This window comes from Lactuca serriola, chromosome 4 (assembly GCF_051521515.1).
Source record: "Lactuca serriola cultivar US96UC23 chromosome 4, Lser_US96UC23_V15, whole genome shotgun sequence".
Classification (NCBI taxonomy): domain Eukaryota; kingdom Viridiplantae; phylum Streptophyta; class Magnoliopsida; order Asterales; family Asteraceae; genus Lactuca; species Lactuca serriola.
The window spans coordinates 287,953,125-288,025,213 of NC_136411.1; the positions used below are offsets into that span (position 1 = coordinate 287,953,125).

A 72,089-nucleotide genomic window follows, 5' to 3' on the forward strand; every position below is an offset into this window, starting at 1 on the left:
TAGACATGGATTCTCAATATCCAACTTCCAATATGGAAACATTTCCAAATTTGCCATATGACAACTCATTATCATAACATTGTCACTATGGTCCATTCATTACTATACTTCCAACTGCTCACAAGCGACCAATCCTTAGCAAACCTTAGATTTTCCTTGACAGATGTTTAATTATTTTAGTCAAATCTGGTTCTAGTCCTTTTTCCCTCTTAATGCCCTAGGCATTTGGAAAATTTATAACGGTCGAATATTACAGCATATGCAATCGATCCTATACCCGAAGCGTATGGGACACGATTCATAATGAAAAACGTGATATTTTACCAGTTTCTTGCTATAATATTGCCATATATAGAATCCTTTTAAGTTGAATCTTTTCAACATAACATGCATATATGTCCTTTGACTAAATTATATTAATATTTCTTGATCCAAGCTTTTAGATTTCGAAACGAAGTATAATATTTTCTCCCTTAATTATAGCAAAACAACTATTCAACCTCTGCAACTTTGCGAATTGAAACTTTGTTTTCTATAATTAACTTGCAACACTTAAAATAATAATCATGCTCCCACTAACATGATAATTATATCCATACCACATAACATTTATGCTCCCACTAGCTTTGACACGTATTCAGAATACATTTGGACTTCTAGAAATCAATATTTATTGGCTTCCAAAGTTCATATTTCTAATACGATATGCTTCGATAAGCCTTTATTTAAGCTTCTCAACCTTATACACCTTTACTTAGATAGCTTATATGTGTGTCTAAACAATTTCAGCACTTATAGCAATAAGTCTTAAATGTTTAAATTAATTGCCAAATCTCATAATTCGAACTATGAAAAGGGATGCCGTAATCATAATCGAATTTGAGAATGCAATTTACACAACAGTTAACTCCTTAAAATCTTCCTAGTGAAAGCGTTTCCTCACAGTCATTCTCATGAAGGATAGAAACCTTATGACACTTAGATTTTATAGTGTATGTGCTCTTATCCATGTGAATTTGTCATAACCATAATCATAAGATAATTTTGATGGGTTTTGGTCATAAGACATCCTATGTGCTCATACAAACCCTAATGCTTGGATCTAGGTTTCTCTATTGTACATGCTTTGAATCCAAGACTATAAACCCTAATTCTAGCATATGGAAATCAATATTAACATATAATTAGGTTTAAGATATTACCTTGATTGTTATGTAGCAATAACAATCCCATTCCTCCTTGAATTGACCTTGGAAAGCTGAGAGTCACAAGTGTCACTCCTCTAATGGCTTACAAACACCATAAGCAAGTGGAGAAGGTATAAAGAGAGAGGAGGGAGGTTAGAATTCGTCCTTAGGACCTCTTGGGAAGGGATACACGAATTCATGACCCTAGGGGTGTTTATATAGGTGTAGAGATAGGGTTTCAGTCATTATCCTTATCTAGTTGCTTATCCACCAAGCAACCAATAAGATAATCCTTGAATCCTTATCATACTCGAATTCTAAGGGATTTACAACTCAAATTCGTTCACCATATATATAAGATAATCCTTACCTTATTTTGTAACTATCACATAATTACAATTCAACCCCTCTAGTTTAATTAATTACACTTGATCACAAAATTAATTCTTAATTAATTATTGACCAATATTAATTAAACAAATATGATTTCTCCTTTAATATATTATTCTTATAACATATTAATAAATCATAATAACCTCTCTCTCTATTTATTTCTCCAATCAAGTTGCTTTGGTGAAGGCAACCCAAAAGGACCATGCACCATCGGGTCAAGTACATACCAAAATAGTTATGGACTTAGACACTAATCCAACAGTCTCCCACTTGGATAAGTCTAACAACTATTCTGCGTATGACTTCGGATCCCGATCTGCAATCGTAGCTTTCCAAAGCCGCTGTCATCTCTGATCCTATCAGATACGCGTGTCCTTAGATAAGGGATCATATATTCCTCCATTCTAGATATCATATGAGATATGATTTCAAATCATTCTCTTTGTACTATATCTCGATTCCCGATTTATGACGACTGACTAATTGAACAAATCAAATTAGCCCTAGCCCGGCCGAGCATTTACGTTTGTCATCACTAAACCATCGAGGGGCCCAAAGATATCGCTTTTATCCTACTTTGGATAAAAGGAACGGATAAACTTTGATACAATGCTTGCTTGTACTCACGCGCCGAATCACACACAACAATATGTTTTATAACACCAAGTTACTGGTGCGTTTACATATTATCAATGTGCAACCGATTTGCAAGATACAACTCACACATCTCGGTTTCAAGAATATAAGATGTTATCGTCTCACCAATCACTCGTGATACAATCCATGGAGTGATCCAAGTGAGCGTGGGTTTAATCCAATGCTCAAATCATATTCTTAAGCACTCATGAACGTTGCAGCAAACATTTGCTTATGTCTAATACTTTTCTAGACAATCCACACACCAATTCACGACAGTCTTCATTCATATCTACTTCTAACATATGAACGACTGTGGCCCGTTTGAATAATTCGATTATTCTTAATAAACTCAATTATTCTGGAAGTCAAAACATGCAAATGTGAAACACAAGAATAATACTAATCCCATATGGCCTCAACCCTTTGAGCATAAATAAAACACCTTTTATTTATCACCATATTGATTACTCATTATTTGTAATTCCGGGTAATCAACTTCTTACTTGAATTATAACACTTGTCCCATGCTCCTAGCATGCACACAATGTTTACCTATGGTTCTTACTTTGTGAAATAGATCATATTGAACACATTTCCAATCATTCTCATTTCTCAACTCCAAATCCTTTTTCCATAAGTTAAAGAATATCAAATTCTTGCTACTTATAGAATATGCTAGATTCTAATATTCTATGCAACTTATCCTTTCGTAATGTCACTGCACCAAGGTCACAAAGACTATTGCCAATGATATTACAAAGTCCTCTATCGGAGATTGTTACAAGACAATTCCATAGACATGATGTCTCTCACTCAAAGTACATTCTTTGAACATCCTTTTGCATAGAAGTTTCTAATCTAATCATAGATTTCTCAATATTCAATTCCCAATATGGACACACTTCCATATGTTCCATATGACAACTCATTCTTAATAGAATCTTATCTATTCGTAATGATGTCGATATGGTCCATCCAATATGGACACATTTCCATATTTTCCAATACTATACTTCTAACTATTCACAAGCGACCAATCCTCGTCGAACTTTGGATTGTCCTTTGATAGTTGTTTAATTGTTTTTAGTCAAAACCAATTCTAGTCCCTTTTCCCTCTAAATGCGCTCGACATTTGGAAAATTTTAGAATGGTCAAACATTAAGCATTTGCAATCGATCCTATACCCGAAGCGTATGGGATACGACGCATAATGTTTTATTTGCTATGTTCTCAAAATTCGAATTGTGAAAAAGGGATGCCATAATCATAATCGAAATTTTAAGAACACACTATGTACCTTTGACTAAGTTTATTAACATTTCTCAACCTAATCCTTTAGATTTGAAATGAAGCATAATATTCTCTCCCTTAATTATAGCAAAACAACCTTTCAACTCTTACAACTTTGCAAAGTATGACTCTTGTTTTCTATAATTAATATTGCTAACCTTGCAATACTTTCCTTAATAATCATACAATCATAACATTTATGCTCCCACTATCATGATGATTATTATAAAACATAACACTTATGCTCCCACTAGCTTCGACATGTATTCATAAACGTCTTAACTTTCAGAAAAACAATGCTTATTGAATTTCTTAAGTTCATGTTTCTAATACTTAGTGCTTTGATAATCTTTTATCAAGGCTTCTTGAACTTATACACCTTTGCCTTAGATAGTTAATATGTGTGTGTAAACAATTGCCAAACCTCACAATTCAAATTATGGAGAGGGATACCGTAACCATGATTGAATTTGAGAATGCAATTTTACAATTACTATCTTCTTAAAATCTTTCTTAGTGAAAGCATTTTCTCACAATCATTTTCATGAAGGAGGAAATCTTATGACACTTACATTTGAACGGTGTATGTGTTCCTATCGATGTGAATTTGTTAAAACCAAAGTTTATGACAAATTCAAACTCATATGGACTGAACTTTCTTAATCTTGATTTCTTGCCTTATGGTAGCACAGCTGCCCACCATGTCTTCCAAGTAGTTAAGCAGCTCACCTTTTCTTATCAATGTACCTTTCATTGATTAAGGTGCTTTGCCTTTTATGCGTTCAAAATGAGAACTCATAGAACTCTCATGCATAATTAACTCGATTGGATTGGCACAGAACCAAAATAATGTCATCACGATAGGTTGTAAACCTCAACTCGTGCGCTAGTGATGATCGATAAGGTCTATTTGATTTGTTCTTGAAACCTTTCAAGACCATTAAGACTCCCACTGACTCCTTGACATATAAGGTTCTCTTGTCAATAACCATTTCTTGACAAACAAATATTCAAGAGTTAGTGTAGCTTTTATCAAAAAACACTTCATAAATTGGTCCTAGTTGGTCTTTGTCTTATCCAAGACATCACAACTTTCCACATTTAATGAAAGTTACAAACCTTCTTAATACCTTTCACTCAATGTCACAATCTTAACTTTAAGACTAGTTATTGGAATGAAGTATGATTGACTTATTGATTTAACCATTTTCTTTAATTCTTGATTCCTCTTCTTAGACATACAATTGTACTAAGACTCACTTAGAGGATCAATTGAGATATGGTTCTTAATCATTAAGACCTATCATAAAGCATAAAAGGTACTCTCCCTTCTTCTTAGAATGGAGAAACTTTTATCTCTCTGCCTACTTGATTCTTGTTATTCGTTCTGCTATTAATCTAAACCCTTTAATCAATTCAAAATTACACTTAATCTTGTAAGTATAATCATATTTACTAAACTTTTAGTAAATCATGACGAATATCATTGTTACTCTTATGGTTGACTTGATCAACACGCAACATTGTGTGCTCGATCTCTTAGTCCTTCACTTGACACTTTGTCAATGAATTTGTCTAATTTCAAATATGAAATTTCTCATTCATCGTGCAACCAAGTTGCATGATTCCAAATTTATGTCCAATTGAAACTTTGGGCGATGAGAAACTCTCCCTATTTGGTAAATCCTCAACTTTCCATAAATAACACAATAAGAACTAAATCCATTATTGCTAATAATAGAAACATTTTAACATCAATTTTTCGTACACGCCATTGCAAGGGTAAATAAATAAAATTTAAAATCAAAATTTATTTTATTGCGGAAAAATTTGTCCTTACAATGCAATTCATTGAAAAACTTATGCTAATACATCTTTCTTAGCAATCTAATTCTAACTCTAAGTAGTAGCTCAAGAATCTAATCTTCGAGAAACGCGATCGAAATCCATTCCTTCACGGTTAGATTCTGCTCACTTCTTCCCTTAAGCTCCCTTTCTTTTCTTCGATCCTACAAAACATCAATTGTAATCTTATTACATTATGTATTAAGAATCTAGAATAGAAGCTTAAAAGAGTTAGTAAATGGATTTTACCTATATTAGAGCCATGCGTTTCGACTCTCCCATCTCTTAGATCTCTTAGGTAAATGGGGCAGCTTCGTCTCCAATGCCCCTTCTCTTGGCAATAAAAGCAGATCGACTCTTTTGGAACAGGACATGGAACTACTTCAGACATCGCCTTTCTCTTATGATCAAACTTTTCGATCATAGCATGTCTTTCGTTGCCATTGTCTATATCCATAGAGGTCTCGAAGGCAGATTCACCAATCAACTTTGCTTTTCTATTGCGCCAAATCATTGCAGATTCAGCAGCAACAAGCATATAGGTGAGATCTATAAGGGTCACGTCGTAGTTCATCAGATAGTACTCTCTTACGAACTCACTATATGAGTTGGGAAGAGACTGAAGAACCCAATCAACAGCCATTTCCTCACAGACAACGGATCCCAACATTCTTAACCTATCAATGTGTGACTTCATCCCTAGGACGTGTGCACACACCGACTTTCCTTCTTTATGTTTACTTGCCAAAAGGGCTTGAGTGATCTTGAACTTTTCAAGCCTTTGAACTTGTGGGTTAGGGAGAATAATTGGAGGAGGTAGAGGAAGTGAAGCATGATTTCTTGTTCCTCGATCGAATCGTGGAATATCATCTTCATGTGGAATGCTTGTTCCATGGGATTTGAGAAGACCATAGTTGTCGAACTTTGACATCTACAAAACGGGAGAAAAATGAATTCAAGTTAGTTGATAGATTGAGTCCTTGGTAGATCACCCAAATGAAATTCCAAGGCTAGGACCCAACACAATACGCTACAACCTAGAAAAGGGATGTCGTAATCCAGTTGCAGAATATTTGAAGGTAAGTGAATGACGATTCACTAATTTCCACCATGACAAACGAAAAAGAAATTTAAGTTTTAAATCTATGAAAACTCCTAGATCCTTTGAGATACATTGAACTTTCAATGCCATGTTTATATCTCGATATGCCCCTCTTGTTTGTGACTGGGATGCCGAGGATCACAAAGCGGGTGTGAATAACCATGCAAACTACATGGTGCCCTCACATGTTACAGTCACCTATTCGATGTGCCGGTAAACCACACACGCTCCACTGAACTATGACAAACATTGAGTCACCCTTTGCTACCTTTGCTTAGACCCATTTAGTGTGCCGGTTAACCACACACGCTCCACTAACGTCTTCGCAAGGGCACAAAGTGTAATTTCATGGAATTGCATCAATTCACTTTTGCCTAAGTAACTAAGATTGGGAATTTTATGAAAACATTTAGTTACTTTAGTAATTCATTATACTTATAATGGAAGGTTTCGTCATATCCTACCCATTCGGCTAACGACCCTCCACTAGTCAAGAGTGCGGTGGGTAAGAGTGGATACCCATTCAATCGCAATTTTATAGGCAATTTCCTTAAACACCCCTTATAGACCAGCTTCGTGAATGAGGCCTACTAACAGTAAGACTGACTTTTAGTTATACATATATATAATGGTAGACTTTTAATGTTATATATAGTATAGGGTGTATTTTATAACTTTTAAAATACTATGTGGTTAACTTTAACAATTACACTTTTAATTCTATTAAATGGTTAACCTAAACTTTTATGGATTTATTAAACCTCTTTTAATTATACACCTTAATTAATTTATAAAACCATAAGGGTGTGATTTGAACTTTTTCAAAACAATACTAGAGTTTTAGAATTTAACATTTCTAATTAAACTTTTAATCAACCTTTAAATTCCAAAACTTGAGGGCAAGTTTTGAAACATTTCAAACCATAAGGGTTTAGAATTTAAATATGCATCAAAATTAAACTATTTAATCAAAATTTAAATTCCAAAACTTGAGGGCAAGTTTTGAAACCTTTTTCAAAACATTAGGGTTTTAACTATTTAAATTTCAAAACAACAAAACTTTTGGGTTCAAATTTAAACTATAAAACCTAAAGGGAAAATTTGAAACTATTTCACAAGATAATTCAAATCTAAATTACAAATAATCAAACTTTATCTAATAAAACAAGTGATTATCTAAATTTTAACAATTATCTTCTATTTAGGTAAGGATAATCACATAATAATGAAAAAATTCGGATTTCATCACAAAAACATGTTTATGGTAATTATCCAAAGGCAAAACAGGAAGAAAATCGCGAATCTGAGCTGTCAGACCCTTTTGACTCGTCGAGTCTGGACCTGGACTCGTCGAGTACAGCTGACTCGGCGAGTTCACCAAGTGACTCGGCGAGTCAAACATTCAGAAACTCAAAAAATCGATTTTCAGTGCTTATTTCGATCAAATATGCATCAATACAATAGAAACCAATCATGGCTCTGATACCACTGATGGGTTTTGGTCATAAGACATCCTATGTGCTCATACAAACCCTAATGCTTGGATCTAGGTTTCTCTATTGTACATGCTTTGAATCCAAGACTATAAACCCTAATTCTAGCATATGGAAATCAATATTAACATATAATTAGGTTTAAGATATTACCTTGATTGTTATGTAGCAATAACAATCTCATTCCTCCTTGAATTGACCTTGGAAAGCTGAGAGTCACAAGTGTCACTCCTCTAATGGCTTACAAACACCATAAGCAAGTGGAGAAGGTATAAAGAGAGAGGAGGGAGGTTAGAATTCGTCCTTAGGACCTCTTGGGAAGGGATACACGAATTCATGACCCTAGGGGTGTTTATATAGGTGTAGAGATAGGGTTTCAGTCATTATCCTTATCTAGTTGCTTATCCACCAAGCAACCAATAAGATAATCCTTGAATCCTTATCATACTCGAATTCTAAAGGATTTACACCTCAAATTCGTTCACCATATATATAAGATAATCCTTACCTTATTTTGTAACTATCACATAATTACAATTCAGCCCCTCTAGTTTAATTAATTACACTTGATCACAAAATTAATTCTTAATTAATTATTGACCAATATTAATTAAAAAAATATGATTTCTCCTTTAATATATTATTCTTATAACATATTAATAAATCATAATAACCTCTCTCTCTATTTATTTCTCCAATCAAGTTGCTTTGGTGAAGGCAACCCAAAAGGACCATGCACCATCGGGTCAAGTACATACCAAAATAGTTATGGACTTAGACACTAATCCAACAAATTTTTCATAACCATAATCATAACATAATGTTTTAGACAAATCCAAACTCTTATGGATAGAACTTTGTTCATTCTTAATTTCTTGCCATCAAGGGTCCCACCATTGCTTCCAAGTTATTTAGCAGCTCACCTATGCCAGTCGATGTACTTTCATTGAACAAGGTGTTTTCCTTTACGTAGTCTATTGAGAACTCACAAAACTCATATGCATAAGTAACTCTACTGGAATGACACAGAAACAAGAATATGTCAACACGATAGGTTACTGTTGGGGGTGAGAAACGGCATCGACCAAGTCCTCGCATGATGGCCTGGAGTGCCGCAATAGAATGTCTGGTCCTGGAGGGCTGAATACGATATATGGGTAAGGTTGCGCCCTTTCTAACACCAAATGGTTTTAGATCAACCGGTAGCACTGATGCTCATCAAGTGGTATCAGAGCTAGTGGTGAGGGTTCTATTCTCTCAGGGAGCAATTTCTGAGGGGGGGGGGGGGGGGGGGATTGTTGGGGGTCCGAAATGGCATCGACCAAGTCCTCACATGTGACATCCCCAAAATCTCGCCCAGAAAAGACCGATTTTCATTTATGCTTTTATAATATTTTCAGAGTAAATCCTTTTGATTTGAAAGAGTTGCGGAATTTGTTCCCAAAAACAAAACATGATAAAACAATGTTTACCAAAGCATTTCATAAAAGAAATGTATTTTTCATTATATAATCAAAACTCGGGGTGTCATGTTCCGATACAGGCCAATAAGCATAAACGATAACATTACAAGTCATTCAACAAATATATACATATACAGACTTGTAAAACAAAACAACTTGATGGTTCATCCATCTTATGCCCTCGCGCCACTTCCTGTAATACAAATAAAACTGAGTGGGTCAGGCTTGGGAGCCTGGTGAGCATATAGGGTTTTCAACCCACAATAAATAATCATATTTAATTTTCACCAACCAACAATAACCCAATTACCCATTCCCGTTATTCTCACTTTATGTCCCTAAGACAACTAACATAAGGGACCTAGTCTAAGAATATTTCATCGGGGCGACAACACATGCTTCGGGGGTACCTCAGCAATATAAGTCAAATAAGGCAACCATGAGGGGGATGGAGTACAGCGAATGAACACCCAAGTTCATTAACACCTACAGGTGGCGAACCTGATAATGTTCCACAAGACTGTCTAGAAAAGTCCGTGGTCATCATCTAAACTCCGCTAGATGACTAATCAAACAACAACGAGGCCTCTCATCTGTTTATTACACACCAACTATCTACCCATGTTCTACCCAACATATTAGTAGATAAAAATATACATTTTATACATAGTTAAAAACCTGTATAGCATGCTTTAATCAATACATATTCCACATAACAGATGAGGCACACACACATAACACGTATTTCATAGAGAATAAATCAGATCTATGAGATAGAAGAGAGTGAATACACATTCACACATATAACAACAAAATATATACACATAATACGTATTCCGTATAAAATACTTCATAATTATGCGTTAGAAGAAAATAACTACACACTCACTTGATCAGAAGATGATCGGACAGCACTACGACTTGCAGAAGTAGTATTCTTCACCAGATCTGGAAGATCTCTACAAAAATCGAACTTCTCGCGGGCAGAGCTTCGGCTTGGGAACTGCACTTCTCGGGATCTTCAGGATCTCGGGACTTGCTTCGGGGCTCGAGAATAATACCGGGGCTTCGGGGTATTTCTGGCATGCAAATCGATGCAAAACGGGAGAGAGAAGAGAGAAAAATAGCAATTGAGTCGGCTGCCTTCGCATCCTATTTATAGGAGGCTGGAGCCTCGGAGTACGCGGGGCGTACTGGTTCGAAATCGTCACTGCGTTCGTCATACAAAGTCCTCGAGTGCGAGTGTCTACATCCTCGGTGTACGCGGGGCGTACTTCGGATCAGATCGGTGACTCCTCCTCGGATAATACCGGATTTTCCAATTAAAATTAAATATAAATTATTTAATAAACTTCGGAAATTCATATCTTCTTCATACGAACTCCGTTTTCGACGTTCTTTATGTCCACGTGAAGGTGAGACTACGCTCTACAACTTTCGTTTAGACTCCGTCGGCTAATTTTAACTTTATTTTTATTATTTATTTTTAATAGGCCGGGACAGAAACTTTCGTTATAAATTCATAACTTCTTCGTTTGACGTCCGTTCTCGCCTAACTTTTCATCGCTTCGATACCAACAACGAGATCTTCGATTCTCGTTTAGATTGTTTCGGCTAAAAACCGCTCGATCTCAAATCGAGTATTTCAGGCTACATACCGCTAAGCCGAAACTTCGATAAATCATAACTTCCTCATACGAAGTCAGATTTGGGCGTTCTATATATATTCGGAAACCTCGTTTCAACTACTACAACTTTATCCAAAGATATCAAGTTTATTTTACACTTAAATTTTGACGCTTATTTTTATTCTTAATTAATCAAACCACATAATTAAGCAATTAAGCACAAAACACATAATACTCAAATAATACACTCTTATTATTTCAAAACAGGTTACAAAGGTTAACCTAGACTATTACATTGCTAAAAATGGCAAGCCCGGAAACACAGGCGTTACATCACACAATGGCCTGGAGTGCCGCAATAGAATGTCTAGTCCTGGAGAGCTGAATGCGCTATATGGGTAAGGTTGCGCCCTTTCTAACACCAATTGGTTTTAGATTAACCGGTAGCGCTGATGCTCAACAGTTACAAACCTCAAGTCGTGTGCTAGTGTCTAATAGTTTTACTCTTGATTAGTTCTTGAACCTTTTCAAGATCATTTAGATTCCCACTGACCTCTTGACATATAAGATTCTCTTGTCAAGAAATATTTCTTGACAAATAAATATTCAAGAGTTAATGCATATTCTTATGAAGACAAACATTACACACAATTGGTATTAGTTGGTCTTTTTCTTATCCAAGACATCATAATTTACCAACTTCAAACGTGCAAGAGTAAGAAAATAATTTTCTACTTCACATTTTATGAGTGTGTTAGAACTTCTTAAGATGTGTCATTCAAGTCACAATCTTGGAGTATGACTCTAAGACTTGATTTTGGAACGATGTATGACTCATCCCTTTTTCATTTAACCATTTCAACAATTTCCGATTCCTTTTCTTAGCCATACTAGTGCACTAAGGTGTCCTTAGAGGATCAATTGTGATATGATTCTTAATCATTAAGACGATCATAAAACACGATACAAATGTACTCTCCCATCTTTTTAGATTAGAGAAACTTTTATCTTTCTGCCTTATTGATTCTTCTTATTCGTTCTGTCATTCATTGAAACTCTTTCAACTACTTAGAATTACACTTAATCTTATAAGTATAACCATATTTACTAAGATTTAGTAAATCATGATGAATACTTTATTGTTCTTTGTGGTCGACTTGACCAGTGCACAACTTTGTGTACCAGTTCTCCTAGCCCTTCACTTGACCTTTTTGTCAAGGAATTATTCTTAATTTTTCCAAATATGAAGGTTCTCATTCATCTAGGGGTGGCAATGGGTTGGGTTGGGTCATAAACGGGTTGACCTGTTTAACTAAATGGGTTGAAAATATTTATCTAACCCAACCTATTTAAGTAAACGGGTTGGGAATTCTCAACCCAACCCAAACTTTTTAGTAAATGAACTGAAATCGGATTGACCTGTTTATTGTTTTAGCAACCCAACCTATTTACTAAATAGGTTAAACCTGGTTTAACCTGTTTAAATTTTCACAAAAAACTTCTTAATAATCAAATAATTCTTCAAATAAAATTAAATACAGTTTATAATTTATAATAATTGTTCAGGTTTGAAAAATATACAACAATAACTTTATAGGCCCATAATACAAACATATCTAAGTGTTTACAACCATAAAACATTATAAATGTTTAATTTCTAAATTTTACACAACTCAATTTTCACTTTTACCAACTCGTTACTGGCCCATGGTTTTTGATAAATAAAAAATAACCAAAATATAATGATCAATAAATAATAATAGTAAATAAATATAAATAAAAAAATATTTAAACTTTTTAAACGGGTTGGCGGGTTGTAAACGGATTAAAATTTTCAACCTTAACCCAACCGATTTAATTAAACGGGTTAAACAGATTGACTCATTTAATTAAATGGATTCAAAATTTTAACCCAACCTGCTACTTATTGGGTTGGAATCGGGTTGGGATTGACACCCCTAGATTCATCACACATATAAGTTGTATGATTCTAAGTTTCTGTCCAACTGAACCTTGGGCGACAATAATCTTTCCTTATTTGCTAATTCTTGACACTACCACAAATAACATAATTAAGAATCACATCCATTTCGACATTGCTAAAAATAGAAATACACAAACATCAATTTTCATACATGCCATTGCAAGGAGACATAAATAAGACAAAAAATAAAATTTATTTTATTTATAAAAGGTGCGGAAAAACTTGTCCTTACAATGCAATTCAAATGAAAACTATGCTATTAAATATTCCTAAGGAATCTATCATAACTCTAAAAGTAGCAGCTCCAAAAATCCGATCATCGAATCATGCAATCGAAATCCATTTCTTCGCGATCAAATTCAGCTCACTTCTTCCTTTAAGCTTCCTTTCTTTTCTTCGATCCTACAACACATCAAAATGCAATCTTATCACATCATGTATTAAGAATCTAAAATAGGAAACTTAATAGAGTTAGATAGTGGATCTTACCTGAAGCAAATTCATTCATCTTGACTCTCCCATCTCTTAGATCTCTCAGGTAGTCAGGGCAGCTTCGTAACCAATGCCCTCTCTTTTGGCAGTAGAAATATATGGATTCTTCAGGAATGGTACAAGAGACTATCTCAGACTCGGCCTTTCTCTTGCGTAAAGAAAACTTTTCTGGACTTCTAGTGTTGCCATTTCCCACAGAAGGTTGGGATATTGATTTACTAGACAAATTTGCTCGACCAGTGTGCCAAATCATTTATGATTCAGCAGCAACAAGCAAATTAGTCAAATCAATAAGGGTCACGTCATGTTCCATCCTATAGTACTCTTTAACGAACTTACCATATGATTCGGGGAGTGATTGAAGAGCCAAGTCAACAACCAACTTCCCCGAGACATCAACACCTAACATTCCCTATCTATCAATATGCAACTTCATATCCAAGACATGAGCGCATACTGACTTTCCATCTTCGTGTCTTTTTGTCAATAAGGCTTTGTTGGATAAGGTGTCTAAGTCCATAACTATTTCTGGTATGTACTTGACCTAACCCGGCATGGTCCATTTGGGTTGCATGGCACCATGCATTAGATAAACTAAATGACAGAAATAACACTTATGGTTTATTAATATATTATAAGTTCTAATATATTAATAATATTATTTAATTAGTTTGATCAAAAATTAATTAAGTGATCAAAAGATAACTAATTAAATATATGGGTTGATTATGTAAATCATCCATAACTTATATAGTGGGCTAAGAGGCTCCATGGATTATCAAGTTGGATTCCACCCATAGGATGCTCCATGGAGTTAATCCATGGATCATGGAAATGAAGAGTCATGTTACATTAGGGTTTACCTAATGCAACACGCTATATAAACCATGTGACATCTCCCAAAATCGGGTACACTAAGGAGAACAAGAGGGCTAGAGCCGATTTTAGTGTGTTATACATTCTCTCCAAGTTTACTCCATAGCATTTGGTGTTGTGTGAAGCATTTGAGGCATCACACTTGGGGTGCTAGGCTCACAAGGTTTCAAGGAATCAAAATCAACAACAAGGTATGTTATTCTATCTTACATTTAAGTCAAAAATGTTCCCCATGTATGCTAGATAGGATCATGAACCTTGGAAATCATTTTGCATGAGTTTTAGAAAAACATAGATCCAAGGTTTATTAGGGTTGCATGTGCACTTAGGAAGTGTTAGAATGCTCAAAACCCATCAGGCTTGAGTGGCCTTGAACTTTTCAAGTCTTTGAATACGTGGGTTAAGGAGAATTATCGGAGGAGGTAGAAGAAGTGAAGCATGATTTCCATTTCCACAATCCAATCGTGGAACATCATCTTCATGTGGAAAACTTTTTCCAACGGATTCAGGGAGACCATAGTTTTCAGACTATGAAATCTACAAAACGGGAGAAAATTCAAGTTAGTTGATTGGAATCCTTGATATAACACCCAAATAAAATATCAAGGCTAGGACCCAACACGATATTCTACAATTTGGAAGAGGGATGTCGTAATCCAAATTGCAGAACATTTGAAGGTAGGTAAATGACAATTTACCAATTTCCACCATGAAAAACGAAAAGGGAATTTAAGTTTTAAATGAATTGAAACTCCTAGATCCTTTGAGATTCATTGAACTTTTCAATGGCATGTTTAAATCTCGATTGTGCCCTTCGTTTGTGACTGGGATGCCGAGGATCACAAACAAGTTGTGGATAACCATGCAAATATACATGGTGCCCCCAATGTTATAGTTACCTAATCGATGTGCCGGTTAACCATACACGCTCCATCGATCTATAACAAACATCGAGTCACCCTTTCCCACCTTTGCTTAGAGCCCAATTAGTGTGTCGGTTAACCACACGCGCTCCACTAACATCTTAACAAGGGTACAAAGTGTAATTTCATGGAATAGCACCAACTCCACATTTTTCCTAAAGTAACTAAGATTTGGGAATTTAGAAAAGTGTTTAGTTACTTAGTTACTTCGTACTTCATTATACTTATAATGGAAGGTTGTGTCCTATCCTACCCGTTCGGCTAACGACCCTCCACTAGTCAAGAGTGCGGTGGGTAAGAGTGGATACCCAATGATGCTTATTTTACAGGCTGCTTCCTTAAACACCCTTTAGAGACTAGCTTCGTGAATGAGACCTACTAACGGTAAGACTGACTCTTTACTCATACATATATAATATTAGACCTTTAATTTTATATATAGTATAAGGGTGTATTTTACACTATTAAAATACTAGGTGGTCTAATTTAATAAATTATACTTTTAATTTAATTAAATATAAACCATATCATTATGAATTTATTAACTCTCTTTTAATTATACATTTAATTAACTTAATAAAACCATAAGGGTGTAATTTGAACTTTTAAAAAACTAGGGTTTTAGAATTTAATATTTCAAAAACAAACTTTTAATCAAAATTTTAAATTCCAAAACTTAAGGGCAAGTTTTGAAACTTTTTAAAACTTTAGGGATTAGAATTTAAACATTTCAAAATTAAACTTTTTAATCAAAAAATTTAAATTCCAAAACTTAAGGGCAAGTTTTGAAATTTTTCAAAACTATCTACATCAAATTACAAATACTTTAATTAATCTAATAATTGGTAATTATCTAAATTTGACCTAATTCAATTTTATGGCAAGATAATCCAATCAAATAATTCAAATAAATCAAGTTTGTCATATAAGGCAATGATTATCTAATTAATTGAGAATTATCTTCTATTTTGGCAAGGATAATTACTCCAAAACAATAAAAATCGGATTTTATTAATTAAAAACGTTTTTGGCAATTATCCCACAGCAAAATATGGTAAAATCCTGAAAATTCCTCCTTCTGACCATCTGAGTCGTCGAGTCAGGGATGAACTCGTCGAGTCCTAGTGGACTCGGCGAGTGCACCTATGGACTCGACAAGTCTAGGCTCCAGAAGGCATAATTTTCGACTTTCAGCAATGAATGATCATGTAAAACCTCAAATACATCAAGCAAATAACCAGACTCTGATACCGCTGAAGGGTTATGAGCACTACATCAATCTTATGGTGTACATGCAAACCCTAAAGCTTTGGATCTAGTTTGTCTAATATACTTGCAATAATCATCCAAAGCTCATAAACCCTAATTCTAGCATATAATAATCGAAATTGACAAAAGAATAGAGTTTAGATCTTACCTTGATTGTTATGTTGCAATAACAATCTGAATCCTTCTTGTAATTAACTTCTGAAAGCCTAGTGCCTCAAGTGTTGCACCTCTAATGGAGTCACAAACACCATATGCAACAAGATGAACAAGGAGAGAGGGGGGGAGGCACCAAAAACGTCCTAGGGTTTCTCTTAAAAGGTTAGGGGTGTTTTTGGCTTGCCAAGGGTTCCTTTTATACTTAGGCTATTAGGGTTTTCAACCAGGAAACCCTAATCTGACTACTTAGGCCCTAAGCAGCCCATGGACTCCCTCCTTAGAAGCCTTGGACGAATTCTAATGCGTTTTGCTATAGATTTCGTCCACTCCAACTTCTATGGAGTCCATTAGCCCATTTATGCAACTATCTTATAATTACAAAATCAGTCCCCTAAGTTTAATTAATCTCCTTTAGCCACAAAATTAATTCTTATTAATTCTTGACTAATATTAATTAAATAATATGATTTCTCTTTTAATATATTATTCATATAATATATTAATAAATCATAATTAATCTCCTTTCTCCTTAATTCATCCTTTCAATTACTATAGTGAAGGCAACCCAAAAGGACCATTCTCACAATCGGGTCAAGTACATACCAAAATAGTTATGGGCTTAGACAACTAAAAATAACATGAAATTATAAAACAAATCATGTTACATTACAAACATTGGTTGATAATTTAAATAATATTAATGATGAAATTAAAACATCATCAAAAAAAATTTAGAATTTAATAAATTATAACAATATTTTAATTAAAATAGTGAGTACTATATATATATATATATATATATATATATATATATATATATAGGTAAGTTCAATTGAGAAAATAAAATAGGTCGAGAATGGGGGAATCATTCTCAGCCACTCATTTATTTTTGCCGCAAAAGTCTTCATTGTACCAGCGGAAATGAGAAAGGAATACACATGTGTTTTCCAATAAATTTCTTAAACTATGTTAATCGTTACCTTAATATATACAAAAACATAGTTTTTTTTTTCGTTTTTTTAATTTTTAAGGAGCTATTTTTATCGAAAATTGATTTTAAATATACCAAAATTCATAATTTTTTATTCTCTATAAATAAACATCCATATTGTTATAGTTTTAAGATAAATTAAAAGTTTTTTTTTTTATAGTTTCAGCTATCGTTATTCATAAATGAATAAAAATGTATTAGATTTTTGCTATAATACATTCGTTATTCACTTATGAATAAAAAAATATGATTAATTTTTTTTTATAGTATAAGTATCATTTATATTACTTATTCATATATGAATAGCAAATTAACTGTAACAAAAATCTAATAAATGTCTTATTCATATATGAATATAAAATATGACGACAACTAATACACGTTTTATTTATATATAAATATAATATATGATGAAACATGATGTAAAAATATATTTTATATGAATAAATCTCAAACTATAAAAAAAATAAGCATATGTTTTATTCATAAGTAAATAACGAATGTATTGTAATAAAAATCTGATAGATTTTTATTCACTTATGAATAACGAAAGCTGAAAGTCTAAAAAAATAAATTTTTTATTTTATCTTAAAACTATATCAATATGGATGTCTATTTATAGAGAATAAAAAGTTATGAATTTTGATATATTTAAAATAATTTTTCGATAAAAATAGTTTTCTAAAATAAAAAAAAACAAAAACAAAATATGTTTTTGTGTATATTAAGGTAATTATTAGCATAGTTTAAGGAAACTTGTTTAGTTGGAAACATATGTGTATCCGTTATCCATTTCCGCCGGTACGCCTAATTATTTTGCGGCAAAATAAATGTATGGCTGAAAAGGATTCCTTCATTCTCAACCTTTTTTTTCAATTGAACCTTCCTCTCTCTCTCTCTCTCTGTGTGTGTGTGTATATATATATATATATATATATATATATATATTGGAAAGAGAACTTTCTTAACGAGGGTTCCATGCCCGAATAATTCCTCGATGCAAATATAAGGCTATGCATCATGCCCTGGAGTAGTGCGATAATTTAAATATGGGTCAATAATTTATTTACCATATCTTCCAGATGTCTTACTAAGTGAACACAACTAATTTTATACAAATGTAAAGCATGAGCAAACGACCATTAAATGATTTGATTTTAATAAGTGTTATATTATTTATTGTGCAATTTAATTATAATTTTGCATCAACTAAATGTAATTATTATTATTTTGTAGTTAATAAAAATGACATAAATATTTTCAATAGCGTATGATTACAAAAAGTTTAACCGTATAATTTTGTTCCGCACAACGCGCAGATATTCGTCTATTGTGTATAATAAGTTTAACAAGATAAAAAGTGACATTACATTAAGTTATATATATATATATATATATATATATATATATATATATATATATATATATATATATATATATTACTTTTTGACAGACTAAAACGATTTTTGACCAAGTTCAATAAATGCGATTGTTTACCGGTAATTCTACTCAGTAAAATGCTACCTGTAAAACAATTCTCTACTAGCTACTTGCTAGTGAGGCTATTCCCATTAATATATATATATATATATATATATATATATATATATATATATATATATATCAATTTTTCCGGTTCAAAAAAAAAGTAAAATGCTACCAAGCACCTAGACGCCATCTAGTTCGCCTTTGAAGCCAATTTTCACAACATTAATTGCAAAACCAATATACATTTAACTAGCTAATTAACCAACTCTTCATTACATATGGGGTCTTCTTACCAAGCAAATCCAACAAGACAATATAATTCAACAATAATTTCAATCATTACTATAACCAATTTTATTAACCAATGATCCCAATTTACAATCAATTACCCAATTTCTCTCGCCTGGATTTCTAGGTCAATCATGAATTTTCATAGTGGGAAATCGTTTTCAGTTATATAGATAATCAAAATAGTATTATAGTATCGTCTAAACATATTTAAAACATATAATTTTCTAACAAGTAACAACTGATAATTTAAACTTCCTGGAACAGTGGTAGATATCCCTTATTCATCATATATCTAGAAAGTCAAGAACATAAGATTATATGCCATTGATTAGTCTTAGTAATGAACAAAGCTATATTCAAAAGATTTGTCATAGAAGTGGGTGTTTTATGACCCAAAAGCATACTTAAGACCACTTTGGAAATTCTAGAACAAAAATAAACATAAATTTTATAACATGATACTTTTTATAACTTAAAAAAATAGTTTATGATGGCTAAAACATGTGTGCGTCATGCATGGCTACACCCGAGGGCAGCTCGGACCATACAACTTTTTGTTATTGTTTGGTCGCATTTGTATGTGTTGGTGGGTTGTTTATGTCGTACAAATGGCTCATAATTGCCATTTCAACAAGTTTTTATAGCTTTAACCTAGTCTCAAAGTATTTGATATATTTACAAACTTAAATATGACATATTGTAATTCATATTCATGAAAAATATACAAAAAATAAACTAGCATATGAACATCACATTAAGGTGCAATTTGACCAAGTTTTCGTATCATGTGAAACATATACTTCTAACTTACTTCCTTGTAACATTAACACGACACATTAAGGTACTAGCACATCATTAATCTAATTACAAAAATAGAGCACAAGTCCATATGTTAAATATCATAATCTGAGATAAGTCATTGATATATCTATTACCATCGATCTACTACCATAGTCAGCCAAATGGGTTTCAAAAAGGCTAACTCGACCATAGTGAGCCAATCTATGATATACTGCTTGTTTACACATTTCATAGACTTCTCCCGTCTTTTTCATTTAATAAGGGGTATGACATTGAAGACCAAGACCCTAAAATGGTTAGAGTTTTATCATTAATATAGAAATCTATCTATATCTATATACTTATAAAAGATACATTTTTACTTGTATCACATGTATTTGAAACCTCCATGACTTTTCAATTTCTTTCGAATAATTATTATAAATTGGTTAATAATGTTAAATTAATCTAAAACTAAATTCTAATCATAAATTAACTAAACTAAAATACTAAAGTATCATATTTTACTTTTATTAATAAAATTATGACTTTAACTGTTTAACTTATTATAGTTAACTTATTAGTTTAAATATGTTGTTGTATGTGAGCAATTATCATTTTAAAGTCATAACTTTTGTATAATTTATGATTTTATGCAAAATAGTTAAATTATGATTTCAATATAATGTTAAATGGTTAACTTAAATCAAAATTTCAGTTAAACTTGAAAAAAATCGACAGACTATTTTGATAAATAGTTAAAAGTTATAAATTATAGTGTTAAACCTAAATTGCAATTCTAAATTAACAAAAATAAAACCATGAAACTATTTTTTATAATCATTAAGAATTTTCAAATAAGTAGCTTAAAAATAACTTATAATAAGAATAGTTAAAAGTAATATTATATAAAAAATTATTATGTTATCTTTAAAATGTTAAATTAATGTAAAAACAAAATTCTAATCATAAATTAAGTAAACTACATTATTAAAATATCATATTTTACTTCTATTTATAAAATTATGACTTTAACTTTTTAACATATTATAGTTAACTTATTAGTTTAAATATGTTTCGTATGTGAGCAATTGTCATTTTAAAGTCACAATTTTTGTATAATTTATGATTTTATGCAAAAAAAATAGTTAAATTATGATTTCAATATAATGTTAAACGGTTAACTTAAATCAAAATTTCAATTAAACTTGAAAAAAATCGACAGACTATTTTATAAAAAGTTAAAAGTTATAAATTATAGTGTTAAACGTAAATTGCAATCCTAAATTAACAAAAAAAATCATGAAACTATTTTTTATAATCATTAAGAATCTTCAAATAAGTAGCTTAAAAATAACTTACAATAAAAATAATTAAAAATAATATTATATAAAAAAAAAATATAATGTTATCTTTAAAAACAAAAACAATGTTTGTTGTTTTAAATAATTACAATCAAAGAAACTAGCAATATTTAACAAATAAACTTTTTAAAAGTTACATTTCTCAAACTTAATTAAAATAATTAAGAATTTCCAAATATGTTATTTTAAATAATTATAACAACAATTGTTAAAAGTAACATTATATATAAAAATTATATTGTTACCTTTAAAAATAAAAACAATGTTTGATATTTTAAATAATTACAATGATAAAAATTAAAATCTTAAGCAATAAACTTTTCACAATTAATTAATCATAACAACAACTATAAATATCATTAAACCATATATTATATTTCGTTTTATTCATAAGTAATCTGTAGGTAAAGATCATTGAGACAATTGGAATTATAAGATTTTAAAAAATGTCTACATTATCATATAATTCAAAACAAACAATGTTTATACCAATTTATTATAAGATTTATTATATAGGAGCTAACAACAATATCATTGATATATTTAAAAAAACATATATTTGTAAAGATTTCAAATATATTTTTGTACTCTGCGCAACGCTCGAGTATTCATCTAATGTATATATAACAAAAGGAAAAGAAACTATAAATAAAACAAAATTAGGTTAAACCCAACTAAAAAAACACTAACCAAAATGGATACCAAGCCTTTGGCCTAATGTTATGGTGAAATGTTTTTTTTTTTCAATGAGGTTGGGGGTTAAACTTTCGTCTAGAACACATATGAAATTAGAAGTAATTTATAAATAGACTAGAGTGTGAAATCATCGTTTTAAAGAGACATGATCCGATTATACGTCTAAGTACATTATCGACGTGACCCAATCATCTTTAATAATGTTATAAGGAAGCAAGGTCAAAACTCAATGGTAAACTCACCATAACTACTCCTATCTCAAGAAGGAGATGAATACCAAAATAAATAGTTTAAAACTGACTTTTAAAGTTTGAATCGTTTACTCCCTATGAACCTAAATCATTCCACAAACATTTGAAGTTTAATGGGTCAATAATATTTATTATATAATTATGTAAGCACACAAAGATAATGTGATTTTATTACTAACCATCATTACACATTATAATAGTAACTTTGAAAGTTCAAAAAATATATGAAGAAAAATATAGGGTACCGGTCAAGGTTATTTTGTTCAATATAAAATTATATAGTCAATGTAAACATCTTTTTCTAACTATCTATATAAATTTTTGTAAATTATCCAAGACTTGACTTATATCATGAGAATAATCCACTCATTTTGATATTAAACTTCCAACATAAAATAGCTTAATTTTAAAGAGTTAAATAGTTATTCATATCGTTATGTGTTATTTTTCCATGTTCATATAAAAAGGTGACGTATCTAATGGGTAATGTAATAAACCTAGACCTGGCAAGCTTGATATGGTGTTTGTTCACATATTTATTTATGTAATAATATAATATTATATAAGAGAAGTATATATCCTTATACTTCTTTTTTTTACTCATTTTCCTATCATTTTTAAATATTTTAATAATATTTTATTTTTTTCAACTTAGAGTGAAAACTACAATGTCTCATGCCTTATTATATTATGGGACAATATTTTATTTATCTAGCATTTTATATAATAATATTTTTTTATCATTTTATATAATAATATTTAATTTTTATTCGGTTTACACAACTAACACAAATTAATCATGTTTTGATCTCATAAACAAGTTACATGTAAATTTTGTATAGCACCAAACATTTAAACATTTTAAAAACAACATATTTTTAGATGATTGTTTTATGATTTATTGGCTAAACATTCTCATTTGGCGGAAAACACATTCAGTCACATCGCTATACGCAAACAAATATGAACAAATTTTAATGTCAAAATTACATTTAAAATTTTTACAAAAATTCAAAAAAATTTATAAGTTTAATAAACAACCACGAGGATCGCAACGTCAACTTTGGCAACTCCGCCTAAATTTTTAATTCGTGTGTGGCCCCGACAATTGCTTTCGAATCCACATCGGCAACAAAAACCGGCGACCAAGATACTAAACCGGCGGCCGACCAGAGTCAGCTCTTCCCGAACCGGGCTCATCACTCTTCGGCCCAATGTTATTGAGAGGAATCTTATCGACGGAAGACGTCGACGCGCCACCGTTATCTGACACGATTTTAGGAGATCTAACGGAGAATGCTCGAGACAAGAACGACGGCGCCTTTGAGAAAACCCTGTCTAAACTCCCCATTCGCCGGTAAGATCTTCCCCGGCTACTACCCTCACCGGTTCTGTACCCTTTCCTTGCACTCCCTTCTCCGACCACCCTCACGGTGCTTCCACATCGGTTCAGTAGACCATTGGTTATCACTTGCTTCCTCACGTCCTCCGGTAATCTTAGCGTGAATCGGTCTGTGTTTTCACCAGGTTGAACCAGTGAATGTCCGGTGGAATGCGATCGGAACTTCTCAAACAGTTTCGGACCACGCACAGATTTTGATCGTGGTGGGAAGTTTGTTTTAGCACTCTGGTTCCGGTTGAGGACCTGCGGTTGTGGAGTCGGGTCGACGACGTCGTCTCCGATTGGAATCGAGACGTCTGGTACTGTATTTCCTTCATCCGCAGCTGCCGTCGTCTGGTTATCAGCTCCATCCGCAGCTCCTGATTCGACTTGAGTTGTATCACCGGGTTTAGGAACGAGATCTGATCGGCAGACAGGGCAAGTTACGTGATTCTCGAGCCAAGCATCGATGCACTCTGCATGAAAAACATGATCGCATTTGGGGATCAACCGGAGATTTTCTTCGTCTTCGAATTCGTTAAGACAAACGGCGCATTCCAGTGCTCCTTTTCCGATCTTCAGTTCTTTCACAGCGGAGTAAGCGAAGGTCGGGAACGTCTCAAGCACTTCTGGATTGAGACCACGAGAGGCTGCAGCTGTTCTGCCGGCACGGCGCATGGAAAGACCTGCACGGAGGCTGGCTCCGCCGTCGTTTGAGCACCGTCGGATGTATATAGAGAAGAACCCCATTAAGAAAAGAGCAGCTACAAGAACGACGATTATGATAGCCATTGAAGGGCTGAATCTAGCATAGGGATATCCATCTGGTGGTGATGCCGGTTGAGCTTCCACAGAAGAGAGTGATAGCAGCAGTGAAACTAATAAAAGAGAAAACGGAGTTGGTGCATCCGAGAAGCAGATTCTGTTCTTGGAAATGGAACTCATCTTTTGAGCATAGAAAGTCGCCGGAGACGAGGAGGAGGGTGGCGTGTAAGGGAGAAAGAGAGACAGAGTTGTGAGAGTTTATAGGTGGGTTGTGGGTAGCGTGGGAATAAAAGGACCCTGTTTTTATTTTTGACTTTTGCAAGAAGTCGCGTTATTGTTGGAATGGTACCTTCTCTTGATCTTCTACGTGGAATGGTGGCTTCTTCTAACAATAATAATAAAATAAATAAATAATCTAACTCTAATTTTCATGAAACTAAAATGAAAGTTTTGTTTAAAAGTCTTTATTTTTAGAACACATAATCTATTTATTTCTTATCTACTTTTTAGTCGATCAATTTCTAAAAAGCCTTGTATTCTTTTTATTCATGTCGACCATTTTACCGTAAACAACCAACTAACACAATATAATGACTTTTTTTTTGTAAATAAATCAATAATATAAGAACTTTTTAAAAATATATTATTTTTAACTTTTTTAAATATTATTTTATTATTTAAAAAGTTTTATTTTTATTTTTTATCTAAAAGATTGTATTATCATACGTTAATCTTATACTATTTTTTCTGACAAATAATGTATGTTATGAAAATAATTTTTTCTTTTAAAAATAATTATTTTTATGATATTTCTGTCTAACGATTGTATTATCATAATAGATATTATCTATAACATTATAAGATCTATTATGATAATACAATTCGTTAAACAGGAATATAATAAAAACAATTATTTTTAGAATAATTTTGTTTGCATAGTAGATATTCTTTGTCATATAAAGAAAATATCATAAAATTAATGTAAAATAATACAATTTGTTTGACAAAATTATTATAAACATGGTTATTTTTAGAATAAAAAAAATTATTTTCATAATAGATATTTTCTGTCAGATAAATAAAGTATCATATGATTAATATAAGATAATGCAATTTGCAAGACAAAAAAGATACAAAGATAATAATATAATATTAAAAAAAAATTAAAAATAACATATTTTTAAAATAAAATCCTTATATTTTGGATTTATTTGCGAAAAAAGTCTTTATATTATGTTGATGACCGGTTTACTGATTTACTGATAAAATGGTCAAAATGAATACAACTCATAATTTTTTGGGACTTATGTGACTAAAAAAATGACAAAGACTAAATCGATTATGAGACCTAAAACATAAAGACTTTTTATTAGATTTCACGTATTATGGTTAACTTCATATAAGTCCAATTAAGAAAAAAGGTTGAGAATAGGGGAATCATTCTCAGTTAATCATTTAGTTTTGCCGCAAAATGCTCCGTAGTATCGCACTCGTACCGGCACGACGAGGGATAGGTAATATTCATATGTGAATATAATGTTAGTATTTTGATATATGAATCCACCACCTACCCTTCGCCACCAACCACCACAGTCTGTAACATCCTGATGATGATGTATTTCCAATTTAACCTTAAGTATGAAGATTAATTGCATTTTAGCCCTTGTATATGAGAAGTGCTACAAAATGGCCCACAATGGCATTTTTGTAAATTTTGGGCGGAGCTCACGTACGTTGGGCGTATATAGCATACGTTGGGCGTACGTGTGTCACACCCCCGAACCGGAACGGTGGAAATGTCCGGGGGCGGATGACATCATTGTACAATATCATAACATTTGGATATAAATGAAACAAAGCATCACAACCATTACATTGAATATTTAATAAGTTTACATTGTATTCACATATTGTTTATATGATATCAGATGCATGTGACAAAAATGAATAACGTGATGTGACGACGTCCCATCTTCCAAAATTTTGCTTTGAATACTTGTTTACTGATTTCCTGAGAATATAAGTGATTTTGAAAAGTGTCAACAATTAAATTGGTGAGTTCATAAGCACTTTGTATGAAAAGGATTTGTAACTGTTTCGTAAAAATGATAGTGTATACTTCCAGAAAATCCAATATTTTCTTAAAAATGAGTTGTAAGTCTTAAGTCCTAAGACTAGAAATGTAAGTAATACCGTACTGTAAAATGATGTAATGAAATTTTATCTTATATAAAACTACTTGAAATGTATGGTACTCCGTAAATAAAATGTTTTGTCGATACCCTATGTAAGTTATTATAACCATGCTAATACGACTAGTGGCCTAAAAAACGTGTTTCGGGCGTCGGAACTGTTATGACATTTGTCACCCCATACCTGCCGGTCTAACTGTAGCTAACAATTTAGGTCCAAGGTTGTCAATCTCGTATAGATCTATACACAAGTGTCACGCTCTCCCTACAAGACTCTGGTTATAATTCATGACTTTAATGTGTACTCGGATGGGTACGGCGATGCTAACTGTCTCACGATATTGTATCGGTCAATTTATGTGTATTGAAAACTCTTTTTGCTTGTAAATGAAATAATTATGCATTTAAATAATTATTTGACTCTTATGAAATGATAGTGTGGTTTTGTGACTCCCAAACTATATCATTTATAGTTTATCCAGTTTGTTTGTTGAAACTATTTCTATAATCTTTTATATAAATATAAAGTCATTATCGTGTGTCCAAATTATATGGTCAAACATAATGTTTTTGGTTTGTAACCACCAAACTAGTAAAATGACTACAAAGTACTCCTTTTGTTAGAAAACTATATCTTAAAAAAAAAGTTTTCAAATCATGTAGTTTTACAAACCATAATTTTTATTATGATTCTTATAACGTAAAATATGTTTTGTTCTTGTAGTTTTGCGTTCAAAAACAAATATATCACAAATAATTGCATAAAGTCTAGTGAGAATCATATCTTTGTAAATAACGGCTTATACTTCAACATAAAGATGAAACATTCAAGTATTTGTGTAATAAACCAATTTTGACTTGTATCCCCCCCCCCCCCCCCCGAACCGAAGGAAATCGGCGGAAACATCTGGGGGTTTGGGTGACTTCATCTTGGAAGATCATTACAGTGAATATAAATGAAACATGATAAATATCGTCATCATACATACTAAATACAACCATCATTGTTTACATCAAGTATTGTATAAAAGATTACGTGTCCCAAATATTTAATGTATGATGATAACAAAATATGACAATTTCCACATGTTCCCATCGGCCATTCTGCTTAACGATTTCTTAAGAATACAAGTTATTTAAAAACGTAAACATATATAATGCTGGTGAGTTCATAAGTATGTTTGAATGAAAAGTTTTATATCGTACAGTAATCATCGAAAAATCCGATATTTTGTGTAAAAATGCTTTAAAAGTTTTGTGTCCAATCCCGTGTTAAGGCATGCGTGTTTTTGTTTGAAAATGTATAAAGAGTATTTCAGAAATCCCATACTTCCTGTTGTAAGTAGAAGGTACTATAAAATCGTATGTTTTCCCAGAAAATTCGATATTTTCTGTTTATATAAGTGTTGTGGACTTAAAACCCTAAGACCAAGTATCGGTGTATGTATGTTTTTGTATCATCAAATGGTATAGGTATTCTGTAAATTTATAATGGAGTACTTATTCTCTATGTGAGTCGTTATAACCATGCTTGATAATGACTGGTTCACCTGTCTTAACGTTTTTCAGATGCCTACTTGTTTAAGGTAAGGTTTGTCACCCTAGACTGGCCTAGTCTAACTGTAGCGAACAACTCAAGTGTGGGGGAGTCATCCCTGTATAGATCTATACACAAACTCTCCCTCTCCCTCCAGGAGACTATGGTTATAACTACAAGCTATGGTTGTACACTCGATAGGTGTCAAAACGAAATGTCTCACAAGAGCCTTAACTGAATTTACGCGAATATTGAATTGCACAGAGTAATATGGTTTACGTGTATGTTTTTAGTTTATTAGGCCCAACAAGCATGTAAATGGGCCACAAAGGCCCAAACAACATGTAATGTATATTCCAGGACCAATAAACATGAAATTAGACCACAAGGGCCTGAATTTAAAAGTGTAAGTGGTGTATTTGTTCCGTTTGTTATTACGTTGATCACTTAAGCTCAATTGTTTATCCAAAATGACATAAAAGGCCCACTTTTAGTAAAAAGACATTTCTGGTCCATAAAACCCAAACTTTACAATTAAGGCACATTTTTTTGGTAAGAATGGCATTTCAAATCCCTTAAGACCAAAAGTTTACATTTAAGGGCTTGTATCAAATAAAATAACATTTTTAGCCAACTTATGTCAAATATAACATTTTCGGCCCAAATGCATAGAAAATATCTTTTTCGGCCCAAGTTTAATAAAACTGTCATTTTTAGCCCATAAATCCGAAAAATAACATTTTTGGCTCAAATTTGTACAAAATAACCATTCAGTCCACAAAAGTAAAATTTTTTCCAAAATTAGCCCATGATGCCGTAAAGCCCAAATTGAGGCCCATTTGTGAAAATTTACACTTTTGACCCTTTTAAAGCCATGAATATCATAAAGACCCATTTTTATATAAAAATTACTCTTTTAGTCCTCTTAAAACCGTGAGTTAACAAGAAGATCCTCACTTTCGTTTATTTTGTCAACTTTTGGCCCTTTACACAACTTTGCTTAGTTTCAAACATCCTTAACATGTTTTTATCCTTTCGACTTTATCATAAGTTGCATCAAGTGTTTTATTTTACATATATCATCATGTTTTAGTATATCTTTGGAGTTTATGAAGTTTTCGACACATAATCACAAGAAATATTATGAAAAACACACATAAACATGCATAAACGCATAGATCTATACAATGCAACTTGTATCCACCCCAAAACATAGTAAAAACTGAAAATAGGGGGTCTGGACTCACTTTGGGTTGATGAATTCGATTTTTGGTGAAGGAATGAGAGAGATTTCGGCCCTAGCAAGCTCCCTTGAGTAGATCTCGAACTTAAGGGGTTTCTAAGGAGCATACACGAAGATGGTGAGGTTTTGAGAGAAGATCTTAGCATATAGATGAAGTAAACCAAATCAAGTGTGAAGTAGCTTACCAAAAGATATGACTTGATGAAAACTTTGTTGAAACACACTCTAGCACACACGAATTTTAAAGAGGGAAGGGAAGGATTCTTTTGAAGTTCTTGGAGGAATTTTGTGTTTGAGAAATGAGAGAAGTGTAGGTGGTGTTGGGGTTCTCGGCCGAGACTAAAAGAAGAGGGAAGAGAGAGAGTTAATCTTGGATATTACATGGAGGATTTAGACTCTTAACCTAGATGTATGTGATGTTAATTGTATGGATAACCACCATACAATTATGAAGTGTCAAGGTTTTTAGTTGAAATAAATTTCTTATATATATATATATATATATATATATATATATATATATATATATATGCCGAGAATGAGAAAGAAATAAATAAAAGAAAAGAAGTGTTTGGGCTAGTTTTGATAATACGCGAAATTATAAGGCCCAATATGAAAGTTTTTGGCCCATTGGGCCCTCCTATAGGTCTACGTCCCAAAAGGGTGAGCATAATGGGTTTTCGGCCCATTTAAGTTCAAGAAGCTTGTTCACGGCCCGTTAAGGCCCATGAAAATAAAGTGAGTCATTTTAGGTCCAATAAGGCCCATAACATGTCTTAAGGCCCAAAATGTTATAGTTTAATAAATTTGGGTCCATTTAGGCCCCAAATGAGGATTTTTAGCCCAAAATAATGAAGTTGTGGGTTTATTGGCCCATTAGGTCCAATAAATGATCCCTAGTCCAAAAGGGGTTTTGAACCGGGAAAATTAGGGTTACCACCCAAAGTAGAGTGTGTGAAATGTACTGAATTAGGTTTTTGGGCTTCACGAGTGAGTTTTGATTTGAATAGTTGCTTTTAAATTGAATAACATGAATAACATCAAACTTTGAATTACAAGGTACATTGGGAGTTGATCATACATAGATAGAATTTCTTAGCCAAAATTGCTAGTTGTGACATCATCCCCCCATTAGAGGGAATTTCGTCCCGAAATTCTTTCGAATGATAATACTAAGAACTAGAGAATAGGTGAGGGTATTTGTGCTTCATCTGGCCTTCACGTTCCCATGTGAATTTCGATCCACGCTTAGCATTCCATCGAACCTTCATAATCGGAATGCGGCTTTGTTTTGTACGCTTCACTTCCCTGTCCATTATCTCAACCGGCTCTTCGGAGAACAGGGTATTCTTGTTTACCTCGATCTCATCGAGAGGAATGGAGAGGGTTTCATTTGATAAGAACTTTTTCATATTCAATACGTGGAACACGGGGTGTACATTGTTGAGCTCCGCATGTAGTTGTAGCTTGTAAGCCACTAGACCAATCCGGGCAAGAATCTCGAACGGTCCGATGTATCGCGGGTTTAGTTTTCCTCGCATCCCAAAACAGATCATTCCCTTCCAGGGAGAGACCTTCAATAGTACCCGATCTCTGACTTGAAATTCCAGAGACTTTCATCATTTATCAGCATAACTCTTTTGTCGGTCTCGTGATGCTTGGAGTCGTGCCTTGATTTGAATTATCTTCTTCATCGTTTCCCGTATGATCTCGGGTCCAGTTTGATTGCTATTTGGTGTCCATCCTCTTGTCAAATGAGTGTCACCCACCTCAGCCCAACAAAGAGGTGATCGGCATTTTCTAAAACACAAGGCCTCGAAAGGAGCCACCTTAATGCTCGAGTGATAGCTATTGTTATACGAGAATTTGATTAAGGGCAAGTGGGTATCCCATGCTTTGCCAAAATCGATTACGCAGGCTCGGAGCATGTCTTCTAGCATTTGAATGGTCCGCTCACTTTGGCCGTCTGTTTGGGGGTGGTAGGCAGTGCTCATGTCTAGTTATGTTCCCATAGCTTTCTGGAGCGACCGCCAAAATCTTGAAGTAAATCTACTATCCCGATCCGAGATAATAGATATTGGTACCCCATGCAGTCTCATGATCTCTTTTATATAGATTCGTGTTAATATTTCCATCTTATATGTCTCCTTTATTGGCAGGAAATGGCCGGATTTGGTTAACCTATCGACAATCACCCAGATAGTATCCAATCCATTCATTGTCTTAGGTAACTTGGTTTTGAAATCCATTGTAATCCTTTACCATTTCCACTCGAGAATTTCAGATTGTTTCAGCAATCCCGAGGGCTTATGGTTTTCCACTTTAACCTTGGCACACATGAGGCACTTGCCCACATAAGTGGCGATCTCTGCCTTCATATTTGGTCATCAATAATGTTGTTTGATGTCCATATACATTTTATCAGAACCTAGAGGGACGAAATATCACGTTTTATGAGCTTCGTTGGTGACCATATCTCTGAATCCCCCAAATTTTGGGAACCAGATCCGATTCATGAAATGGTAAACTCCGTCCTCTTTGACTTCAAGGTTCTTATCCATCCCACACAACGTTTCATTCGTGGCATTCTCCGGCTTCAATGCCTCTGATTGAGCTTCCTTGATCTGTGAGGTTAGGTGGGAATGTATGGTTATCGTTAGCGTCTTTACTCAGCGACCCGAGTACTCTTTCCTGCTTAAGGCATCAGCTACCATGTTAGCCTTGCCTGGGTGATACTTGATCTCGCACTCATAGTCATTTAGTAGCTTAACCCATCTTCGTTGCCGCATTTTTAATTCCTTCCGGTTCAAGATATGCTGGAGGCTTTTGTGGTCTGTGAAAATGGTGTACTTAGTACCATAAAGGTAGTGCCTCCATATTTTAAGGGCAAAGACCACTACTCCTAGCTCGAGATCATGCGTAGTATAGTTTACTTCGTGGGTTTTTAGTAGCCTGGATGCATATGCAATCACCTTTCCATTTTGCATCAACATACAACCTAGCCCTTGGTTCGATGCATCACAATACACCATGAAGTCTTCTGTTCCTTCCTGCAAGGACAACACCGGAGCACTGTAGAGAGCTTGTTTTAATGTCTGCAATGCCATTTCTTGCTTGTTACTCCAAGTGAATGGTACATATTTTTGGGTTTGGGTGGTGAGAGGTTTGGCTATCTTGGTAAAGTTCTGTATGAATCTTTTGTAGTAGCCTGCAAGACCCAAAAATTTTCGAATTTCAGTTGGTGGTATTTGCATATTTAGCCTCATAATAAGTATAGATTTTTACCATTTATTAGCTAATTTATTGCATATCATGGACAAAAGATACTTAAAAGTGTTTGAATTGTGTTTTTAGTCCAAAAGTGAAGCTCGGGAGAAGAAGGAAGCAGGAGAAGCGGTTGGGAGCTCAGGAATTGAACAAAGAAGAAAACCACCAAAAACAACACCTACTCGGCGAGTAGGGTCGTCTACTCGGCGAGTCTGATAGAATATTCGAGAAGATAAAGATTCCTTGAGTTATCGTATACGGGGAATAAGGCGTGGACTCGACGAGTCGACAATGGACTCGACGAGTCGGTTCGTATCTATAAAGATAACTCCACAGATCGTTGGGGGAACCTCTGGAACCTTTTTGGGGATAATAGCTGCGATTAAAGAGCCAGAAGAACCCTAGAGAACGAAGATACAACCTAGAATCCAATTCCGAAGGAGATTTGAGGCAAATTTTCATCATTCTACTTAATCTTTTGTTTTCCATTATGGCTAGACAACTAGAATTCGTTTGTTTGCTGTTTATTACCTCAAATATGGGCTAAAGCTCTTAAACTTCTATTTGGGGATACAAAATTGAGACTATGGTTTGATTATTGGTAGGATTAATTTAATGTTGGTGATTTTTGTTAGTTTTAGCTTGCTAAAGAACCTTGTGTGTGAATGATAACTAATTTTCTGTTAATAGGAAGGTAATTAAATAGTATGAACATCTTTTGATTATAAACCTCATATGTTTATGTGACCACTTTGTCACATGTCTAGGATTAATGAACATGAAACTAGAATTAATAAGTGAATTAGGTAAATTTGTGTATGAGCTTGTTTGATGACCATCAACAAGAAGTTAACTAAAGGACCAAATTAGTTAGCTATTGCAAGTCTAAAAATTAACCCGAATAATTAATCTAGTGAATTAAATTAAATTAGACAACTGGCCACTATTTGAGTTAATTTGTTCTCTAAGGATTAGTGCAGCGAATGTGAATCTAATCACTTGAATCGATAGCTAATAGAAGAGTTAATCCATTGCACTATTACCATAATATCAACCATAGGATCAATTGATTTGAACTAAACAGAAGTCCTTCTCGTTATAGAATTTAGTTAAATCCACTACTAGAAAAACAGCCTTTTACGACGCGCAATCAATGACACGCGCTGATAGAGGACACGCATGTGTACGTGCCCTAAAAATTGATGTTAGTTTTCCAAAATATGAAGCATAGAAGACACGCATTTATGTGTGCCCTACAATTAGTGTCCAACAAAAAAGAAATTAAAAACACGGAGGGCACTTACAATAAAAAAGTGCGCCGTGTAGAATTGTCGCTTTATAATTTTTTTCATCAACGCATATTCTTCAATTTTTTAATTGCAAAGGGGGGAATGAAATACCAAAAAATTGAAAACCCCGCCTGATACTCTCCTCCTTCTTCTTGGTATGTTGTGAAATCCTCTTGGATCAAAAGAAACCCTAAAAGCGTTGTGTGGGTTCCTAATATGCGATTTTTAGTTGTGAAGTTCCTGAAATCATATTTTTGACTTCGATATGCGATTTTTCTAAATTGGTATTTGGTGTGTAGAAGATCGATATTCTCATAGTTTTGAAGTTCTTAAAATCCTCTTCCATCAAATGAAACCCTAAAACCCCGCCTGATACCCACCTCCACTACCTCCAACCCACACCGAATCTTCAAACCTCGAATGATGACGATGTACAGGCGGTGGGGATTGTCATTCAATGCGGCGAGTGAATCAGGATCGAGAGGTCCTCGTTCTTAATGGCTGGTTTCCAATTGCAATTGACTTGGCAAACGAGTTTGTTGTTGAAGAAACGAAAGAACAATCCTCTATTATGGTTCAAGAATCTCGGTAATACCTAGTACCTCAATGTCGTTCACCAATGCTTAACCTATACTCCTTAATAGAGGGAAAAAGGAAATCCCCAAAAAAATTAGAAAACCCCACTCGTTTCTCCTCCACCTTTGTTTCCCTCTTTCATCTCACTCACAACACCGCTGATTGAGGATAATGCGACTCCTCAATTTCCTCATTTGCTCCTCGTCGTTTCCATCTGCCGCCATCCCTTGCCGTCTCCTTCCATCTCCAGTCATGTCCTCACCAAATCGACAAAAGAATGAGTGCTTTGAACCGCACCTCAAAAAATTAGGTCATGTCCTCTCGCTCACAAAGCCGACGATTGAGGATTTTTCTACTCCTCAATCGCCTCCTTCTCTCCTCGCCTTTTCCGTGAGTAAGCCTCCTTCAACGTCTCCTTCCATTTCTGACATTCTACTTCTCCCCTGTACATTCTACTTCTCCCCTGTATGTTTCCGTTACTTTGATATTAATTTGATCTCGTCTATCACTCTGTACAAATTCATGGCGAAATACAATTGTAAGAAGGTATGTACCTTGTCTTGTCTTTCACATTGATCTTGGATTCAAGATATATTCACCTAATTTTAAATGTTAGCAGTTGGTATTCTCTTCATCAACAACTGTGTATGGACAGCTGAAGAAAATTCCATGTGTTGAGGACTTTGAACTCAAGGCAATGAACCCATATGGACGCAAAAAGGTAGTAGCCAATGAAGAGTTTATATAATTGATACAAATGTTTGAAATTTTATTGTTTATATGTGTGTTGGTTAGCTGTTCCTTGAAGAGATTGCTCGAGATATTCATAATGCAGATTGGGAGTGGAAAATAATACTGCTGACTTCTCTTGTGGCTTCATTTTTTGATTGATGGAAATCAAAGATTCCATTAAAGAAGAAAGGTTTTCCAGCAGCATATGAATCAAACTTTGAAGCTGAAAAAAACACCAATGTATTTATTTGGAAGGAATGGAATCTGTGATTGGAGTTGAACTCCAGGGCAATTGGAATCTGAAGAAATTGTATTTTGTCATGTCTTTGGTTTGGCAAGAAAAGGAATAGAATTCATAAAAGTCACAATTGACTTTAAATGGAATGGAATTCAATAATTAAAAATGAATAATTTTTAGGAAATGGAATAAAATCCATCAAAGGTACTTAGATACTTAACTCTTTTTTTCTAGGGACAAAGTCGTCTTTTTATACTTTTCCTTTCCATGTAGGCAGCTCCAAGAGTCTGGAGAGATGGGCAGAAGAAGAGAGTATACATCTATAGGTTTTTGAGCACTAGAACTATTGAAGAAAAGCTAACAGAAAAATTACAAATATTTCTACTATTTTTGCTTTTTCTATTATCAATTTAGTTAAGCAAAGGGTAAAATTTATTCAACATACACTAGCTAAGTAACATTCAGGTATTTCAGTATTTGTTACTTCTTTTTGAACATATGCAAATGCTTCTTGATGAATAATAATAAATATCACACCTCATGAATTCAGGAGATAAATCTCTCTACTAAGGATATACGGGATCTATTTACATTTCATGAGAATGCAAGGCAAGTTTACTTTTTATAAACTGTATTCTTCATGCATTGGAGGTGTGTGTGGCATTTGATTCAAGTAAAGATATATAAAAAATATATAGTCAGCTTATATTTTAACAAGACATTAACAATAATGGTAATATTGGTTTTATAATGTCGTTATAGAATGATTTGGTGCACGGATGGGGTTTGGATTTTGCACTTCGACCATGAAAATTAAAAACTAATACTTGCAAAACTAGTAACTAAGTAACAAAAGACCATGAAAATTAAAAACTAATTTACCTCTGAAAACAAAAAGACCACCAATTAACTAACACATTCCAAAGTTTGCAAGAACTTTAGTTGATTTGCAAAACTGTGAAGAAATGGTGGCTCAATTGTTGTTGATGATGATGATGTTTATAGAACAGAAGAAAAAAATAGCTGGTTCTATTTTCTTGGTTTCTTTGATGGAATCTTTGATGCTGATTCAGCTTGCAAAATAGATTTATGTTTGATTCCATTCAAATATTCTCATCAGTGTTAAATACAACAGATAGAACATAATTTTAAAATGAAGGAACATCATAAAGCTTACTGCATTTGAGAGCTACTCACAGATAATTATAAAGATCACTCCAAGTCGATCTTGGAACAATGCTATCACTGTGATCAGCTGGTAGTGAAACAGAATCTAGGGAAGTTACCTTTTTTTATTGGTAAAAATGAGAAACTATGGAGGTGCGTGAACCCTGTAGGTAATAATTATAAAGATCACTCCAAAGCTACGTGGGATGAACTTGAGAAATATTTATCAACCCCTTTCTGGTCGATCTGCAATTGCAGCTTCTCAGTGCAGGTGATGTCTAATTGTCTACTGTTATTATGTTTATTTATTTATTTATTTTTTGTAAATAATAAATAATATGAAGAAATGGAAGTAGAATGCTATAAGAAAGGTATCTGACAAGTTGTTGTTTTGCAAATAAATAGATACGATGATGCAAGTATTATAAAGAATACATGCCGAAAAGATATTGCCTTGGGTGACATAATTCTGATTCTAAACTTGGCTGTCACAGCAAAAAAATATGAAATGAAAATGAAAGTAGAATGTTGTTGCTTCAGGGTAAGTCTGAGAATGGTGAAGCTCCATGGAAGGGGGTAAGAGATAGATGCAGAAGTGAGTGGGCATTGTTCCAAGATCGACTTCCAAATGCAGATAAAGCTTACTTCAAACAGATTGGAAGGGACTAAAATACACACACACACACGTACGTACGTCATTGGTTTGTTTCTTGAAACTCAATGTTGCTATTTTTTTTATTCAATTTAAATTGTTTTAGTTATCACTTTAGCTGTATCTGTACTGTTGTTGTTGGAATTTTGATGCAAAGTGCATTGCCTTTACGTGTTAGCCCGTAAAGTACTGTTGTAGTTATCATTGGTTTGTTTCTTGAAACTCATTGTTGGAATCTCTTGTGATGTGTCGTCTTTATGATGTGAATCTATTGTGTTCTGGTCGACTTCCTTTACTGAATTAAAAAATAAACCATTAAAATTTGCAAACTTTTCTTCTCTTTTTGTGTAAGACATTAAATGCAAAGGAGGCTATGGTGGAAAATCTGTCTATCAAATTTGCCATTGCCCATTTGTGTTGATTTTTTACAACTTCAGTTATTCTCCCTCAATTGCTTTTCTCTATGGTGGAAAATTTGTCCCAAAAAACAAATTTTATTAAAGGTTAAAGAATTTACAAGTATGTATTATTTGTATTTCAATAACTTTGATTAGTAAAATGAAAGTAGAATATGTTGAAATAGAAAGATATGAAAGCAAACAAATAAATGAAAGTACATTGATATTTAAATAATGAGTATTATTCGGTTTACAGGAAGTTGAAGGAATTAAAGTTCTTCAGCTAGAAACAGCAGCTGGTGCTGCAATCACGGTATCATCATCATCTCCATATTCTTCTTTAATTTCCCTTTTTATATACAAATATTAAATGTTTTACTAATTTTAATTTAATTTCAATCAGTTTTTCAATAATGCGATTGGAATCAACGTTCCCCGATCTTGATTCCTTCCAGTGAAAGCAAGTTCAGATCTGCTCCTTGTTCAGGTTTGATTTTATATATATATATATATATATATATATATATATATATATATATGTGAATATTTTTTTAATTAATTAATTAATTATTATAGTCTGATCTTTACACGGAAAAAGATGGGTATGTGGTCCGTAATCCAGCTAGGATAGATCAAGCAAACCCTTCAATTGAACTGGGTCCTGAGTTTAAGAAGGTTTCGTTACTTTACTTTCATTTATTATTATATTAATTAAAAATAAATTCCATAAATGAAATCAAAGTAGGAATATGTTATAACTGAAATAAAAGTAAAAAATGTTTTATCAGGTTGGAGATTTCTTGAAGCGTTTCAAGTCCATCCCTAGTATTATCGAGTTGGATAGCTTGAAGGTTTCTGGTGACATGTGGTTTGGATCTTCAGTTGTTCTCAAGGGTAAACTGGTCACTGCAGCAAAGTCCGAAGACAAGTTGGAAATCCCTGATAAAGTCGTAATTCAAAACAAGGTCGTTTCTAAATTACAACTATTTTGTTTGTTTGTATGATTAAAAAAATATTTACGAATTATGATTTGATTGTGGGATATGGTGGTTGCAGGAAGTCCATGATGCTAGTGATATCTAAAAATGTTAGGTTTTGGTGGGAGAGGTTGGTTTACATTACTTGGGTTTTTGTTTTCCCTTTTGGTAATAATAATATTTTGTGTAATATGTGTTTTTATTCAATACCAAGTGATTATAGTTACACCCCCTCCCCTCCTTGTGTTGATTTATTATCCATCATGCCTGGCTGCCTGCTTGGTAGATCTGATCTTTTTGTGTGTCTGTCTAATTTGATCTTTTTCTACTCTTAATGTTTTTAAATCTTCTTCTCCAACTATGAATTCTTAATGCAGCGACAAAAAACACAAGAGATAGCTCCAAAGAAGGTGATGGACATTGTTAGACGCCTAGAAGAAGGCCTGTTCAAGACTGCAACCAGAAAAGTAAAATCTATTTTTCTTTGCATTGAATTTTGAAAGAATCCATCTAGTTGATAACCGGAAACATATCCGACTAAAATATATAAATTATTATATGTTTTAGGAGGAATACATGAATTTAGATACATTGGAAAACCGTTTACATATTCTAATCAGAAACAGAGTTGTATGATTATTTGTTAGTTTTATAGGAATGTATAACCCATGTTAGCAATGTATTATTTTTGTTTAACATTTGAATGATTCTTTGTATGACATTATAATTTGTGCAATTTATTTTATTTTTTGAGTATGAAATTTTATTTTATATTATGCAATGGATTGTGTTTTTTGTATATGGTATTTTATTTCTATTATGAGAAATTAAATGCAAATTTAATTTAAAAATTAACAAATATATAATTTTTTTTAAAAACTTAAATTTACGATACGCAAAACTGTGTGTCATCTTCATTTATGACATGACCTTTCTTGACAGGGGCTTTCTTGATACGCATTGCGTGTCATTAACACGCGTGTCGTAAGGTTACGACATGCGAATGCGTGTCGTCTTCCTTTATGACAGAGCCTTCCTTGATACGCATTGTGTGTCGTAAATGCGCGTCGTAAATGCGCGTCGTCTATAGACGACGCGCAAAACCACGTCGCCTCTCTTTATGACAGGGCCTTCCTTGACGCGCATTTGCGCGTCGTCTGAGCCTTTTACGACGCGCAATGAGCGTCGTAAAAGGCTGTTTTCTAGTAGTGATCTTTGCTTTCTAGTATTTAGTTCAAGTAATAGTTAGTAAGTTTCTAGTCTTGTAAAACTAGAGAAAAACCCCTACTTGTTATTTAATTTAGATAAAATTAGTCTTTAGTTTTAATTTACCGTTCCCTGTGTTCGCTACCCTACTTATTTAGCTTTACAACAATTGATAGGTCCACTGCCTATTGTGTGTTTATTTTTATTAAAAAGTAGGTTTAAAACTAGTTGAGTTTTACACACATCAATTGGCATCCTTGGAGTTTCCCAACCTTCAATAGTCTTGATCTTAGCAAGATCCACATGTATCCCCTCTTTGCTAACCACATGACCCAAAAATTTCTCCTTTCAAATCCAAAATTTGCATTTGGAGAGTTTCGTGTACAACTTCTCTGATCTGAGTGTTTCCAAAATTTGTCACAGGTGTTGACCGTACTCTTCCTTGCTTCTAGAATATATGAGAATGTCTTCAATGAATACGATTACGAAATTATCAAGGAATGGGCGGCAAACTCGGTTCATGAGGTCCATAAATGCTGCAGGAGCATTTATCAGACCAAAGGGCATAACAACGAATTCGAAATGGCCATATCGAGTTCGGAAAGTAGTTTTCGGAATATCCTCTTCCCAGACTCGGAGTTGATGATAACTAGATCTCAGATCTATTTTAGAGAAATAACAAGCCCCTTGAAGCTTGTCGAATAAATCATCGATCCGTGGAAGTGGGTATCGGTTTTTGATGGTAAGCTTGTTCAATTCTCTATAATCAATGCACATTCTGAAGGATCCATCTTTCTTTTTGACGAACAGAACCAGAGCTCCCCATGGTGAGAAACTCGGTCTGATGAATCCTTTATCCAGGAGTTCGCTTAGCTGGCTCGATAATTCTTGCATTTCAGCGGGGGCCAGTCTGTAGGGTGATTTGGCAATTGGCATTGCCCCAGGTACAAGGTCAATCCTGAATTTAACCTGTCTCTCAGGTGGTATTCCCGGGAGGTCTTCAGATAATACATCGGGAAAATCTCGTACCTCTGGGATATCGTTGATGTTTTTCTCTTCCTTTCTCTTATCCACCATGTGAGCGAGAAATGATTGGTTCTTTTTGTGCTTTGATTCACGAGATGAGACGGAGATTGACGCCCGACTTATCGCCATAGATGATAAGGGTTTCTTGATTAGGGAGGTGAAGGCGAACGACCTTCTCGTGGCACATAATGTCAGCATGGTGGGGGCTTAACCAATCCATGCCTACAATCACATCAAAACTCCTAATGTCTACCGACACCAAATCGATTAGGAATGAATGATTATTTAATGCGAGCGTGCACCCTATGTATATGTATTTTGTTGTTTCGGTTTTGCTATTAGTCATTTCCACCGTAAAGGCTTCGCTTAGCTTATGGGGTTGTTGGATTAATACGTGTTTGAATTTATTAATCACAAAGCTTTGTTCAGCACCACTGTCAAACAGGATGCATGCATAAGTGTTGTTAAGTGGGAAGGTACCAATGACAACGGTTGGATCCTAAACCGCTTCACCTTGTCCTATTGCGAGGACTCTGCCCGATCCTCCAGCACCTTGGGCATTGGCTTTGGGGCAGTTTCGTCTATAAGGGTCTGTTCCCCCACATCCGTAACAAGTGTGACTCGCCTCTGCGTTGCTGTTATTTTTATTGTTGTTGTTGTTGTTGTGACACTAGTTTGGTTGAGGTGGAGATCTACAGTATCGGGCGGTATGGCCCTTACAGTTGCAGTTAGCACACTGCATATCTTTGCATTCTCCATGATGATGGTAATTACATTTGTTGCACTTCGGCAGGTTTCCTGAGTAGGGTTTGGTGGTGGTTTGCACAGATGAGGCTGGAGCATGTGGTGGTGGGGAAACCTGAGCAGTAGCAGCGTGGACTGCTACAGTTTGTCGCATTTTCGATGACCCTTGGTTTTGTCATCCTTTTCGTTTGTTGTCCTTGTTTTTCTTGTTATCTCCTTCCTTCTTGTTCTCAGTATCATCAGTTTTGACTCCCTTCTTGTTACCATGGTCGTAAAGCTTCTGGGCTAACCTTTTCTCACTATCGAAAGTCTTTGGGGTTGCCGCAATCACGTTTCCTTGGATTGGTGAAGTTAATCCCCAAATAAACCGCTCGATCTTCTTCTCTTTTGATTTGATCATACCCGGGCACAGAAGGGCTAATTCGCTGATCCTTGAGATGTAAACCTCGATATCTGAGTTTTGTACTGTGAGGTTCCATAGTTCCTACTCCAATTTATGTATCTCCCCTCAGGGACAGTACTCTGCCATCAACATCTCCTTGAGCTCCTCCCAGGGCATGGCAGTTGCCATCGGGAGTGTCTTAGCTTGCACAAGACCATTCCACCACGAGAGCGCTTGCTCAAAAAACGTGCAAGCTGCGAATTTCACCTTGCATTCTTCAAGGCATCCGCAGATCTCAAAAACTGACTCTGTCTTTTTCCATCCATTGTTTCAAAGTTATCATGCCTCATGTTCAATTGAATGTTCAGGGTTTGGTATTTGAAAAGTCCTTGTAGGTGCAGAGTTCCGTAGGACCTTGGTTCGTTCCTTGGTTCGAGCTTCCAGTCCCTTGACCATTTCTGCCATCGTTGTTTTCGTTATGGATGTATGCTAATGCTGCAGAGTGGTCCTATATCATCTCTGAAGAGTGAGGCTCACTAGGGACTTCCTTAATGTCCCCTACTTCTTCCGTCTCCTCATCGGATTTCTCGTACTCACAGTCTTTCTACACATACTCCTTAGGTCCTAAACCTAGATCTGTCCCTTGATTCATACCAGGTTCTCCCTCGATCAACCCATTGGCCACCATGTCCTGATAGTAAAGGACACCCTGTTGGAACTCTTCCATGATGACTACGTGGGAAACGGAGGGGTGAGAAGTGTGTGAGGAGTGTTTATTATTAGCATTCTAAAATACTTCTATAGTATTTTAATTGTTTAGGTTTGGTTCTATAACTCTTTGGATAATTAGATGATAAGTTTTTGGTTCATTGACCATTACGATCACTCCCGAACACATGTTGGTCATATTTTGAATAAATGTAGTTGATCAAGCTACATTTACTCCCAATACGACTACATAATTGTCCGGGTTTAACCGCGATGTTCAAATCCTCCAAAGACTTTTACTATTTCTTATTGTGTTATTGCCCTAATTTCACACATAGGTAATGATTTTTATTTTGTTCAAAGTATTTTAGTCCCAATGTATTTATAGTTGCATATCTTGTATGACTAAATATGCCAGTTCACTATAAACATTACTCTGATATCAATCTGTCACACCCACCGAACTAAAGGAAATCGGCGGAAACGTCCGGGGGTTTGGGTGACTTCATCTTGGAAGATCATTATAGTGAATATAAATGAAACATGATAAATATTGTCATCATACATACCAAATACAACCATCATTGTTTACATCAAGTATTGTATAAAAGATTACGTGTCCCAAATATTTAATGTATGATGATAACAAAATATGACAATTTCCACATGTTCCCGTCGGCCATTCTGCTTAACGATTTCTTGAGAATACAAGTTATTTAAAAACGTAAACATATATAATGCTAGTGAGTTCATAAGTATGTTTGAATGAAAAGTTTTATATCGTATAGTAATCACCGAAAAATCCGATATTTTATGTAAAAATGCTTTAAAAGTTTTGTGTCCAATCTCGTGTTAAGGCATGCGTGTTTTTGTTTGAAAATGTATAAAGAGTATTTCAGAAATCCCATACTTCCTGTTGTAAGTAGAAGGTACTATAAAATCGTATGTTTTCCCAGAAAATCCGATATTTTCTGTTTATATAAGTGTTGTCGCCTTAAAACCCTAAGACCAAGCATTGGTGTATGCATATTTTTGTATCATCAAATGGTATAGGTATTCTGTAAATTTATAATGAAGTACTTATTCTCTATGTGATTCGTTATAACCATGCTTGATAATGACTGGTTCACCTATCTTAACGTTTTTCAGATGCCTACTTGTTTAAGGTAAGGTTTGTCACCCTAGACTGGCCTAGTCTAACTGTAGCGAACAACTCAAGTGTGGGGGAGTCATCCCTGTATAGATCTATACACAAAATCTCTGTAACACCCAAAATTTCAAAACAATTAAAACTTTTCAAAAACCACTCATTTTAATCACGTTGTTACAAAAAGGTTTTCAATACATTATTTAACAAAGTATTTTCCCAGGTTCATATCATAAAACACCAAAGCGAGGAACGGTACGATCACGCCTTTGCCTTGCCACAGACTCTTGAGAACCTGAAACATAAAACCACAACTGTAAGCCCGAAAGCTTAGTGAGATACCCCCAGAATACCAACCACACATACGCCTTTCCAGGCCTTGACCTTCCGGTCCATGACATATTGCCTTCCGACCCATACATATTACCTTCCGACCCATAACATATATTGCCTTCCGGCCCATAAGCATAAAATGTATATACAACATCACGAATAATCATATAGCAGTTCATAGACAATAATCGATCAACAGATTACATATCATAGCATTACTCTAACAAGACACCGGTCTAGCCGGTCACTATCATGACATTACCCTATGAATCAGTCAATATACTAAATGCATACATACGCCTTTCCAGGCCATGACCTTCCGGCCCACATAGTAATGCCTTCCGGCCCATAACATATAACAACTGACAACTACCCGGATTTCCATCCGATAAAAGGGTTGGCATTGGTGCCATAAACCCTAGCGATATAGTGAGGATAACTCACCTCGAAACTGCCAACTGAACAAATAGCTCAAGCTGCTCCGATCACTGATACGATCTCCACCTCTGGATAGCCACCAATGCACTGAACTCAAACGATAAACAACAATTACCAAAATACCCCTGGAACCACTGGTCAATCCTTGGTCGAAGACAAGGTCAAAGTCAACCCCTGACTGACCCTACTCGCCGAGTCAACCCTAAGACTCGCCGAGTCCCCATGCTCAGAAATTCACTCAACCCGCGACCTAACTCGCCGAGTCACCCCAAGACTCGCCGAGTTCAACGACTCTGAGTCCACTCGCCCTTAACTCACCGATTCCTTAAGACACCCTTTCTACACGTCGAGTATCCCCTTTTTACTCGACGAGTTACTCCTGGAAGAATCGCGGGGCCACCCCGACTCAACTCGCCGAGTCTGAAGAACAACTCGACGAGTCCCCGTCAATCTTCAAGCTACTCCCCGAGTCTGTTCATCAGACTCGGCGAGTCCATGCCATGCAGTCGATCAAACTGCTTCCTGAGATACGCATGGTTCCGAAATACACAAACATGGGACCTTCTGGACCTCTAAAGGTCCTAATACAGGGTTATATTCGTTTGGGTAACAACGCAATAATCCATCTAATCACCAAATGGGTTCCATAAACCCTAGATCCATACGCACATCAATATAACAGAAATGATTCGAAATATTACCTGAATAACGCACTCTCTGTGTCCCCAAACCTCAGAACTCGAATCCCTTGCAGTTCCTTTAGCCAAGACTCCCCTCCTCCTTGCACCACAATCTCTTCAAATCACCAATGGCCTTCAATCTTGCTCTAGATGCCCACAGCCGCTTAGGGTTATTCTCAGTCGACTAAAGACGGACAATGACGGCCTATAAGTGCCTTATATACGTTCCAAAACCAAACGGCTAGGGTTTCCGCTGAACAGCGTCGACTCGCCGAGTCCATATCTGGACTCGTCGAGTCCAGTCGCGATCCCGCGACCAAGTCTGCGATCCTACTCGGCGAGTCTAGGCCCCTACTCGCCGAGTCCCCTCTTAAAACACCCCCAATCATAATTATATTAATATTTGAAATTCCGGGCTGTTACAACTCTCCCCCACTAGAACTAAACTTTGCCCTCGAAGTCTCACTCTGAAAAATAGCCCCGGATGCTGCTCCCACATATCACGTTCCAGATCACAGTTCATTTCCGATCCCCTCCGATGCTGCCACTGAACTAACACCAGAGGTATCTCCTTATTCCTCAAAACCTCGATCTTCAGTTCTCTGATGACCACTGGCCTCCCGGTGTAATTCAGGCTTGCACCCACCTGAATGCCTCCTAATGGAACCACTGCCGACTCATCGGCTATATACTTCCTCAATTGCGATACATGGAAAATGTCGTGGATTTGTCTCAAATCCGTGGGCAACTCCAACCGATAGACCCTCAGGCCTACCCCCGCAATCACATGAAAAGGCCCAATATACCGGGGCCCCAACTTGCCCCTCTTCTTGAATCGAATCACTCCTCTCCAAGGAGAGGCCTTCAGGAGTACGAAGTCACCGACCTGAAACTCAAGCTCGGACCGGCGTCTGTCTGCATAACTTTCCTGTCGGCTCTAGGCGGTCAATAGCCTCTGTCTCATCTGCTGAATCTGCTCTGTCGACTGAAGCCCGATCTCTGTACTGTCCATCGCTCTCTGTAACCGAGAATTACCCGAGATGCAACTCTGCTCTAAATCTCGACAATCACTCGACCCATAACGGTTAGGAAACCATGAACCACCAGATCCCCGATCCAAAGCCCACTTTGCCCATTCCGTACCGACTGAGAGACCCATTCTCACTCTCAGAGCAACTCTCACAAGTTCCCCTCTTGCAATCACGTACACCTGATGAACGAGCCCCAACGCCCGCAGGTTGGAAGACCCGATACACTGATGATATCCTCGAACATCTCCCAAGATGAACCACTACATCCATCCTACACTCTGATCAGAATCACACTGAGAATTTAGGATTCTCTCTCCCCCTGCATCCCTTCTGAGCCTCAACAGACATCTCCAAACCGGATGGGTTCCTACTTCGCTGCCGCGAACACGATGCTCGAAGCCATACTTGAAAGACTCTAATCATAACTCTGCTCTGCAGCTTTCATTCTCGCGAACTTGTACTCCCCTTCGGAGTTACACACCTTTCTCTTTTCCTTCCAAGGGACCCTCTTGGCCATAATGCCACTCCAACTGGTGCCACGGTGCTTGCCCCAAGCGACACCACCCTTTTTGCGTAACCGCTATTCACATACTCTGGTTCTCATTGCAGGGGCTCTCCATCCCATGCACTCTCTCCACTCATCAAAACCACTGCCTCAGCTAAACAAGATCACTAACCCGGGGCCAGACCTTCCAATGCAATCATACTGCAACATACACGATCCGCAATCTCAAACTGATCCAGCAATACCAACAGAGTCTCCAGCATGACTGGACCGACTCTCATCACATACTAGCCACTCGAGGCTATATCTCTGTGGGTCCGTACACCCAACCTCTGCGAACCCTCAGGTTCTAACTCTGGGAACCTTCCGGTTCCAGCTCTAGAAACATGCACAACATAATTCCGTGGGATTAATGCAGTACAACCCATCATGTACCTCAAACATACAAATACTCTGATCGCATAACCCCGGTTACTTACTCAAGCTTGATCCCGGCCTTCTCTCAGGCCTCCACAATCCAATACCCTAGGTCTGTATCCCGCCCCGCATACCCGACACTCGCTCTCGTCGGCCTATACTCCGAGCTGGCAAACACTGCTGAATCCCAACAGCTAAGCATCCTCACATACTCATCGATCTCCCAGAGAATTCTCCAATTCTCCCCCACTAAAGCACTGACTAACTGCCACCGATCGTCATTAGCGACCTTTCAGAACAATCCTGCACAAAGAGAACATTTACACACTGACTGCTTCCCACAAGCATAAGCAACCCTCAGCAAAACACATCTCCTCCCTGATCAACCCACTCAAAAGAATCCGGTCTTTCAATTATCCACTCCACGACTGCAGATGCTACCCGACATTCAACCCAGTGCCGCATTACCACTATCGACTCTCACGAACGATAACCAACGGAATTCCCAACAATAACCCGTAACCAAACCCACAACCTGCCAAAGGATGAATACCACATTGAAAACCGCACAAGGCTACCGGCACCAAAACACCAAACTATAACCATATCAAACCATCAGGGAACAACGAATGCCAAAGCGAAAACCTGAAACACCAATCCATAACCATGCCAAACCCGCGAAACAACGAATACCGCATCGAAATCCACACTACCAGCACAACCAATACGCCACAATCAACGCAAGCTAATCAAGACATCAAGAAAGCATCATACCCGCAGCTGTCTCCGGCACTGCTCCGTCTCCCTCTGCCGCAAGCAGATAAGCACGACCCTGAGCCCTTGGGGTTCCGCTCCATCCTGTCCTCCTTCTGAACTCCTCAAGGTGGCCGATGCTAGAGCCTGCACCGGTCCTGCAGAAAGTTGTGGACAGTTGACCCTCAAATGTCCAATCTGCTGTCAATGATAACAAATCCTCGAATCCCGAATCGGCACTGACTGCCGACAGTCCCGCGCATAATGCCCCTCTTATCCGCACTTGCGGCATGCACCACCGGACCAGCAACTCTGGTGTAATCCCTCCCACACTTCCCACAAGTGTGGCCGCTCCGGTCCCCCATTCTAACATCTACGGTCCTGGACCGTTTCGGCGCCGACTGCGACTGCATCGGGGCCTGCCTCAGCTCACGCAACTGCAACTCAACCTCTAACTCTCGCCACATGGCGGCCTCCTGCAACTCCAACGAGGTCTCACACCTCTGCGCAGACACGAACTGTCTGATATCCCTCTTGAGCATACTAAGATATCAGGACATCTGAGCCTGCCCCGAAGCGAACTTAGGGCAAAACATTGCCCTCTCAATAAACATCCTGGTGATCTCAGTCACCGACTCCAAATCCTGCTTCAGCTCAAGGAACTTCCGAGCCAATCTCTCCTTTTCATCCCGCGGAACATAGCGAGTACTGAACATCTCTCTGAATTGATCCCATGAAACCGCAGCCCTCTGCGCATCGGAAAATGACCTCATAGTCAATCTCCATCAACCCTTCGCTCCTAGCCTCAACAGGTTCAGAGCACACCTCACCCTCTGATCAGCAGGGCATAAACTCGTGGAGAAATACCCCTCCACGTCTGATAACCATCTCCTAGCAACAATCGGGTCCTGAACCCTATCGAATGTGGGAGGCTTCGTATAATAGTAGTCCCGACACTGAAAACCCCGACTAGCTCCTCCCCTTGCCGCTGCTACAGCCGTTGTAGTCGCCGCGGCAACCGTCTCTGCGAGAGCTGCATATCGCTCATCGAAATACTCAATCATGGCGGTCTTGATCGACCCAAACAACTCCGGCAACTCAGCCCGAAACAAGGCAGCAACCCCATCACGCAGGATCTCACGAATCCTCGCATCCCGTTCGCTCGTGCTCGTCCGATCGATAACCTTTGACGGCACTGATCCACCCGGAACTCGCTTTCCAGCTCCCGATCCTGATCCGGATCCACTATCATCATGCCTCGAGATCTCCATAATGAAGACACCCTACCAATCTCAGACACTTCCCAAAATCCTGGGATCCAACTCTCGCAACCCTACCCTAGAGACCATGGTTTCCCTGATACGCGTATGGGTCCTGTGCTTTCAGTAGTACGGGCCCATACTACCTTCCACACCTACCCATATTTGTATGAAGTACTACCACAATACCCTAGGGAACATGCATAACAACTATCAACCCTCACCACTAGAGGAACACTGAGAACATCCCATAAGGGACCCTAGGCTACAGGCATCACATATCAGGCAACATTATCATGAATTCCTGAAGATCCCTAGCCTAACTCTAGCATGCTGTTCTATCAAGCTCAAATAAACAAATATCATGTATGGTATCTTGGGGTTACTTACTGGCTCCGGCTGATCGTACCTCCGCGTCCTCTTTTTACCAAATTTGAAAACCATTTTAATTTCTCATTTTAAAATCCTCCTCGATTTGAGACTGGAGTCACACGAATGTTTCCCCAATTCACTCAAACCAAGGCTCTGATACCAACTTGTAACACCCAAAATTTCAAAACAATTAAAACTTTTCAAAAACCACTCATTTTAATCACGTTGTTACAAAAATGTTTTCAATACATTATTTAACAAAGTATTTTCCCAGGTTCATATCATAAAACACCAACGCGAGGAACGGTACGATCACGCCTTTGCCTTGCCACAGACTCTTGAGAACCTGAAACATAAAACCACAATTGTAAGCCCGAAAGCTTAGTGAGATACCCCCAGAATACCAACCACACATACGCCTTTCCAGGCCTTGACCTTCCGGTCCATGACATATTGCCTTCCGACCCATACATATTACCTTCCGACCCATAACATATATTGCCTTCCGGCCCATAAGCATAAAATGTATATACAACATCACGAATAATCATATAGCAGTTCATAGACAATAATCGATCAACAGATTACATATCATAGCATTACTCTAACAAGACACCGGTCTAGCCGGTCACTATCATGACATTACCCTATGAATCAGTCAACATACTAAATGCATACATACGCCTTTCCAGGCCATGACCTTCCGGCCCACATAGTAATGCCTTCCGGCCCATAACATATAACAACTGACAACTACCCGGATTTCCATCCGATAAAAGGGTTGGCATTGGTGCCATAAACCCTAGCGATATAGTGAGGATAACTCACCTCGAAACTGCCAACTGAACAAATAGCTCAAGCTGCTCCGATCACTGATACGATCTCCACCTCTGGATAGCCACCAATGCACTGAACTCAAACGATAAACAACAATTACCAAAATACCCCTGGAACCACTGGTCAATCCTTGGTCGAAGACAAGGTCAAAGTCAACCCCTGACTGACCCTACTCGCCGAGTCAACCCTAAGACTCGCTGAGTCCCCATGCTCAGAAATTCACTCAACCCGCGACCTAACTCGCCGAGTCACCCCAAGACTCGCCGAGTTCAACGACTCTGAGTCCACTCGCCCTTAACTCACCGATTCCTTAAGACACCCTTTCTACACGTCGAGTATCCCCTTTTTACTCGACGAGTTACTCCTGGAAGAATCGCGGGGCCACCCCGACTCAACTCGCCGAGTCTGAAGAACAACTCGACGAGTCCCCGTCAATCTTCAAGCTACTCGCCGAGTCTGTTCATCAGACTCGGCGAGTCCATGCCATGCAGTCGATCAAACTGCTTCCTGAGATACGCATGGTTCCGAAATACACAAACATGGGACCTTCTGGACCTCTAAAGGTCCTAATACAGGGTTATATTCGTTTGGGTAACAACGCAATAATCCATCTAATCACCAAATGGGTTCCATAAACCCTAGATCCATACGCACATCAATATAACAGAAATGATCCGAAATATTACCTGAATAACGCACTCTCTGTGTCCCCAAACCTCAGAACTCGAATCCCTTGCAGTTCCTTTAGCCAAGACTCCCCTCCTCCTTGCACCACAATCTCTTCAAATCACCAATGGCCTTCAATCTTGCTCTAGATGCCCACAGCCGCTTAGGGTTATTCTCAGTCGACTAAAGACGGACAATGACGGCCTATAAGTGCCTTATATACGTTCCAAAACCAAACGGCTAGGGTTTCCGCTGAACAGCGTCGACTCGCCGAGTCCATATCTGGACTCGTCGAGTCCAGTCGCGATCCCGCGACCAAGTCTGCGATCCTACTCGGCGAGTCTAGGCCCCTACTCGCCGAGTCCCCTCTTAAAACACCCCCAATCATAATTATATTAATATTTGAAATTCCGGGCTGTTACACTCTCCCTCTCCCTCCAGGAGACTATGGTTATAACTACAAGCTATGGTTGTACACTCGATAGGTGTCAAAACGAAATGTCTCACAAGAGCCTTAACTGAATTTACACGAATATTAAATTGCACAGAGTAATATGGTTTCCATGTATGTTTTTAGTTTATTAGGCCCAACAAGCATGTAAATGGGCCACAAAGGCCCAAACAACATGTAATGTATATTCCAGGACTAATAAACATGAAATTAGACCACAAGGGCCTGAATTTAAAAGTGTAAGTGGTGTATTTGTTCCGTTTGTTATTACGTTGATCACTTAAGCTCAATTGTTTATCCAAAATGACATAAAAGGCCCACTTTTAGTAAAAAGACATTCCTGGTCCATAAAACCCAAACTTTACAATTAAGGCACATTTTTTTTGGTAAGAATGGCATTTCAAATCCCTTAAGACCAAAAGTTTACATTTAAGGGCTTGTATCAAATAAAATAACATTTTTAGCCAACTTATGTCAAATATAACATTTTCGGCCCAAATGCATAGAAAGTATCTTTTTCGGCCCAAGTTTAAATAAAACTGTCATTTTTAGCCCATAAATCCGAAAAATAACATTTTTGGCCCAAATTTGTACAAAATAACAATTCAGTCCACAAAAGTAAAATTTTTTCCAAAATTAGCCCATGATGCCGTAAAGCCCAAATTGAGGCCCATTTGTGAAAATTTACACTTTTGACCCTTTTAAAACCATGAATATCATAAAGACCCATTTTTATATAAAAATTACTCTTTTAGTCCTCTTAAAACCGTGAGTTAACAAGAAGATCCTCACTTTTGTTTATTTTGTCAACTTTTGGCCCTTTACACAACTTTGCTTAGTTTCAAACATCCTTAACATGTTTTTATCCTTTCAACTTTATCATAAGTTGCATCAAGTGTTTTATTTTACATATATCATCATGTTTTAGTTTATCTTTTGAGTTTATGAAGTTTTCAACACATAATCACAAGAAATATTATGAAAAACACACATAAACATGCATAAACACATAGATCTACACGATGCAACTTGTACCCTCCCCCAAAACATAGTAAAAACTGAAAATAAGAGGTATGGACTCAATTTGGGTTGATGAATTCGGTTTTTGGTGAAGGAATGAGAGAGATTTCGGCCCTAGCAAGCTCCCTTGAGTAGATCTCGAACTTATGGGGCTTCTAAGGAGCATACACGAAGATGGTGAGGTTTTGAGAGAAGATCTTAGCATATAGATGAAGTAAACCAAATCAAGTGTGAAGTAACTTACCGAAAGAGATGACTTGATGAAAACTTTGTTGAAACACACTCTAGCACACACGAATTTTAAAGAGGGAATGGAAGGATTCTCTTGAAGTTCTTGGAGGAATTTTGTGTTTGAGAAATGAGAGAAGTGCGGGTGGTGTTGGGGTTCTCGGCTGAGACTAGAAGAAGAGGGAAGAGAGAGTTAATCTTGGATATTACATGGAGGATTTGGGGACTTAACCTAGATGTTTGTGATGCTAATTGTATGGATAACCACCATACAATTATGAGGTGTCAAGGTTTTTAGTTGAAATAAATTTCTTTTATATATATATATATATATATATATATATATATGCCGAGAATGAGAAAGAAATAATTAAAAGAAAAGAAGTGTTTGAGCTAGTTTTGATAATAGTCAAAATTATAAGGCCCAATATGAAAGTTTTCGGCCCATTGGGCCCTCCTATGGGTTTACGGCCCAAAAGGGTGAACATAATGGGTTTTTGACCCATTTAAGTTCAAGAAGGTTGTTCACGGCCCATTAAGACCCATGAAAATGAAGTGAGTCATTTTAGGTCCAATAATGCCCATAACACGTCTTAAGGCCCAAAATGTTATAGTTTAATGAATATGGGTCCATTTAGGCCCCAAATGAGGATTCGTAGCCCAAAATAATGAAGTTTTGGGTTTATTGGCCCATTAGGTCCAATAAATGATCCCTAGCCCAAAAGGGGTTTTGAACCGGGAAAATTAGGGTTACCACCCAAAGTTGAGTGTGTGAAATGTATTGAATTAGGTTTTTGGGCTTCACAAGTGAGTTTTGATTCGAATAGTTGCTTTTGAATTGAATAACATGCATAACATGAAACTTTGAATTACAAGGTACATTGGGAGTTAATCATACATAGATAGAATTTCTTAGCAAAAATTGCTAGTTGTGACAATGTGGGTTGTTTGAAGAGATGACATGAAGATTCCAAGCTTAAACACTTGAATGGAGTTGATGAACCTCTTGGAAATGTTATTATCCTAAGGGTTTAACACATAATAATGTGTGTAAATATGATGAAACTAACATAAAAATGTATAGAAATGCTTGGTTATCACGAAAATGCTTACCAATATCTAAGGGTCACTTGAAGGAAATGAGTTCTTGGAAGAACTTAAGCTTGTTCTTGAGAGAATAAGGAAGTTGAAGATGAAATAAGATGATAATGGTAGGGGATTTTACTTTCGACCGAAGATATAAAAGGAAGAGATGGATGGGATGTTTACTTGGTTATTTGAGGGATATAACATGGTTATATGTTGGATAATAATTTTTATGGGAAAATAATGCATCCATCACCTCACTAAGTCAACTTTCCTTGTCTTATCCTCTAGCCGAAGTCCCATGCATCAACCGAGAACATGTGTCTTCGGTCCAAGGGTGCCACCGAGAACAAGAGAGGATTTCGGTCTAATAGAGGCTGAGAAGTAAGGTCCTCGGTCCCAACCGAGAACTCTCAAAACAAGGCATTTTTGGTTCGAGTGGTGTTCCTCCGTATGGATTTTCGGTTAAGGGGGAGGGGTTCTCGGCCTTGGGAGGCTTCTCGGTCTTGGGGTTCTCGGTTTTGTGCATGATTTCGGTTATAGGCTTGAAACACTTTAAATACAAATGGAATTTTCGAAAATCTTGGTTCATCTTATTGACTTTCAAGTGTTTATTACGAATATGATTTTCAAAGTATACACATACACACACACACACACACATATATATATATATATATATATATATATATATATATATATTGAATCATACAATTGATGCCTTCTTGGCTTTCATTGATTTTTATTGTAACATATATACGTTGTGGGTACACTTATACACAAAACCCTTTAGACTTTGCTTGACTCAGAATTTTCCAGTTGTCGCATCATCCCTCTGTTAGACGGAATTCCGTCCTGAAATTTACATCTTGAACGGGTTCTTGCAACTAGAGGAAAAGTTGTGGGTATTTATGTTTCATCTGGTCTTCCTGCTTCCAAGTGAATTCGGGTCCTCGCTTGGCGTTCCAGCTGACCTTCACTATTGGTATACGGCTTTGCTTCACCATTTTGACTTCCATGTCCATGATTTCCCATCATTTTAAGGGAGAGCACCAATTTTTCTTGAAAACTAAATCATTCCGAGCTCTCCATACACCCCACACCATCAAATATACAAGAAACAACTTTAGCTTCAACCGCCTCCTGTCAACACATTGTGAACTCTACATCATCTTAAGGTCATCACAAGTATGAAGAACCATGGGAAGCAAAGTACTTCGGCTAACAAACCAAGACCAACTCTCATAGGTAAACTCCAACAAAAATTGTAACAATTTATCCCTATATGACAAATTTTTCATAGGTAAAAACTTTACCATACATTTTAGCTTAGTTGGAAAAACCCACCTTATATGACAAATATTTTGTGTCAAACAATATATTTGAAGAATGACTAATGTCATTGCTAGAACTTATCAGTTACAAAATCTTTTACTAAAACTATATGATGGTCACACAAGCCACATTTGTCTCTTATGACAGTATAGTTCAATTTACTTGCCAAACAACTCTAACAACTCATTCAACATCAACATACAAACATAACGAAATGAACATTCATTTTATTCAGGAAAAAATTATACTATGTCAGGTTTAAATTGTTCGTCCCTTCACGATATCAATACATTGGCATCATTACAAAAAGATTCTCACACCCACTTTTTGAAGATTTTCAGCCCAATCTCTACATCTGCCCTTCCTCCCAATTAAAACCAATCATCAATTGTTATTTTAGGAATCTTTGGAATATCATATTCTTAACTAAGATCATAATTACTTTTTTTAATAGGTTATCGTCGTATAGGTATTATTTATAAAAATGGGATTTGTAGTAGGAAAAAATCGTTAGGAAATATAGACTAACAATCTCAAAAGTGTTTGGTTAAAAATGGACATATTTAAGTTCAATTTAACTTTTTTTTTTTTTTTTGCAAGGTTAAAAAAATTAATGTACCTTTTTTGGTTCCGTTAAGACGGCTAGGAGCGGGCAACGCCTAATGGGGTTACTATGACGTGACCTCCAAACACGGTGTTATAACGCCTGGAACACCGCGCCCGGGTGGCGTTTTTGCACGTTACCATGGTAACGCTTGAAAACGGCTATTTTTTCGAGGCTCAACATATACATTTCGTTTTTCAACCATTGTAAAACGGTCAAAAATGTAAAAAAAAATTATTTTTTGAATGTTTTTACCTCTGTACGCTTATATATATATATATATATATATATATATATATATATATATATATATATATATATATATATATATAGGTTCAGCTTCATTTGAGACCATTCTAATTTTGTGAGACCGTAAGACCAAATCTAAAAATAATTTTAAAATGCAAAATAAATGAAAAAATCCAAAAATTCTTTTTTTAAATATTATTTTCGGAACTTGAATTAATTAAAAAAATAATAATAATAATAATAATAAAAAAATCCCGTTTTTTTTTAAAATACGTGAAATATTCTAATAGAATATTACACTGTACATATTCTAAAAAATAATTTTAAAATGTAAAATAAATGGAAAATTCCAAAAAAAAAAAATTTAAAATATTATTTTCGGAACTTGAGTTAACTAAAAAAAATAAAAAAAATCTTGTTTTTTTTTTTTTTTGAATGGGAAAGGAAAAGCGGTTGTGGAGCAATCGGAAGACGAACCTCCAACATGGTGGACCGCGGACGAGTAGTACACATTGGCGTTGGCTTGGTGTGGAACATCAACAAATCCAACGCAAGGAAACGAAATGCGAAGAGTTGCCTTTTGGGAAGCCGTGATCGGGAAATTTCATAGCCTTTTGAATAAAGATGAAAATTACCGCAATCACGACATGTTGAGTAGAAAATGGACTCAAATAAGCAAGAAGTGCACCAAGTTCAATTCCATCTACAACAAGCTTTCCTCGCACAAGCAATGTGGTGCGACCGATTTTGACATTTATAGAGCGGCGATGGAGCAATATCATGTGGAGACCGGTCACGTTTTTTAGCACGAAAAATTTTGGGAGATTGTGAAGGAAGACCCAAAGTGGAATAAAACCGACACATTTACGGAACAACAATCGAAGAGGTCACGCGGATCGGGTTCGGTCGATGTTTCGGACGCACGCACGAACATCGACCTCAATGCGGACACGGATGAGATACCAGACGACTTGAACGACATTGAAGAGATCTCCCCTCCTCGACGACCAATAGGCCGCGACAAAGCGAGGCGTGCTCAACGGCACACAGATGAAACCGAAAGTAAACGACGAGAGCAAGTCGAAATGAAAAAAAAAAATTGACGAGCACAACGAAGTCGCGCGTAAAAGATATAATTTGGAACGGGAACATTTTGAGTTCTTGCGTCGTGAAGCCGAGGACGATCGTATTGCGAAAGATTTGACAAATTTTCAAATTAGGGAGGATAATTTGTCACCTACAAGGTTGGAGACACTCCAAAAAATGAAGGCGAAGATTGAGCAGAAATATTTAGACGAAACTTAGTATTTTTTTTTCATTGTAATGTTTTTTTTTTATTATTTTTTTTTTCGGTCTTTTTTTTTTCGTTGGAATGTCGTTTTATGTTTTTTCGTTGTAATGTAGTTTTTAATTAGTATTTAATTTAATTATGTGTTATTTAATTTATATGTTTTTTAAAAATTATTATGACATAAATTAAAAAAATAAAACAAAATAGAAAAATAGGAATTACAAACATAAAAAAAGTTAAAAAATAAAATAGAAAATAAATGATGTTATTATATGTTATTTGATGTTGTCTATTTCCACATTTGATGTTATAACACCCATTTATATTAGGATGATGATGCGACACCTTTTGGGTATGATAACATGTAATAATATGTTACCTCTAGGTTGTTTTCTGAATTTTCATTTTCATTTTTCTTTGTTTTCTTTTATCAAATGGATTCATATCTGCCCAATTAAATCATTCTAGAATGAAATTTTATCCCGTTTTCTTTATCATTCATCTTGATGATACCTTTTTATTCATTAAATGAATATTTTTGTCTCTCAGATGTCCTACTAGCCAAAATTCTGCATAAATCTTCCAGACACCATGGGACTATTTAAGAAAAAGTTTAAAAGTTGAAGGGGTGGATGGATCAAAATTCAAAAGATGAGGGTCAAACTTTTCTTTTGGTGTTAGCAACTTCCGTCAAACGTTCAACAGAGGACTTCGAAGTGATGACGTAAGCACTTTAGTCACACTTTCCCGAAGGCTGTTTATGGAGAAAAAAAACAAAACAAGGCGGCGGCAGCTTTTAGATGACGTCATCCCTTAACCACGTGTTCCGTGGGCTGCTTATTCTAAAATGTGTAAAACACCCCCACACACACAACAAAAGAACCATGTATTCATATTAAATACAAGGATTTTTTATGCGGTATAGATAGACCAATTAAGTTATCGTAATTACTTGGGAAAATGATTTAGGAGGGCAACTATCTTTTATCTGTGTTCACATATTGACAATTTTTTTTTTTTTTTTGTACATAATAAAGCAACTAAATTGTTTAAATTACACAAATATTACCGGCTAATACCTGTTTTAACCGGTAACTCAAAGGGAAAATGACTTAGGAGGGTAAGTACCTCTTATCCGTGTTCACATGTTGGCAACTTCTTATTTTTTGTACATAAGAAAACAACTAACTTGTTTTAACTGTGTAACATCCCAAAAATCATGACCAAAAATTTCGTTTTTAATTTAATACTAAAACCATAATTATCAAACCATTAATTTAATACTCCGGCATCGGGCCCCGCCCGGCATTAGGCCCTGCCTGGCATCGAGCCTCGCTCGGTATACAGGTCTGTCTCTCTTAGGCCCCGCCTGCTAAACACATACAATCATATAAAATGCTAACACATAAAGAAACATACTCTGCTAATAATGAGATACGAAACATCGTCCGTACACAGCTAGTGATGACATATGGGACCTCGCCCACACTCACCTCCTTACCAAGTACATACAAGTATCACACAGACAACAAGTATAATCTAACATGCAAACATTCCTCGGGCATCCGCCCGACATCGGACCTTGGTCTAGAATAACATACTAGCATACAATTACTAGGGCTAACCACCGGGTCTTCCTACTCATAGACTACATGGGCTGACATTGTGGCCTTAGACCCATTCACACAGTGAGGACTGAGGAGACTCACCTTGCACTGCTGAAGCCCTGGCTGGAACTAGTTGAGTACGGACGAAGTTTTGTATCTCATTATTAGCAGAGTATGTTTCTTAGGACAGGGATATAGTAGAGTATGTTTCTTTATGTGTTAGCATTTTATATGATTGTATGTGTTTAGCGGGCGGGGCCGAAGAGAGACAGACCTGTATACCGAGCGAGGCTCGATGCCAGGCAGGGCCTGATGCCGGGCAGGGCCCGATGCCGGAGTATTAAATTAATGGTTTGATAATTATGGTTTTAATATTAAATTAAAAACGAAATTTTTGGTCATGATTTTTGGGATGTTACACAGTTAAAACAAGTTGGTTGCTTTCTTATGTACAAAAAATAAGAAGTTGCCAACATGTGAACACGGATAAGAGGTAGTTACCCTCCTAAGTCATTTTCCCTTTGAGTTACCGGTTAAAACATGTATTAACCGGTAATATTGGTGTAATTTAAACAGTTAAAACAAGTTAGTTGCTTTATTATGTACAAAAAAGAAGAAGTTGTCAATATGTGAACACGGATAAGAGGTAGTTACCCTCCTAAATTATTTCCCCTAATTACTTTGTTTTAATAACTTAACAAAATTTACTAATATAAATGGTAGATGTAAATTGAAAAAAAAAAATTAACATGTTAATAGTTATTTAGGTGTGAGATCTATGTATAATATAAATTGATTATATAAAAAAATTAAATATGAAATTCTAAACATTTTAAGTTTGAATTTATAAAAAAAAGTTAAAAAATATTAAATTATTAAAATTAAAGTGTTTTTTTTTTCTTTTAAGTTTAAACAAATAATTTAGATAAATAAACAAAACTAATAAAACTTTAATTTAGTAATTTTGAAATTAAAAGGAAAGCCTATTAATAAAATTAATATGTATTTATTATTATATTTATATATTATATGTAATTTAATAAAATGAAAAAAATCATAAAATTACATGTTAAAAAAAACATATGATATAATGTATTAAAAGATAACAAATGTATTCATTAGAAAAGATTTTAAATAAAATTAAAAAATAAACTAATATAATTAATTATATGAGTAATGGATACGTCATTAGAGACATTGAAGGTACTCTAACTTGTTGTTTAGTTTGCTCTTAAAATAATAATAATAATTTTTTAATTAATATGCCTAAATGCAATTATTGATGGGGCCCCACACAATGCTATTTTCTCCGAGAAGCAGCTAAATAAATTTTTGAAAAAGTTAGGAAAGATTAATATCATCTTTTTATAATATTTAAAACTTTTTTTGCTTGGTGTTTAGATGGATCAAGTCATATTTTAGTGTTTCTTTAATGGTATTAAGAAAATTTAAAATTACTTAATATTTATTTAAGATTTAAAAATGATAAAAACGAAGATTCTATATGGTTGCCTCCTCTTTCACCAAATGGAACGGGGACAAATGGTACAAAAACACTGATATAAGAATGGCAAATCGTCTAGATGGTCTAGCTTGAAAGGTACAATTATCAAGCATAAATTAGCTTGAAAGAATTTAGGTTACATGCCAAAAGCATGATCATTTTGACCTTGGTGGACCGTGGATATTTGAATTAAAAGTAAAAGAAGCAGGAAACGAAACTACCTTGTGTGTTTCTAGTAGGAAAGATTATATAAAAGCTTTTAAGTTTTTATAAAACTATCGGTTTATTTTTGGATGTGTTTTAAGTTCAGTAAAACCGGATGTTATGTTTAATTTGTTCATTTATACCATTTTAACCGGTTTCTAGGTAACCTACCGGTTACCTAATGCTAGTAAAGCTATTGAGTTTCAAAAATATTCAGATTTATCCTTAAGTTTTCAAAAATTGTAACATCCAAAGTCCATGTATACCTTATAAACCATTGTTCTTTTAGTACTTGTCGACTTTAGCCCTTATAGTGAAAAAGGTGGTAAATGAGTACGCGGGGCGTACGCGAGTGTACGCTCAGCGTACTCATGTGCGTAATATTGACGCGGAAGCCACCTAGTATGCTGGGTGTACCAGAGGGTAGGCATGGCAATTGGGTTGGGTTCGGGTTAGCGGGTCAAAATACGTTGACCCAACCCCCATATAATATACGAGTTGGTGGGTTGGCGGGTTGAAAACATCAACCCAACCCAACCCAAATAACCCGTATAAGTATATGAGTTCGTGGGTTCGTGGGTCAGTGTATCGAACCCAACACGTATAACACATTTAATAAGCAGAACATTTTAAAATGAAATTAAAAAAATACAAATAACATGAAGTCATAAAGTCTTAAATATTCAACATAAAGTCATAAACAGGAGTGAAGACGATGAGTGGTGCGCGACAGCCGAAGGACGATAAGAGAAGTGGTGTGCGTGCGACACTGCGACAGGTGATGACTCGATGCCTCAATTGACGGAGATAGGAGACACTGAGTCGTAAGTTTGGAGACTGAAGACTGAATTTCTTTTTGATTAGGGGCTAAGGGATGTTAAGTCGAATCGAAGATGTTTTGTAGTTTTGGAATTCGAAAAACGATTAAACGATAATCAAATATTCAAAACTAATAAATAATTAAAAATATTTTTTAAACATATATATATATATATATATATATGTATATATATATATATATATATATATATATATTCGGGTTGGCGGGTTGACTTGCGAACCCAAACTGGTAACCCAACCCAACCCATGAAATAAATGGGTTGGCGGGTTGGCGGGTCAAGAATCTCAACCCAACCCCGTTTATTTTCGTGTTGGGTTAGTGTCGGGTTATGGGTTGGTTCGAGGATTGCCACCCATACCAGAGGGTGTGTTAGGCGTACTAGGCCCAGAGTGAAAACCCTGTTTTTGGGGTGTGTCTCTATATAAAGGATATGATGGCCTCATTCCTGGCCACCATCCTCAGACAAACAACCCTATCAAACCCTAATCCTCGTTTTTTGAGCTTGTATGTGTCCATTTGAGAGCATTTAAGTGATCTTGTGTGTTCTTAGAGTGAAGAAGGAGCTTTGAAGATGAAGGAGTGGGAGTCCAGGCTATAGATCTGAGCATATTTGTGTTGGGAGCTTCATTTGGAGGTATAAAGCTCAAAGCTTTCTCACTCTTTTGTTTGTGCATCATGTTAGACCATTTTAGGGTTTTTGTCCCAAAGTTGGATGCTTTATGAGAAAATGAGCTCCAGAGATTATGAGCAGCTCCTTTAAGTGTCTTTAGGGGTATAATGTCGTAAAAATTGAGATTTGGATGTTTGAATCAACCCATGCATGAGATATGAGCATTTTAAGATAAGAGAATGAGAGTTTTAGTTTTTTTTTGACTTTATCAGCCATGCAAAGGCTTAAAGTCACTGACTTTATGGAGTAAGAGCCTTTAGGGAGTCCAGATATGTGATATGAGCCAAGGTCTTAATTGATTAAGACCAAAAGAGTAGAAAGAGCAAAATTGGGCTGTACATTGAGCGTAATCCCAATACGCGCAGCGTAGGGTTGAGAATCCCTGATGCATGCGTGGCATCGAAGTATGCCCAACGTAGAGATCTTGTACGCGCAGCGTACTCACTGGCGTTGACTTTTGGTTGACCTTTAGGGTTTGGTCAATTTGTGGACTATTAGGGCCATAGAGGGGTAAAATGGTCTTTTACCCTTCTATGAGTTTGTAGAATGGTTAGTTTAGCTTCTTGAGAGCCGTTATTAATTAGGGATAATTTTCATATATGTTAGGCGGAGGCTAGACCGGTGATTTGAGTTCGAGGTTATCCGATTTGTTACGAGGCGAGTCTTCTCACTATACATACCTTGAGTAGGTAATCTATGTGTCACCGGAGGGTCTTATGTGCTTATATTGAGTATTGTGATATCCTGCATTATGTCTTCGTGATTTGTGTTGTGTATTATTCTGAGCTACTGAGTTAGGATCGGAGGGTCCACCCGAACTGTGGGACCAGAGGGTCCCACTGAGACACATTGATCGGAGGGTCTTATTGAGTTATAGCCTTGAGTGGCTAATGAGCTGTGTGTGGTATTTGGGGAACTCAATAAGCTTCGTGCTTACCGTGTTATGTGTTTCAGGTACCTCTTAGGATCACGGGAAGGCACCAACTTGATTGTACACACACACCCGAGTTGGAGATATGTTTTTGGAGGATCCTGGATTTGTGATATTTTCAGTTTTGGAACATGTGTTTGGATAACTTGATAATTGTGGGATTTTGTGATTTTTAAAGGAGATAATTATGTTTTTAAATAAATAATTTTCTTTGAAAATTATGGTGTTACAAGTTGGTATCAGAGCCTTGCTTTGAAGGATTCGGATGCACCTCCGGGTGTGTTTGGACTCAAACTGAGGATTTGAGCAAAATTTTCAAAACAAATAATTTTTCAAAAATGAGGAAGAGTTTAAGAGAAAATGAGTTGGAGTAGTGTGTACAATCAACCAGAGCCCAAACGGTGATTTCCCAAAATACTCTTACTTTGTGTTATGAGATATTAGTTATGCATGCTAGAGGATAGGCTATGTATTTCATATTTTATGACTAGAGTTGCCAGAATTGTGATGCCTTAGCCTAGGAGTTGCTTCTATCTGTTATATGCTTTTGAGTATGAGCTGAGTAAGAGTATCTAACATGAATCACCTAGAGAGAGTGTTGAGTTGAGAGAAAATCTAGGAGAGATACCTAGATGAGCTTGTGAGGGGTCTATTGAGAGAGTAGTCACTTATTCGTGAGAGATAGAGTACTTGTGATTTGGGATCATAGGAAGAGGACTTGGGGTAACTACAGGTTGGTGTGGAAGGTATTATTGGGCTCGTACTACTGAAAGCACCAAATCTGTATGCAACCCAAGTAAGAATCTTTAGGATGTTAAGGAGCAAGTAGGGGCGAGTGATCGAGTGTGAGTATACTCGAGCGAGTCTCTGATGATTTTGTGTTGTGTTTCAGAGACATCATGGTGGGTACACACCACACCCCAGGGAGCAGTGGGACTAGCGATGATGAGATTCGCAGGATGATTCATGATGAGGTAGCCGCAGCCATACGAGAGGCGATTCCGGAGATGTTTGGGTCTATCAAGACCACCCTGATCAAGACATTTGATGAGCGGTACACCGTTATTACTGAGGCTGCTGCTGCAGCCACCGCAATTGTCATTGCTGCCAGGCCATAGGGAGGTGACTCGTTGTTTCGGGAGTTCAACAACACGAAGCCACCAGAGTTTGATGGGAATTAGGATCCGATTGATGCAATGAGATGGATCTCTGACATCAAGGGGTGTTTTTACACATGATCTTGTCCTGATCATTTGAGGGTTCAGTTTGCGCTGAACCAGCTTCGCGTGGGGGCGAAGTACTGGTGGAAGTTTGTGACTACCAGGTTTACTCCTGCAGATCATGTTGTAGTGACATGGGAGAGGTTCACCCAGTTATTTTGAGATGAGTATGTCCCCCTGTGGAAAGGGAACGTTTGGCCTAGGAGTTTCTGTCTCTCAAGCAGAAGACATAGTCGGTGACTGAGATTACACATATGTTCCATGAGAGGATGTTGTTTTGCTCTGAACACGTGTCTACTGAGCAGGCATGTGTGAGTCGTTATCTGAGCATACTAAGGAGGGATATACGGGAGTTCGTGGTGAACTCATCATACCGGACATTGGCTGAGCTTCAGACCAATTCCAGGCGTAGGGAGATTAAGCTAGAGTTACAGACGAGAGAGGAGGAGGATCCCCAAGGGAGGGACAGGAGACCAGTGCAGTCGCAGCCGGTGACGAAGCGGGCTAAGCCCGCTAATACGAGGACTGGGGGACAAAAGGTCTGAACTTGTGGTAAGTGCGGCAAGAGTCACGAGGGATTGTGTCCAGCAGGGATTTGCTACAAATGTGGCAAATAGGGGCATATGGCGAAGGATTGCCCCAAGGGGTTTGCAGTCTACTTTCACTGCTACCAGACCGGCCATCGGAAGGCCGAGTGCCCCCAGCTTCTTCAGGGATCAACACAGGGATATGTACCTACTGCTATATGAGCTACTGAGAGCCAGCCAACGAAGATTGAGACACCGATGGTTCGTGGGAGAGCCTTTCAGCTGATAGCGGAGGAGGTTCACGCAACACCTGACGTCGTGGCCAGTACATATTTCTTATTTATATTCTTTTGAGATATGTTGTGCTTATATTATACTATGTGTAGGTACTTTTCTTGTGAATTGTGTACCTGCTTTGGTGTTATTTGACTCGGGTGCGAGTCGATCCTTCGTGTCTTTAGCTTTTTGTCATCACATCAGTATTCGACGTGAAGCGTTGAGTCGACCTCTGAGAGTTTATATAGCCGATGAGCATGCAGTTTTTGCTACTGATGTAATCCAGGTATGTGTGCTTGAGATTTTTGGTGTTGAGTTTCCGATAGATCTGGTATCAATCGCGATAGGTGATGTGTGTGTCATATTGGGCATGGGCTGGATGAGTCGGTTTGGAGCTATGATCGACTGTGAGCGTCAGATGGTAACTATACGAGACCCTAGTGGGGGAGTGCTTACGGTGTATGGCGAGGGTACCAGATTAGGATCAGCTTTCTGCTCAGCTGCCAAAGCGAGACAGAGTTTACAGCAGGGTTGTAGGGGCTTTTTGGCGTACGTGATGGATACGCGGATTGCTATAAAGAGTCCGAGTTCTATCACTGAGGTTCCGATAGTGTGTGAGTTTCCGGATGTTTTTCCCGAGGAGTTGCCGGGTGTGCCTCCAGAGAGGCAAGTGGAGTTCCGGATCGATTTGGTTCCGAGAGCAGCGCCTATTGCCAAGGAACCTTATTGCCTTGTGCCACCAGAGATGCAAGAGTTATCCTTAAAGCTCCAGGAGCTGCTGGGGAAGGGATTTATCAAACCAAGTAGCTCACTGTGGGGAGCTTCGATCCTTTTTTTTTCAAGAAAATGGATGGTTCACACCGGATGTGTATTGACTACCGGGAGTTGAATAAGCTAACGGTCAAGAGTCATTATCCATTACTGAGGATCGATGATTTGTTTGATCAGTTGCAGGGGGCGTCTTGGTTTTCCAAGATTGATATAAGGTCTGGACGTCATCAGATGAGAGTCTGCGAGGATATCTAGAAGACGGCCTTTAGGACTCGTTATGGGCACTACGAGTTTGTGGTGATGCCTTTCGGGCTCACCAACGCACCGACAACGTTCATGGACCTCATGAATCGGGTGTGCAGAACTATGTTAGACCGATCGGTGATCGTGTTCATCGATGATATCCTGGTGTATTCGAGATCCAGAGAGCAGCACGAGGAGCATCTTAGAGATATTCTTGGAGTTTTGAGGACGGATAGGCTTTATGCCAAATTCTCCAAGTGTGATTTCTAGTTACGAGAGGTCCAGCTCTTGGGGCATCTCGTAAACCAGAATGGGATATTGGTCGACCCGGCCAAGATTGAGGCAGTTATGAGATGGGAGGTGCCGAGATCCCCTACCAAGATCAGGAGTTTTTTGAGATTGGTCGGCTACTATCGGAGGTTTATCAGAGATTTCTCCAAGATCGTCACTCCTCTCACTAGATTGACCTGGAAGGGTGTTACTTTTGCTTGGGGGCCCGAGCAGCAGGCTTCATTTGAGACTCTTCGCCAAAGAGATTGTGCGAAGCCCCAATGTTAGCCTTTCCCGAGGGAGTGGAGGACTTTGTAGTTTACTATGATGCATCAATATCAGGGATGGGTGCGGTGTTGATGCAGCGGGGGCATGTGATAGCATACGCATCAAGGCATTTGAAGCCTCATGAGACAAGGTATTCCACCTTCAATCTGGAGCTGGGGGTGGTGGTGTTCTCCCTCTGGCTCCACTATCTGTACGGAGTTCGGTGTACCATATACACGGACCATTAGAGCTTGAAGTACCTGATGGATCAGCCCAACCTGAATATGAGGCAGAGGAGATGGTTGGATGTAGTGAAGGATTATGACTGCGATATCTTATATCATCCGGGCAAGGCTAATGTGGTATCCGACGCCCTGAGCCATAGAGCAGTGAGTGCTCCAACCCGAGATGTGTGCATGAGGATGATAGTGATGACTCTAGTCATATACATCACCCGAGAGGCCCAAATAGAGGCCGTGAGACCGGAGAATGTGACAACCCTATATTTTCCAAAAGCATTGTAACACTCGAAAGCTAAGTACAACGAAATTAACCTCGAAAATAAAGCGTTCAAGTATCTAAGTTGGGATGCCTCAAATATTTGATATCATGCCAAGGTTTCCAAAAACATAAAGAACGCTCAAAACCGGGTTGGATTGAAGAAAGTATAACCACTCATATATTTACGACACGACGTTAAAACATTATTTGACATAAAAAGAAAAATATCAATAAAATACATTTTAGCCTTAAGTATCTAAACAAAAGTCGTAGATCTCGTTGAAAGGTGAGCGTGCATAAAAAGATCGCCCAAATTGGATCTCGTATGAAGAAGTTACGGATTTTCAAAGTTTCGCAACAGTAGTAGAAAGCTAAAAACTCGGATTTAAGATCGAGTGTTATTTAGCTATCGCCACCAAAACGGAAGTTGAAGATCTCTTCAGTGGTAATAAAACGATAAAAAGACAAATGAAAACCGACGTCGAATAAAGAACCTATGAATTTCTAACGAACTTTAGGAGGCCCGGCCTATTAAAAATATATCATTAAAATTAAAGTCAAAACTAGCCGACGGAGTCTAAATGAAAGTTGTAGAGCATAATCTCACCTACGCGTGGATATAAAGAACACGAAAAACGGAGCTCGTACGCGAAAGTTACGGAATTTAGAAGAGGACAGGCCGGATTACGCCCCGCGTTCTCTGGGAGTACGCCCCGCGTACTAGACCCAGAGTCGAGTCCCATCGGCCCGCCCAAGCTACACTTAGCTAGCCAGGAGTCGTAAGCCACGACGCCATATTACGCCCAGCGTAACGACGTACGCGCCGCGTACGTGAGTACGCCCAGCGTACTCCAAAATTACGCCCCGCGTACTCACTCTTCCAGCACTATAAATAGATGGCATCAGCTGCGAGTTTAAGCACACATTCTCAAATCTCCAGATACTCTCACACCCTTCCAAGCACCAGAGACCATTCCCTCACCTTGGTTTCCGCACTCGAGCCCCCGACGAAAGATTTACGCTGCAGAGATCCCTGAAGAGCCCGACGACGCAACCATCCGCGGTCGAAGTTCTGCTCAACCCTAGCCTCTCTCTTCAAACTTAACGAGTGAGTTCATACCCCCACTTTTCAATTCTTTTCATGTTTTAGGGGGGGAATACAAGTACATTATAAGTCGAAGTATCATTTTTATAAACATCTTTATGCTTAGAGGGCTATTATATCACCAAGTTATTCTTACTAAATGAAAACATACTTTTGAGAAGCTATAACGAGCATAGTTGACAAGTTATTCATACATTTTACATATACATCTTGACAAATGAAATACTTTCAAATGAAGTGAAGTCTTTATCATCGTATATCTGTTTATACCAAGTAATGTGAGACATTCAAACTTCAACGTACTCGTATGTATGCATTTCAAGTCCTGTATTATATACCATAATCTCTTGGAGGGAGAGCGTGATACTTGTGTATAGATCTATACGGGATTGACAATCCCACACCTAAGCTGTTAGCTACAGCTAGGCCGGCAGGCCTGGGGTGACAAATGTCATAACAGTTCCAACGCCTGAAGAACGTTGTTACAGGCCATCAATGTCAATAGCATGGTTATAAAACTCACATAAAAGTAAAAAAACAAGTTTGATTTACGAGATTCATATATGCATTTCAGTTTTCCATTTTATCGTTAACACAAATTTTATCACTATTATTCAAGTATGGAATACACAAACGCACTCCAACACGGGAAACTTTTCAAATCATTTATAGAAAATATTGGATTTTCTGAAAACCTCGTTCATCGGTTTACTATCAAGGACATACTTTTCAATGCAAAACACTTATGAACTCACCAACTTAATTGTTGACACTTTTTCGAAACCACTTGTATTTCTCAGGGAATCAGTAATACAGGTAACCACCAGCTTTTGGAGAAAGGAACGATAAGGATGTTTTATTATTGAACATTTATCATCTCATTGTAATATTCTTTTGCTATTATGTATAACACAACAACATACGTTTTCATTATATATGTGATGGTTGTGTTACTTTCTTTACAATATTCAATGGTTGTGATACTACATGAAGTCATCCACCCCCGAATGTTTCCGCCATTCTGGTTTGGGGGTGTGACAGAGAACCACAAGAGGGAGCGAGTGATTGGGCATATGTTTGAGTTTATGGCAGATAGTCGTGGGCTTATGGCTTTTTGAGGGCGGATTTGGGTGCTCTATATGGGTGGAGCTCGGCGTATACTGATGGAGGAGGCGCATAGATTGAGATTCTCAATCCATCCAGGGGCCACTAAGATGTATTTTGACCTGAAGAGAGATTATTGGTGGCTCTGTACGAAGAAGAATGTGGCATGGGTAGTTGAAAGGTGCTTGACATGTCGTTGGGTTAAGGCAGAGCACCAGCATCCACATGGCTCGTTACAACCCTTAGAGATTCCCCAGTGGAAGTGGGAACAAATTTCTATGGACTTTATCACCAAGTTACCGAGGACTGCTCGTGGGGTTGACGCGATATGGGTGATTGTGGACCGACTGATGAAGAATGCTCACTTCCTCGCTATCAGTGAGAGCTGTTCTGCAGAGAGACTGGCCGAGATTTATGTGAGAGAGGTGGTAGCACGAAATGGAGTGCAGTGGTAGCATGAAATGGAGTGCCGTCCTCGATAGTGTCAGATCGAGACGTGCGCTTTACTTCCAGGTTCTAGAATAAATTCAATGAGGAGTTAGATACCTGTTTGCATTTCAGTATTGCATACCACCTGCAGATGGACGTGCAGAGCGAGTGGACCATGCAGACGCTTGAGGACATGCTGCGTGCATGTGTTATGGACTTCGGAGGAAGTTGGGACACTTATTTTCCCTTGGCTGAGTTTTCTTACAACAACAACCACCATTCGAGTATTGTATGCCTCCCTTTGAGCTTGTATATGAGAGGAGGTGTCAGACTCCCATCTATTGGGGAGAAGTAGGGCAGAGAGTGATGGGTGGCACTGAGATAGTTCTCAAGAAGACCGAGCAGATTCAATAGGTCAGATAGAGGTTACTGAAGACCTAGAGTCACCAGAAGAGTTATACAGACAGGTGACGATCCGAGTTAGAGTTCCAGGTGGGAGATTTTGTCCTCCTGAAGGTATCCCCGTGGAAAGGGGTGATCCAATTCAGGAAACGGGGAAAGTTGGGGCCCCGATACATCGGTCCTTTCAGAGTGAGCGCCATAGTGGGTATGGTAGCATACCGGTTGGAGCTACCTACAGAGTTGAGCCAGATTCATAACACCTTCCACGTGTCCCGGTTGAGGAAGTGTGTAGCCGATGAGATGACGGTGGTTCCCTTAGAGGACATTCAGGTAGAAGCGAGCCTGAATTACATTGAGAGACCGATAGCAACTTTACATCGAAAGGAGAAAGTGTTGATTAACAAAGTGGTGCCCTTGGTTCTGGTCCAGTGGCAACACCGAAGGGGGTCTGAGTGGACTTGGGAGCCAGAGTCCGAGATGTGAGAGTAGTACTCATATTTATTTCCGAAGAATGAATTCGAGGGCGAAGTCTGATTCTAGTGGGGAAGAATTGTAACATCCCAAGTCCAGGTATACCTTATAAACCCTTGTTCTTTTAGTACTTGTCAAGTTTAGCCCTTATAGTGAAAAAGGTGGTAAATGAGTATGCAGGGCATACGTGAGTGTACGCTTAGCGTACTCATGTGTGTAATATTGACGTGGAAGCCACCTAGTACACTGGGCGTACCAGGCGGTACGCTAGGCATACTAGGCGCAGAGTTAAAACCCTATTTTTGGGGTGTGTCCCTATATAAAGGATATGATGGCCTCATTCCTGTCCACCATCCTCAGACAAACAACCCTCTCAAACCCTAATCCTCGTTCTTTGGGCTTGTGTGTGTCCATTTGAGAGCATTTAAGTGATCTTGTGTGTTCTTAGAGTGTAGAAGGAGCTTTGAAGAAGAATGAGTGGGATTCCAGGCTATAGATCTAGTCATATCTATGTGGGAGCTTCATTTGGAGGTATAAAGCTCAAAGCTTTCTCACTCTTTTGTTTGTGCATCATGTTAGACCATTTTAGGGTTTTGGTCCCAAAGTAGGATGCTTTATGAGAAAATGAGCTTCAGAGATTATGAGCAACTCCTTTGAGTGTCTTTAGGGGTATAGTGTCATAAAAATCGAGACATGGACGTTTGAATCAACCCATGCATGAGATATGAGCATTTTGAGATAAGAGAATGAGAGTTTTGGGTATTTGTGACTTTATCAGTCATGCAAAGGCTTAAAGTCACTGAATTTATGGTGTAAGAGCCTTTAGGGAGTCTAGATTCGTGATATGAGCCGAGGTCTTAACTGATTAAGACCAAAAGAGTAGAACGAGCAAAAATGGGGTGTACGCCGAGCGTTATCCCAGTACGCGCAGCGTAGGGTTGAGAATCCCTGATGCATGCGTAG

General features: G+C 36.9%; 1 protein-coding gene and 1 pseudogene across 1 annotated transcript; one reads left to right on the forward strand and one right to left on the reverse strand.

Annotated features, from left to right (window-relative positions):
• Positions 1-23,551: 23,551 nt before the first annotated feature.
• Positions 23,552-25,023, reverse strand: LOC145097120 (E3 ubiquitin-protein ligase ATL6-like). The gene has a single exon (XM_079034623.1). The coding sequence runs from the start codon at positions 24,925-24,927 to the stop codon at positions 23,755-23,757; it is 1,173 nt and encodes a 390-aa protein (XP_078890749.1). The 5' UTR covers positions 24,928-25,023; the 3' UTR covers positions 23,552-23,754.
• Positions 25,024-37,194: 12,171 nt separating this feature from the next.
• LOC145099411 (UTP--glucose-1-phosphate uridylyltransferase 2-like) lies at positions 37,195-39,651 on the forward strand (annotated as a pseudogene).
• Positions 39,652-72,089: the final 32,438 nt, after the last annotated feature.

Bases quoted from the DNA above. Each gene is read 5' to 3' on its own strand.
- LOC145097120 (XM_079034623.1), bottom strand. From the start codon at position 24,927: ATGAGTTCCATTTCCAAGAACAGAATCTGCTTCTCGGATGCACCAACT.